The following is a 72,089-nucleotide window of genomic DNA, read 5'->3' on the forward strand; positions in this document are numbered from 1 at the left end:
GGGTATTCTCTGATTCCCACTCTAAGCATGCTATTTGTCGAGTCAAAGATGTTCTTAAAAAGTCAACAGGAAGTGTTTTTGCGAAATATAGCGTAATTGGTAATGTAGATGACATGCAATCAGTTTGATCATCAAAAATAACTTATAATGAATATAAGAATGTGTTTTATCATAATCAACTCGACAATCTTTAGTATAAACTCGGATCGGAACCGAAAGTCCTATAAAACGACTTTTTCGTTGACTCTCGATTCGGATCCATGCATGCATGTTTGAGATCTGTATTAGAGTATATTTTTGACCATTTTTATTTTAGTCTAACTCTCTGGAATTTTTACAACTTGAGTCTATGCTTAACCGATTCATATGCATGTTTCCGATTATGCTTAAAAGTTGACTATTTTGCCCTTTTTGATATAAAACGTGATTTTTGAAAAAGTGAAAGAGTAGAAATCTTTATTTCTGATTTATAAACTTGCACCGAAAATTTGAGACCAGTTGGAGGTCCAGATTTTGAGTTATGGCCGATATCGTAAAACTATATCTTTATGTTAAATAAACGGCGCATTTAGCGTATAACCTATTTAAGGCCACTTTTTGGTATAAAACTTTTTACCCACTGATGTTATATAATATTTTGGGATTTTTGATGATTTTTATTTAATTTTTGGCTGATCGTATCATAGGTCGCTAAGTCGATTCGGTTAATGGCGGTTTTGACCGTTTAAGCCATAAAATGAGTTTTATACATCCTTTTGACCCAAACCTTTTTCTACTGATTTTATTTGTTAAATAGATTATTTTGAGCATTCTGGAAATATAAAAATCTCAGCTTTCTTTTAAAAACCCGGAAACGGCTCTAAATCGCATTTTTTAGCGTTTTTAGCGCATAGTAAGCGTTATACTCATATTAAACATATAAGACTCATACCTACTGATGTATTTAGCATATTTTCATATAATAACAGTAAGTATAAGATTTTGAACTCAGATTTCCAGTTTTGACATTTTTAGCCCTTGTGAAATTACTAAAATACCCCTACGGTGCATAGTTTGATTTTAAATGATAAGTTTTGTATATGGGTCATACCCTACTGTTATAATATGTCAAATTAAGTATATTCACTGTATAAATCAGACCCGTAACTCAGATTTCTAATTTAACTCTTTTATAATCTTTTAAATGACCAAAATGCCCTTATAAGGCATAAATTGAGTTTAAATTCATTCGGGGCATAATAGAACATAACTTGCTGATATTATATCATGTTTAAAGCATAATATCTCAGGGAACTTGCATATGACTCTTTTGGCTACCCGTAACGCCCTTTTAGCGTTCGGTTCGGTTTATGTAACTAGTTTGCATAAATTGACCGAAACGGGTCAAACGTTATCATTTTTATCTCAAAATCCAGAATGTATTTAGTATACCCATATTATACAAATATTCAAACTTGTCGGGTCTAAATCACATTCTATCCGGTCTCCGCTTAATCGTGGGCTTGTACCGTATCGTCCTTATAACTAACCGGTCTAAGCTTAGGCTTAAATAAAGACCCGTTAGAAATCTAATAGGTTATTATAAACCTTTGTTCCAGAATAGGAGGCCCGGTAAAAGCTACCTACACTTACCAATTGTGATTCATACTTACTCAGGTAAATACATTTTGACTTATTTTCCCTATACGGGCTTGGGGTACGGTATATAGAATACCGCTTGATCGAGCGTACAAATCTTGCACCCTTGGGTATGCAATTGGAATAATTTGATCGGCTCGTTTAAACAGTCTTGTTTTACTTTAAGCCTTTGGGGGGTTAATGACCGTGTCCCGGATATCCTTGGCATTATCTTACGAGATGGCCACGACCAGAGCACGGGGTGTAGGCGTACACCCGTCGTGTATAACTCTTTAATGTGGTGTGTCTATTAATCTTTAACCCGGACAAGATCCCGGGCTACCAAACGTACGAGTAGCATGTAATTCGTTCACAAGTTTATATTGCATAATTATCCCAAGTTATAAAAATATTTATGCCATGTGCATTTAAATAAATTTTCAATCATTTTCAAAATGAGTCAGTTAATTTGTATTTACCAGTGTAAACTGACGTATTTTCCCAAAAGATTAAGTGCAGGTACTAAACGAAATAGGCTGGCTGTCTCCTAGAGTGTCCACAATAGTCTCGCAAGCTCCGACGACAATAAAACTGTTGAACAATTTATCTTATTTTATTTGATCCGCCTGTGGATCCGTTTCAACTACTCGTGATATTTATTATTACATTTTATTTAAAGTTGAAATGAATCTATTTCTGCTTCCGCTGTGCAGTATTATATTGTGTTGTTTGTCTATGATGATGCCAACTACGTCACCATACCCCACACCGGCCCACCGGTGACACGTGGAGATCGGGGTGTGACAGGTTGGTATCAGAGGCAACTCTGAGTGAATTAAACACTAGTCTTTTGTGTTTAATCTCAGTTACACAATTGCACATTCCTCGATTTTCGAGTCTAGACAAAGAACTTAGGAAATGTTCAAATTCCTTTTATATTTTTATTTTCTAACTTTGTCTTATATTTATTATGTTGTGCCACTTGTTTGATTTTTGACAGGTTCAAGATGCCGCCACGTGTACGAGGAAGGGGACGAGGAGCATTCGCCACCTCTCATGACCATGAGGCAGGGCCTTCGCATAGGCGAACCCCATCAGCATCCCATAACGCGGATGCCCGTGACCTTTGGAGATCGTTCGCTGAACCCGCCAGGCACTCACTGAGTACCTCACCTTCCCTACCACACTCTTTTGGGCCTCATTCTAAAAATGAGCCCCACAACTCCCACCAATCCTTCATTCCTCTACCCCAGTCGCCTTATGACTTCCCAGCACCCGTCTATCAGGGCCTGTACAACCCTGATGCCTATTTGGAAGAACCAGTGGGTCATAACCCACTCGGACCTGAAGACCACTTCTCTGGTGGCAATGAGATGGAGGTCGATGAGGATACCGATCCTTCCATGCCACCGTCCGGCACACCGAACCACCCCATTGAGATTTCAGATGGGTCACCGTTCAGGGGATCACCTTACAATGGTCCCGATAGTTTCGAGGAGAGATTCAAGCAGCACGACTGGGTTTTTACCCCTAGCTACCATAACTCTCCCATGCACCAGTCCTACCACAACTCTCCCGTGCACTCCCAGCATCACTCCCAGCAGCAGCTTCAGCAGCAGCCTCAGCAGCAGGATCCTTCAGAGGGTCTCTGGCGCGACGTAGTCACTCCGCCGCCGCCGCCACCACCTCCGGTTTTGCCTCCTCCGCCTCAGAGGCAAAGGAGGAACGCCCGTATGTCTACGCGAGGAGGGATACGCATTGGCACCCCTCGACATTCAGGTAGCAGCCGCTACTCGCCGCTTCATGAGGAGTCTGAGATGGGAGAATCTCAGCATCCCGTCTCAGAGGTTACTTCTGCGCCTATTGCGCCACCACCACCACAGGATTTTGGGAACCCAATCCCTGCGTATGCTAGCGCAGCACAGTTTAATCCCTTTGAGCCGACTTTTCCCCCAGGTTATGACTATACAGGGGATCCCTACTGGTTAGCTTCAGGCTACAACCCTCTCAATCAGGAGAGTACTTTTGGAGGTCCCTGGGCTACGGGACAATCAGCTTTTGGATACTTATCGCATGGCTACCAGCAGCCGCAGCCTCCTCAACCACCGCAGTATCAGCCACCGCCGCCGGCGCCAATGATGTCGCCACCGCAAGTCCAAGAAATCCTGCAAGGGATAAACGACGTGCGACGTGAGTTGCGACAGGAAATGCGGGAAGATCGCCGACACAACCGCGGAATGTTCAAGAAGATGGTTGACTTGATCAAGGGTAAGGGTAAGAAGGATTATTAAATCCTTTGTTTGTTAGCTTATGTACTCATGTCCCTGCGAGGACATTTATTCTGTACTCTGCCTCTGCGTGGGCATATTTCTCTTGTTCTACCCCTGCGTGGGTATGTTGTTCCTGTTTAACCCCTGCGTGGGTTTGTTTTGTTTGTTTTGTTGTTATTTGGTTTAGCCCCTGCGTGGGCATGTTATGTGAGTAAAAGTCCCGTTCAGGGCAAAGTTGTACTAGTCTACTTTTATTTAAAAATGGTTAATTTAAGTTATTTTTCATTTTATCTATATGCATGAACATAATATACAAATAAATGAAAAATATCAATCATTATTTTAATTTACCATTTTAATAAGAATCTTAAAAAGGTAAACCTAGCTTGAATGTCTTATTAAAAGGCCTGGCCAATATGGTAAAACCTGGTTAAAAAGATTCGATTCCCTGTTAACATCTGTAAACATGTTAACATTCTTGGCCAAGCGTGATCTGTAAAATCACACAAGCCACCCTTTTAATGAATTATCCACAGATTATATCTGTATACATGTCCGATTGTGACTTGATACCTACGGGTTATGACTATGTCATATAAAACAGAAAGGCAGTTGTGGTTTATAACTCCCTGCCAAGCAAGGGATTATTTGTTTAATTATACAAATTTTAATCCTATAAAAATCTAAATTTAGAATTTAGAAATTTGTCCAAGTGACTAGGCCTATTGTGCCAATATATATATTTCATTCCATGATAAAAATGCTGTTAAAAGTGTTGAATGAAATTAAATAAATTAACTATTATGGCTATTATTACCATGGTTAATAAATCGTCAAGAACGATAATACTGTTAGGTTTCTAAATAGACCTTGTCCTTATTTTATTGTAGCTCTTAAAGCTACATGGCAAAATCGGAAGAAACAAACAGTCGTTCTGAGGATCACCCAGATAATGCTAAGATTCATGTAACTGGTGCGGAACTGCAAGCACTAGTTGAAAACGCTGTTGCCAAAGCCATGGATAGGCAATTCAGAGAATCGAGTGGGACCCGAAGTAGGACCCGGACCGCATCGCACGCCAAGCCCAAGACTCATTCAGAGGCTCATAGCAAGCCGCCTTCTAAGAAAAATGAGCCGAAGAAGGATGATGAGGATAATCACTCCTCCAACCACAGTAGTGTGCCGAAACAAGAAATCAAGCAGAAGCATGATACGCACAGTAAGTCCTGTACGTACAAGTATTTCGTTTCATGCAAACCCAGAGATTTTACTGGGGAAAAAGGAGCAGTTGACTGCATGACGTGGTTAGATGAGATGGATACGGTTGTTGATATCAGCGGGTGTGCTGATAGGGACGTTGTGAAGTACGTGTCCCAGTCGTTCAAAGGAGACGCACTAGCATGGTGGAAATCTCTCCTACAAGCTGCCGGTAAGGCCACACTGTACGGTATGACATGGGATCAGTTTGTAGCCCTGATCAAAGAAAATTTCTGCCCACAACACGAAGTCGAGAGGATCGAATCAGATTTCGTATCCCTAGTGATGAAGAACCTCGACTGTCAGGCATATCTCACCACCTTTAACACTTTATCTCGATTAGTGCCATATTTGGTGACCCTAGAGCCGCGAAGGATCGCCCGTTTTATTGGGGGTTTGGCACCGGAGATCAAAGCGAGCGTTAAGGCATCAAGGCCTACGACGTTCAGATCAGTAGCTGATCTATCTCTCTCACTCACTCAGGATGTAGTCAGATTGAGAGCCCTTAAGAGCTCGGAGGAAAACAAAAGGAAACGTGAGGATGACACCTCACGAAGGTCGGAGAAACGACACCGAGGGAACAACGACCATAGGAAAGGGTTGGGATTCAAGAAGGGAGATCATCAGTCGGGTGAGAAACCCAGGTGCAAGGTTTGTAGGAAGCATCATTTTGGGATATGCAGACAGGAGTCTAGATCCCAATCTCAGCAGAAATTATGTGGGATTTGTAAGTCCCCGGATCATAAGGCATTAGATTGCAAGAGGCTTAAGGACGCAACTTGTTTTGGTTGCAATGAGAAAGGGCACATCCGGCCAAATTGCCCAAAGAATGCCAAGAAAGCTGATGAGGGAAAGAAGACCAATGGAAGAGTCTTCAAAATGGACGCGAAGGAAGCAGTTCAGGACGACAACGTCATTACAGGTACTTTTCTTGTAAATGATGTTTTTGCTAGAGTTCTATTTGATTCAGGAGCAAATAAGTCATTTGTAGATGATAAGTTCTGTAAATTGTTAAACCTACCTGTTAAAACCTTAAGTGTGAAGTACGAGGTGGAATTAGCCGACGGAACCATAGAAACCGCCTCGACTGTTCTAGATGGATGTGTTATATCCATTAGGAATCATTCTTTCCCGTTATCCTTGCTTCCCTTTAAGCTAGCCGGATTCGATATAGTGATAGGCATGGATTGGTTATCGCATAACCAAGCCCAGATTCTGTGCAACAGAAAGCAGGTAGTAGTTAAGACTCCGTCCGGTGAGTCACTTACTATCCAGGGAGATACCCAGCATGGATTGCCTGAGCAAGTGTCCATGCTCAAGGCATCCAGATGCCTGCAGAAGGGATGTGTCATTTATATGGCACAAGTTACCATTGATGAGCCAAAGCCAAAGATCGAAGATATCCCTGTTATCTCAGAATACTCTGAAGTATATCCTGAAGAACTCCCCGGTTTGCCACCGGATAGGCAAGTGGAGTTTCGAATAGACATCATTCCAGGTGCAGCGCCTGTAGCAAGAGCACCATATAGATTGGCACCAACGGAGATGAAGGAGTTGAGGACGCAATTGGATGACCTGTTAGCTAAAGGTTTTATTAGACCTAGCTCGTCTCCTTGGGGAGCGCCAATCTTGTTCGTTAAAAAGAAGGATGGATCGATGCGTCTGTGCATCGATTACCGTGAGCTTAACAAAGTCACTATAAAGAATAGATATCCGTTACCCAGGATCGACGATCTGTTCGATCAGTTGCAAGGAGCAAGCTATTTCTCAAAGATCGATTTAAGGTCAGGTTATCACCAGTTGAAGGTCAAGGATGAAGATGTGCACAAGACAGCGTTTAGGACTCGTTATGGACACTACGAGTTCCTAGTGATGCCGTTTGGGCTCACTAACGCACCAGCCGCATTCATGGATCTCATGAATCATGTCTGCAAGCCTTATTTAGATAAATTTGTCATCGTCTTTATTGACGACATCCTTATCTACTCAAAGAGCCAAGCTGACCATGAGAAACACCTTCGTTGTATTCTCAAACTTCTGCATCAGGAGAAACTTTATGCCAAATTTTCGAAGTGCGAATTTTGGCTTCGAGAAGTCCAATTTCTTGGACATGTGGTAAGCGAGCGTGGTATCCAAGTAGATCCCGCTAAAGTAGAAGCAGTCATGAACTGGCAGGAGCCGAAGACTCCCACCAAGATTCGCAGTTTCCTCGGATTGGCAGGATACTATAGGCGATTCATCGAGAACTTTTCAAGGATTGCCGCGCCCCTGACTTCGTTGACTCGTAAGAAGATTAAGTTTGATTGGGGCCCTAAGCAGCAAGAATCCTTCGACATTTTGAAGAAGAAGTTGAGCAATGCACCAGTGTTAACATTGCCCGATGGAATAGAAGAATTTGTGGTGTATTGTGATGCATCACACACTGGTATGGGCTGTGTACTCATGCAGAGAGGCAAAGTCATTGCCTACGCTTCTCGACAGTTAAAGGTGCACGAGAAGAACTACACCACCCACGATTTGGAATTGGGTGCTGTTGTATTTGCATTGAAGCTATGGAGACATTACTTGTATGGAACCAAGTGTATAATTTATTCGGATCACAAGAGTCTTCAACACTTGTTCAATCAGAAGGAATTGAACATGCGACAAAGGCGATGGATGGAAACTCTAAATGATTATGACTGTGAGATAAGATACCATCCAGGTAAGGCCAATGTAGTTGCCGACGCCTTAAGCAGAAAGGAAAGGGTGAAACCGATCAGAATCAATGCCAAGCGCATTGAGATAAGGAATAATTTGAACGAAAGGGTGTTAGCTGCACAGAAGGAAGCTGTGTTGGAAGCTAACTATCCTGAAGAGAAGTTAGGAGTAACTGAGGAGCAGTTATCCTACGACAAAGATGGAATGCTAAGACTAAACGGACGAATATGGGTTCCAGTTTATGGAGGACTTCGGGATGTTATCCTCCAGGAAGCCCACAGCTCTAAATATTCCGTTCATCCTGGAGCTGATAAGATGTACCAGGATCTAAAAGCAAACTACTGGTGGATTGGTTTGAAGAAGTCCGTAGCAGAGCATGTAGCTAAATGTTTGACTTGTGCACAAGTCAAGGCTGAACATCAGAAGCCGTCAGGTTTGCTTCAACAACCTGAAATTCCCAAATGGAAATGGGAAATGGTGACAATGGATTTCATCACCAAGTTGCCAAAGACGAGAAAAGGAAATGATACCATATGGGTCATAGTAGATAGACTGACTAAGTCAGCTCATTTTCTACCCATCAAGGAGACGTATAGCTCCGATATGCTAGCTCAATTATACGTCGATAAGATTGTAGCGTTGCATGGTATACCTGTATCTATTATCTCCGATAGAGATACTAGATATACGTCGCATTTTTGGAAGAGTTTCCAACAATCGTTGGGCACTCGTTTGAATTTTAGTACGGCTTATCATCCTCAGACCGATGGTCAGAGTGAGCGTACTATTCAAACTTTGGAAGACATGCTGCGTGCATGTGCGATCGACTTGGGTGGTAGTTGGGATAAGAACCTACCACTAATTGAATTCTCCTACAACAATAGCTACCATTCCAGCATAAAAGCTGCGCCTTTTGAGGCCTTATACGGTAGAAAGTGTAGATCGCCCATCTGTTGGGCAGAAGTTGGAGATGTCCAACTATCAGGACCAGATATCATTTTTGAGACGACGGACAAGATCGTTCAGATTCGCGATCGTTTGAAAGCTGCCAGGGATAGGCAGAAGAGTTATGCGGATCCTAAGCGCAAAGATTTTCACTTCGATGTAGGTGATAAAGTGTTGCTTAAAGTATCGCCCTGGAAGGGGGTGATGCGATTTGGTAAGAAAGGCAAGCTAAGCCCGAGATACATAGGACCTTTCGAGATTGTCGAACGTGTCGGGTCAGTTGCTTATAAGTTAAAATTGCCTGAAGAACTTAGCGCTATTCATAATGTGTTCCACATCTGTAATTTGAAGAAGTGTTTCGCTGATGAATCACTGGTTATACCGCATACAGATATACACATAGATGAGAGTTTGAAGTTCGTGGAAAAACCATTGTCGATCAAGGACCGACAGGTGAAGAAGCTTCGAAGGAAGTACATACCGATTGTCAAAGTCAAATGGGATGCCCGTAGAGGTCCCGAATACACGTGGGAAGTGGAATCCACGATGAAGGAAAAATACCCTCACTTGTTTCAGTAAATCTCGAGGTCGAGATTTCTTTTAAGGGGGTGAGGATGTAACACCTCGAAAAATTACGTCCAATAATGCATTGACACGTGTCATGGGCATTGGATATGCGAAAACATACTTTAGAGGGGCTAAAGTTGACAAACAGTGAAAACTATAGAACGTAAGGGTCCAAAGTGTCAACAAGGGATAAATAGACTCTATAATAACCCTACATAATGTTTATAACCTTAAACGGATGGATCATGGATCATACGAAGCGGAAATTGCACGAAAGTGAGGAATTACAAACTATAGGGGCTAAAAGTGTCAACATGTTGAATTTATACCTCTGAGTGAACTTTTGGCAGACCCGAAGCCTTGTAATGCTAAAATATACTCACTAGAATATGTGGTAAAAATTTCATGAAGTTTCGTTATCATATGAGAAAGTTATGGCCAAAACCGTACTTGAGGGGTTAAAAGCGTCAACGTCAAATTTCATGACTTTTCGGGTGAGCGCAAAGTTATCCGAGGACATTACCATGTTGGTAAAAGTCCCAAGGTTCATAAAAACCAGATTTAAGGGTTTACGAGTCAAAATAAATAGCCAAATCATCGTAACCAAAGTACAGGGACCAAAACTGCAACAATTGGCCAAAGTTTGGAGCTGCAGACCCCAGGCGCCCGCCTGAGGCCCTACGGGGGCCGCGACCCAGCGCCCAGCTCCGGATTTCGCGAACAGTGGCCATTTTGGTCCGAATTTTGAGTTGAAAACAGCTGTGAGCACCTCTAAAACTCACCAATGGATGGCCATGCATGTCTTGGACACCTGTAGACTCCTTACAACATCTGAAACACTCTTAAATTCAGATCATTTCTTCACAATTGAGGGACTTGTGTTAGTAACAAGAACACTCACAACTTCAAGAATTCACAAGGCTTCTCCAGGGACTTTCTGATCATCAAGGCAGCCTCATAGGGATTCCTAAGCTTCATTAGGACCTTTGTAAGCATTCATATCATCCTCTAATCCGTTCTAGCATAGATTATTAGTTAAAAGTCAAACCGTTGTTCATATAGTTTGACTTTTCGATTAAACGAAATTGGCTTTGTCATTTCTCAAATTGAAACCACTTATAAGTTGGTATTTATGTGGGAAACAAACCCTCAAAAGGGTATTCTCTGATTCCCACTCTAAGCATGCTATTTGTCGAGTCAAAGATGTTCTTAAAAAGTCAACAGGAAGTGTTTTTGCGAAATATAGCGTAATTGGTAATGTAGATGACATGCAATCAGTTTGATCATCAAAAATAACTTATAATGAATATAAGAATGTGTTTTATCATAATCAACTCGACAATCTTTAGTGTAAACTCGGATCGGAACCGAAAGTCCTATAAAACGACTTTTTCGTTGACTCTCGATTCGGATCCATGCATGCATGTTTGAGATCTGTATTAGAGTATATTTTTGACCATTTTTATTTTAGTCTAACTCTCTGGAATTTTTACAACTTGAGTCTATGCTTAACCGATTCATATGCATGTTTCCGATTATGCTTAAAAGTTGACTATTTTGCCCTTTTTGATATAAAACGTGATTTTTGAAAAAGTGAAAGAGTAGAAATCTTTATTTCTGATTTATAAACTTGCACCGAAAATTTGAGACCAGTTGGAGGTCCAGATTTTGAGTTATGGCCGATATCGTAAAACTATATCTTTATGTTAAATAAACGGCGCATTTAGCGTATAACCTATTTAAGGCCACTTTTTGGTATAAAACTTTTTACCCACTGATGTTATATAATATTTTGGGATTTTTGATGATTTTTATTTAATTTTTGGCTGATCGTATCATAGGTCGCTAAGTCGATTCGGTTAATGGCGGTTTTGACCGTTTAAGCCATAAAATGAGTTTTATACATCCTTTTGACCCAAACCTTTTTCTACTGATTTTATTTGTTAAATAGATTATTTTGAGCATTCTGGAAATATAAAAATCTCAGCTTTCTTTTAAAAACCCGGAAACGGCTCTAAATCGCATTTTTTAGCGTTTTTAGCGCATAGTAAGCGTTATACTCATATTAAACATATAAGACTCATACCTACTGATGTATTTAGCATATTTTCATATAATAACAGTAAGTAAAGATTTTGAACTCAGATTTCCAGTTTTGACATTTTTAGCCCTTGTGAAATTACTAAAATACCCCTACGGTGCATAGTTTGATTTTAAATGATAAGTTTTGTATATGGGTCATACCCTACTGTTATAATATGTCAAATTAAGTATATTCACTGTATAAATCAGACCCGTAACTCAGATTTCTAATTTAACTCTTTTATAATCTTTTAAATGACCAAAATGCCCTTATAAGGCATAAATTGAGTTTAAATTCATTCGGGGCATAATAGAACATAACTTGCTGATATTATATCATGTTTAAAGCATAATATCTCAGGGAACCTGCATATGACTCTTTTGGCTACCCGTAACGCCCTTTTAGCGTTCGGTTCGGTTTATGTAACTAGTTTGCATAAATTGACCGAAACGGGTCAAACGTTATCATTTTTATCTCAAAATCCAGAATGTATTTAGTGTACCCATATTATACAAATATTCAAACTTGTCGGGTCTAAATCACATTCTATCCGGTCTCCGCTTAATCGTGCGCTTGTACCGTATCGTCCTTATAACTAACCGGTCTAAGCTTAGGCTTAAATAAAGACCCGTTAGAAATCTAATAGGTTATTATAAACCTTTGTTCCAGAATAGGAGGCCCGGTAAAAGCTACCTACACTTACCAATTGTGATTCATACTTACTCAGGTAAATACATTTTGACTTATTTTCCCTATACGGGCTTGGGGTACGGTATATAGAATACCGCTTGATCGAGCGTACAAATCTTGCACCCTTGGGTATGCAATTGGAATAATTTGATCGGCTCGTTTAAACAGTCTTGTTTTACTTTAAGCCTTTGGGGGGTTAATGACCGTGTCCCGGATATCCTTGGCATTATCTTACGAGATGGCCACGACCAGAGCACGGGGTGTAGGCGTACACCCGTCGTGTATAACTCTTTAATGTGGTGTGTCTATTAATCTTTAACCCGGACAAGATCCCGGGCTACCAAACGTACGAGTAGCATGTAATTCGTTCACAAGTTTATATTGCATAATTATCCCAAGTTATAAAAATATTTATGCCATGTGCATTTAAATAAATTTTCAATCATTTTCAAAATGAGTCAGTTAATTTGTATTTACCAGTGTAAACTGACGTATTTTCCCAAAAGATTAAGTGCAGGTACTAAACGAAATAGGCTGGCTGTCTCCTAGAGCGTCCACAATAGTCTCGCAAGCTCGAACGATAATAAAACTGTTGAACAATTTATCTTATTTTATTTGATCCGCCTGTGGATCCGTTTCAACTACTCGTGATATTTATTATTACATTTTATTTAAAGTTGAAATGAATCTATTTCTGCTTCCGCTGTGCATTATTATATTGTGTTGTTTGTCTATGATGATGCCAACTACGTCACTGTATCCCACACCGGGCCCACCAGTGACACGTGGAGATCGGGGTGTGACAACTAGCGTAGTTGTAGTGGGTATGCGCCGGCTGCTCGAAGGGGTTATACGCCGCTGAACCGGCGTAAGCAGGGATTGGGTTATCGAAACCCAACAGTGGTGCCACAGGTACTGAGTTGATTTCTGGAATGGGGCTTGATGGACCCCCCAATTGTGGTTCTTCTTCTTCCTCCTGAAGTGGCGGATAATGGCTGCCGCTTGATGGTTGGGGTGCGCTGATGCGGACACCCCCTCGCACGGACATCCGTGCGTTCGACCTCCTCCGCCTCGGTGGCTCCGGAGGCGGCTGCTGTTCCACTGGTGGTGGTGGTGGCGGGGTAACTGCCACGAAACGAGAATCCTGAGAAGGATCCTGTTGCTGTTGCTGCTGCTGTTGTTGCTGCTGGTAGGGGGACGAGTGGTGTGAGGGGGTAAAATACCAGTCGATGTTTCGGAACCTCTCCTCGTAGCTGTCTGGACCGCGATAAGGCGATCCGTGGAAAGATGATCCGTCAGAGATCTCTATCGGGTGGTTGGGCATCCCCGTAGCAGGCTCCATAGGGTCAGTATCCTCGTCCATATCGTTATCCCCAGAGAAGTGGTCTTCCGGTCCAAGTGGGTTAAAACCCACGGGTTCTGGAAAAACGTTGGCCGGGTTGAACCGGCTCTGGAAGGTTGGGGTTGGGTCACCAAAGGAGTGGTGAGAGTTGGATCTCTGCAGAGGTATAAAGGCTGGTGGTTGGTCGTTGGGCTCGTTTTCTGATTGGGGCCCAAAGGAGTGCTGGTAAGAAGGTGAAGAGCTAAGGGAAACTGACCGTCTCCCGGGTTCAATATAGAGCCTCCATGGCTCTTGCGGGCTGGTGCTCATAGTAATGGATGGGGTTCGCCGGTGCGAAGGCCCGGCTTCGTGATCATGACCCGTGACGGGTCCCTTGCCTCGACCGCGGAGAAATCTTGGTGGCATGATGACCTGCACACATGATTTAAATAACAACCACAATATAATTATAAAAGACTCAAAATAAAACAAAACAGAGTTGGTCCTATGTTCGATGTCTAGACTCGGAACTCGAAGAATGTGCAATTTGTGCACTGAGATTAAACACGCAAAGGCTACTATTTAATTCACTCAGTGTTGGCTCTGATACCAACCTGTCACACCCCGAATTTCCACGTGTCACCGGTGGGCCCGGTGGGGGAGTATCGTGACGTAGTTGATATCATCATTGTCAAACAACACAATTTATAATGCACAGCGGAAGCAAAAGAAATAGATTTATTTCAACCATCGAATGTAATATTTAAGTATCACAAGTAGTCGAAATAGATCCACAGGCGGATCGGAATAAAAGGAGAAAATTGTTCAACAGATAAATGCATCCCAAAGCTTGCGAGACTCTATGATGCTAAGGAGAGACCAGCCTATTACGTATAGCACCTGCACTTAATCTTTTTGGGGAAAATACGTCAGTTTACACTGGTAAATACAATTTAACTGACTCATTTTGAAAAGGTTTTAAAAATTGATTTAAATGCTCAAGGCACAAAACATTTTATAACTTGGGAATAATTAATCAAAGTTAAACTTGTAAAAGATTTACATGTTTGTTGTGCGTTCAGTCGCCCGAGTCGTGTCGGGTTTGAGGTTAATTGACACACCACTTAGTATAAGTCCGCGGCGGGAAGCCAACGTTTATACCTTAATAATATGGACATAATACCGGGTGTACGCCTACACCCGGGTGTCAAGGTCGTGGCCAAAAATGATGCCAAGGATATCCGGGACATGGTCAATAAGCTCCCAAAGGCGTAAAAAAACAAACAAAACCAAGTTTTCAAACGGGTCACATTGATAATACCCAACTACTAATGAGTTGGGGTCAATTGCCCGACCAAGCGGTATTTTATATACCGTACCCCCAAGCCCGTATAGGGAAAATAAGTTAAAAGTATTTACCTGAGCAAGTATAAACCACAAAAGCAAAAATGCAAGTGTCTTTTACTGGGCTCCTATTCTGGAACGAAGGTTTATAATAACCTATTAGAATCCTAACGGGTCTTTAACATAGCCTAAGCTTAGACCGGTTAGCTTCGAAGAATAAATATGGTTTAATCGCGAGGAAGGCGAAAAACCGAAAAGGAATGTGACTTAGACCCTACAAGCTTGGATACTTGTATTACATAGGTAAACTAAACACATTCTGGATTTAGAGACTAAGATGATATGATTTGACCCGTTTCGGCTAATATGCGTGAACTAGTCACATAAGCCGATCCAAACGCGAAAGTGCGTAACGAGTAACCATATAAGTCATATGCAAGTTTCCTGAGATTATATGCACCAAATGTGTTGTAATATCAGTAAGGTATGTCCAATTATGCCCCAAATGGTTTTAAATTCAATTTACGCCTTATAAGGGCATTTTGGTCATTTCACATAAGCTTAAAGGGTCAAAACTGGGAATCTGAGTTTCTAACTCGGGTTTACTGTTATAATATAAATTTTTATAAAATATATCAGTAGGTATTAGACCTTTTATATAAAAACTAGTTTTGACATATACTATGTCGTAAAAATGCCTAAAAAGGCGATTTGGAGCCATTCCCGGGTTTTAAAAGAAAAGCTGATATTTTTATAATTCCAGAAGGCTCAAAATATTATATTTAGCATAATAAATCAGTAGGAAAAAGTTTGGGGTCAAAAGGTTTTGTAAAACTCATTCTATGGCCGAAAAGGGCAAAACCGGCATAAGCCGAATTAAGCTTAAAACCTCTAGTTATGCTCATTCTAAAAATAAATAAAAATCTTTAAAATTCCCAAATTATTATTATATAACAGTGGGTATAAAGTTTTTGTATAAAATCTAAGTTTAAATAGGCTATGCGTTAATTACGCTAATTATTCACTAAGAAGGCTTCTAATTACGCTAATGAGCATAACTCTTAATCTAAACCTCAAACTGATGTCAAATTTTGAGAATAAGTTTATATTTCAGTATCTAACATGTCTACCCCTTTTATTTTTCAAAAATCATGATTTTTAGACCTTTGGGCATAATGGTCAACATATGTGCATTTAACGGAATCATGCATATGAACAAGATATCTAATGAACCGAGTTGTATAATCACTGGAGGATATACTAACATGTTATTAGGTCCAAAAGAAGCTCTAAGGCAATCTTAATCTTGACTAAAACGGGTCAGAACTGAAAGTCAAAGTGAAAGTCAAACTATGCGACTTTCGGTTCCGAACCGGGTCTAAACAGAAAATTGTCGAGTTGAACATGTTGGAACATCTTCTTATACTTATTACCAAGTTATATTAATGTTCAAACAGGTTACATGCAACCTACATTGCTAATTATGTATTAATTTGAAATTAAGCATCCTGTTGACTTTTTATAGTTAGCATTGACTCGACAATTGACATGCTTAGAGTGGGAATCTGGAAATACCCTTTTAAGGATTTGTTACCCACTTAATTACCTACTTAGAGGTATCTTTAATTCGTGATTTGACAGAGCACATTATGATTAATCACGAAGTCAAACCTTAATTACGACGGTTTGACTTTTGCTTAATTAACTAAGCTAGAATGGATTAAGGGAGGTTAAGGACACTTACAAGAGTCCTAAGAAGGATTATGGAGCCTAAGAAAACTTGGTGATATCCAGAGAAGCTCCAAGAGTGCCCTTGCGTTAAGTGTGAATGAGCAAGTCCTAAATGGTCACCACTCAAGTCCCTTATATAGTGAACTAAGAGGCTTTAGATCATGCCAAGATAGTCTAGGATAGTTAGGAGATGATCCCAGGTGTCCCTAGAGAGCTATTTACTGCCTAGCAAGCCCATGGTTTCAAAATTTTACGTTTTAAGTCGGTTAACAGGCTGAACAGGCAGCTGTCCATTTTCTGCTGCCAGCGACCTCCTTACGGACCGTAAGCACAAGGTCTTGCGGTCCGTATGCTCCTCTTACGGACCGTAAGCTTAAACATTTACGGTCCGTAACCGACCCTTGCGGAACATGCCCAGGTACCCTGCTTACGGACCGTAAGCCAAAGGCCTTGCGGTCCGTATCCGATGACCAGAGACAAAAGTTTGGGAACTTTTAAGTCTTGACCATGCAACCTTGAAATGTCGGAATCCCCATGCTTTTACTGCAATGTAGGGCCCATTAACTCAGACCTTGCATGCTTGCATGCCTTCTACCATGCTCCCTTCAAAATTTTGGATTCTTATGGGATATAAATGACTGAAATAACAAGAAGGTCTTGGATTCTTTAATAATTGGGCAATTTTATTTAACCACTTCCAATTGCCTTTAAACAAAGGTTAAAATCAGAATTTTATTTAGAGTTTTGAAGTAACATTCCCAATAATCCAATTTCCGTATAAAAGATGGAACTCCATTTATTTAGAACAATCCGGTTAGTATATAAGATGTTTCGTCACACAATTGATGGGTCTTGGGACTTAAAATTCGGGTCGCTCAGAGGTGCTTTAATAACATGTCGCCCTTGGGCCGTTCAGAGGTATTTTTAATAACATGACGCCCTTTTTAAAATCCTACCATACATCTATTTACTTGATCCGGGTTCCTGACACGTGTTCTCCATGACACGTGTCTTTATTCTATTGAACAGGAATTTTCGAGGTGTTACAGCTGATTGATGCGTGTGAGCAACAGATTGCATGAGAGTTGTATCTGGGCAAATTTTGCATGGAGTTGGAACATGAGTGGGGCAAGAATTAGTGGCTTTTGAGTGTGATAATAAAGGTGGCAGTGGAGTTGTTGATATAATAGGCATAACATTCTCATCAAAATTAGAAACTACAAGTTTAGAATCATCAACGGGTGGAACAATACCGCTATAGGGAAAAGTATCTTCATCAAATTGAGCATGGCGAGTAATGTAAACTCGGGTTGACGTCGGTTCTAAGCACCGATAACCTTTGTATTTCGGACTATAACCAATAAAAATACACGAAGCACTTCGTGGCGAGAGTTTGTTTTTAGCATAGTCCCGAAGATATGGAAAAACCCGACAACCAAAAGTTCGAAAGTTTGCATAGGAAGGAGTTTGGTGAAAAAGGGTCTCAAAAGGTGATTTGTTATTTAGAACCGGCGTGGGAAGACGATTTATTATGTACGTTGCTGATGTAAAGGCGTCTACCCATAAGTTTGCCGGTCCATGAGAGTTGAACAACATGGCAAGACCCGTTTCGGTTACATGTCGGTGTTTACGCTTAGCACGTCCGTTTTGTTGAGGAGTATGAGGACATGACAAGCGATGTTGAATACCACCTTGTTGTAAGAGTTTTTGAACCCGGTTGTTGGTAAATTCGCCCCCCCCCCCGGTCACTTTGAAAAACTTTAACGGTACATGAAAATTGATTTTGAACAAATGGTAAGAAAACCGTCAAAATAGTATAAAAATCCGATTTCGATTTTAGAGGATAGAACCACGTAAACCGAGAAAAATCATCAACAAATATAACGTAATATAAATAACAGGAGAATGACTTTCTGATCATCTTCTTTCCAGGTTTTAAATTTGTCATTAGGAGAGGATTTCCCGTCAACCGTAACGGTTTCTGATGGTGGTAAGGAGGTTCCATCAACATGGCCATGGAGTTGCAGGTAGGTTAAAAGAGGGAGGACTTGATTTTTCCAAACAAGATAATTAGTGGATGAGAGTTTAATGGTGAGAAGATGAAAAAGAGTGTGTAATGGTACTGGAGAAGAAGCATCAGATGTGGTTCCGGCCATACTGGAAGTTGGAGATTTTGGGGAGAGAGAGAATGGATCGCCTAATTGGCTGATACCATGTAATAAACGTAGAATGAATTGCCTTATTCACAAGGATATGTTACATATAAATACAATAAGGTCTCCTGTAATCAAGGAGATAATCATGCTAGCCTAAAATACAATTTTGAGTATCAACAGATTTGAATGCATTGATTCAGTATAATTAGCTATTAGGAGGTATGAACTAAAACGCAAAATACCTCCTAAAGGTGTTATATTTGATGGTTTTTTTTTTTTTTTGTCAAAACAACCCAAAACATCATGTCTAAGTCCAAAACATCATGTCTAAATGTAAATTTCACTGCCTTCTCACATTTCTCAAGAAATAGGTCCTTTTTACTAGAACTTCACCCTATATATATCATATATATATATATATATATATATACTAGGTTAGAACCCCGTGTATTACACGGGTTGAATAAATGTATTTTTATATATTAAATAATAAAAAGTTATATTTTTATGAACCCCGTATATTGTACCGATTAAATAAATGTAATTTTATATATCAAATAATAAAAAAGTTATATCTTTAAAAACCATGTGTATTACACAGATTAAATAAATATAAATTTGTATACTAAATAAAAATGTCGTATCTTAAAAAAAGCCGTGTATAATCGGGTTGAATAAATCTACCAAATAATAAAAAAATTACATACTTAAAAACCCCGTATCTTACACGTGTTGAATAGATCTAAAAAAGAGTTATATCTTTAAAAATCATGTGTATTACACATATTAAATAAATGTAATTTTGTATATTAAATACTAAAAACATCATATCTTTAAAAAACCCGTGTATAGTTGGGTCGAAAAATCTACCAAATAATAAAAACATTATTTCCTTAAAAACCTCTAATTTTACATAGCAAATGATAAAAAGTTATATCTTTAAAAACTTTGTGTATTACACGGGTTATATAAATGTAACTTTGTATAGTAAAAAATAAAAAAGTTATATTTTCCAAAACCCCGCATTTTAGACTTGTTGAATAAATATAATTTTGTATATCAAATAACTAAAAATTTATATTTTTAATAAATTAGGATAACATTTAATATTAATTTATTGTTTATATTTAATATAAATATAAGTAGGAAAGATAGGTATTTGTTTAAAGATATATTAAATTAACAATTTAGATGTGAGGATAATATTTTATTAAAGTATGATAAGATTTAATATTAATTTATTATTTATTTATCTAGTTAATATAAGATAAGTATAAATTTGAGGATGCTCGTAAAACTTAGTTTCTTTTATTAAATTATATTTGATGTAATTAATCCTATTTCAAAATAGGTAAAAGATCCTGTAAAAAGTGGCTAAAGTGTAAGAAGTGTAAGAAATAATCTGGTGTTGACATGTGTCCATTAATTATATTAATGAATAAGAGTAATAATGTAATTTACTCCTAATAGTAGTTAAAGTCAATTAAAGAAAATTAGATCATGTGTTAACTATATTAGGAGAAATTTTAGGAAACATATTATTTCTTACGATTCTTTCTCCCTCATCCCGACCAAAACCATAGCCCCCAAGATGAAACAATCTGCCTCTCTCTAGACTCTGGTCACCGAAGTAAAGTCCGACGACCTTCTCCGGTCGTATTTCCGGCAAGCCGACACCCACAAAAGCCCCTCCCTTCTCTCCGGTGAAACACCTTCTCACCACCATGACACACCGTAACACCCTTTTTGTTCTTATCTTTTCGACACAACCCCACAACATCTTTCGAAAAAACCTTATACAATGTTTTTTGGATTCCAGATAAAACACCATGACTTGAATCATAGTCATGGTGTTTTAAAATCTGAGAATGTTTTGTATTGATAAAACACCATGACTTGAATCATAGATGTTTAAAACACCAGCCCATGAATAATGTCTCCAAATAAAACACCATGACTTGAATCGTAGATGTTTAAAACACCACGCCATGAACAATGTCTCTAGATAAAACACCATGACTTGAAATCATAGTCATGGTGTTTTAAAATCTGGGAATGTTTTGTATTGATAAAACACCATGACTTGAATCATAGATGTTCAAAACACTACGCCATGAACAATGTATCCAGATAAAACACCATGACTTGAATCATAGATGTTTAAAACACCACGCCATGAACAATGTCTCCAGATAAAACACCATGACTTGAATCATAGTCAATTTTATCCAGTTGTTTTAAAACACCACGCCATGAATCTGATTACAGTTCTCTTTATGATAATATATGACGAATATGCAACCAAAGACCTCCTACAATTAAGGTGAATCATTAATTCCGATATTTAAGGAAAAAGGAGTGAATGCAGGAGTTTTTGGTCGTGTATGATATGGTAACCATATTTCAAATATTGAAAAAGACACTATTGCCCTTCAATTTTACATAAGGTCCCTCTAATTAAAACACAATTTACATTTTTATACCCTATTGATCTCAACCATTAGATCAAATATCCAATGGTTTAAAACACTTCTTACCCTTCTTACATTTTAGACACTTTTTACCATATCCATACCCTATATATTATGTATTTATGTGTAACAAAAATAGAGAAATCATATAAGTAATCATACAAATATTTGAATCTGTGTCCATCAATATAATTGTTTATTTTTACTTTTGGATAATCACCTTGGTTCTTGAGACACCATGGGTATGCAACCTTATTTCGAATTCAAATTGGAGTACTTATTTCGAATTCAAATTGGAGTAAAGAAATGGTTTTCGATGAATATATAAAGTCATAAACGTCTTCTGACTTTTTAGACATGTCATACAAACGATATCTAAAATAGATTATCATTGATAGTGTAAAAAAATAACTAATTACAAATGTGAACCCCACTGATTTTACTTCTGTCCTTTTGAACGGAAAAGATAAGTACAAACTAAATTTAAAAAAAAATGCAATATGAAAATAAGAGATAGAATAATCGATATTTTTTTTTCATAAAATAAGAGATAAGGGTAAACTAAATAAAAAAATGTCAATTTGGTAAATGATAATATTAAGTATGAAAAGGTAGGAAATTACAATTGTAGACATCTTCAATGAATGACACGTGTCCAAAATCAGGTTTCTTTTATTATATAGTATAGATATATGCTTAATGGATGGGTTGGGTAATTGGTCAAAACGGGATGTGTCTATATGGTAAAATCACTACTAGAAAAATGGTTTTTTTGCTACAAAACTTTTTGACAAATTTCCCACAACTTAATTTTGGCGACAAGTTTCCCACAAATTATAGACAAATATTAAAAACCATAAATTTCCCCACAATTTTTTGACAAGATAGTCACCAAACCTATATTTGTGTCAATTTCGTCGCAAAGTTAACTATTTTTCCAACAATGTTCCCACAAAACTTTGTTTTTTTTTCATTTATTAACTTTTATTATTAGTTAGTGCAATTTATAAAACAAAAAATTCAAAACAGTGGCAAATTTGTGGCAACTTTTTGACAAGTTTCCCACAAATTTTAGACAAATATTAAAAACCATAAATTTTCCCACAATTTTTTGACAAGATAATCACCAAACCTGTATTTGTGGCAATTTCGTTGCAAAGTTAACTATGTTTCCAACAAGGTTCTCACAAAACTTTGTTTCTTTTTCATTTATTATCTTTTATTAGTAGTTAGTGCAATTTATAAAACTAAAAAAAAAATAAAACAGTGGCAAATTTGTAGCAACTTCCAACGATTTTCCCACGAAATTTAGTTATATTATTTATCAATTTTTATTAACTATTTTTTTAGCGGCTTAATTTTTGTCAATGGGATTCGAACCCTCTTTCATATGAGAAGGAAAAGTCTTATCTAACACTTTGATACGACTAGGCCAAAGGCTATTTAAATGTTAATTGTTAGTACGATAAAAATAAACATTTTTAAAAACTAAAATATGAAAATTTGTGGCAAAGTTGTCGCAGCTTGCCACATTCTTTCCACAAAACATTAATTATTGTCTTTTTATTTGATAACTCATGTTATTTGTTCATACAATATAAGAAACAATTGTACAGACTAAAAGATCTAAAATTGTGGCAAAGTTGTCGCAACTTGTGACAATTTTTCCACAAAACATTATTTGGATTTTAATAATTTTAACTTTCACTCACTCACTGGTCTACAAGAGTCTAAACTTAAAAAATTCCGTCTAACATTCCCAAATTGTACGAATTTGATCCCATAGATCATTTTTCTAACGTGGCACAAACCTAATTATTGGTTGATGTGGTTAGTTATGTGGCACAAACCTAATTATTATATTTTAATAATCCTAACTTTCACCACCACCACAATTGGCCACCACTTCCATCACCATCACCTACCACCACCATCCACCACCATCAGTCACCACGACCACCACCATCAACTGTAGGTCCACCCGGAGGATCGAGTTAAACCTCTTCCCTGTTTTCCGACGACCCCGAGAGTGCGGAATCTAAACGGGTAAATTAAACCAAGTTCGAACACGTAAACGACAAACACGAGACTCAACGATTAACACTCAATGTATTAATGCTTGAAACGGTTATAGTACAATGTTTCCAAATACTCTCTGTAAACTCTCTCAGTGTGTGTTCTCTCTATCTTGTGCTCTCTGGTGTGTTATCTTCCTGTGTCTTCAGTCCGCTGTTTATGTTGGCTGCAGATCGACGAAGGAACTGCAGCAACGAAGAACCTTGACGAAGAATCATGGCTAACGAAGAATAGGGATTCTTCGTCGTAAGCCTTTGAGGAACCACCATGTGACTAACTTCTGATCTTCGTCGTTCATCATTCATGGCGAAGTATATGCTTCGCGATGTCTGATTCTTCGTCATGTGTAAGTAATAACAGTTCTTTGTCAACAGTATGCAACATGCAGGTTCTTCGTCAGGAGCACATGCAAGTTCTTCGTCAGGTGCATTTCAAGGTGTTGGTTCTTCGTGAACTCAGCTGCAACATGCAGATTTGCAGTATATAATCTGCCGCAACAGATATATCTGCAACATGCAGATCAGCAACATGATTGAACCGAAACTCGATGGAGGATATCGGCTTTGGTCTTTATTCCGTAACACAGGCGAACCGAGTCGAGACGCATCCACAAGAGATGCATCAACATCAACAACAACAACCACCACCATCAGCCGCCACAACCACCATCAACAATCACCACCATGGCGACTGGTGGTGGTGGTGGTGGTTATGGGGTGGTGGTGGTGGCGGCTGACAGTGGTGATTGTTGATGGTGGTGGTGGCGGCTGATAGTGGTAGTGGTTGTTGATAGTGGTGGTGGGTGGTTGTTGATGGTGGTAAAAGTTATATTATACAAACCTTAATACCCTATGTGCTACCAATTTCCTTTCTATAATTTAAAACTTTAATTTGATTCTTATACTATATATAATATACACTTTAAATATTACAAAAAACGTCCTTTATGTTGATACTAGATTGCAAAGTGTGCCCTTATTCTTCAAAAATTACAAAAGCGTACTCGATGTTTGTAATCCCTTGTACGTTATATGCTTTAGCCCGAACTCGGTTAGTTTTATGGTTAAATTTGACCAACTGAACCCCACATGAGGGCATTTTAGTCATTTTACATTATTTACTCAAATACATAAACATAAAAATTAACATATAAAAAAAACTTAATAAATATCTCTCTCTAACACATACACATACCGTCTCTTTCAACCTCCACCATCAGCCACCACCTACCCACCATGACCACCACAACCCCCACTCAATTTATAAAATCCTCTAAAAACACAACATATTAGCAAAAACAAGAGCATCAATTTGAATCAAAACAATTCAGATCAACAAAAACATGTAGATCAATCCGCACACTCAAAAACCCTAACAATTTCAACATCAAATGAAATCTAGAAATGAAGAAATCAGATCTAGAACAACCTGAATCCTCATCTTCTTCACAAAACTTGTCGGTGGTTATATAACAGCAGTGAACGACAACCATAGTGGGCAGCAATGAAAAAAGGAGTTTCGACAAATCCAGATCCGGTGGATTAGTGGAACGACAAATTTTAGGGTGACAGCGACGACTTTTAGGGTTTCGACGACGACATAGCTATGTAGTGACGACGAGTTGGTGATGTGATGGCGGTGGTACTGTGGCGGTGGTGCAATGACAGTGGTGGAGGAGCTATGGGCGGTGGTTATGTGATGGCGGTGTTGCGATGCCAGTGGTGGTGCAATGGCATGACGCAGGTTTTCGATCAAAACCGCGTCGGTTCGTGTCGGGTTTCGGGCCGACATGGGTTTATGCACAGGACGGGTTTCGGATCGCAACGGGTTTTGGGCCGACACAAGTTTCTGCACGAGACGAGTTTTGGGTCGTGACGAGTTTCGTACCGTTTTGACGCGAACCGTTTCGAGGCGAACCGTTTCGACGCGTACCGTTTCGACGCGAACCGTCTCGACCCGTACCACGCGAACCGTTTCGACGCGAACCACGCGAACCGTTTTGACCCGAGCCACGCGAACCGTTACGACGCGAACCGTCTCGACACGAACTGTGTCGACGCGAACCGTCTCAACCCGTACCGTCTCGACGCGAACCGTCTCAACCCGTACCGTTTCGACCAGTATCGTTTTAAATCAAACCGTTTCAACAATTTGCAAATGGTGTCTTCATCGATGGATCTCCAACAAGCATGTCACTAAAAGATTACCGCCAGTTTGGTATGTCACGTGTTCACCGACATATCACCAAGAGTCTTTAACTAGTAGATTGGCTATCAAGAATCCGTAGGTATTACTAGTTTTAAATAATACCAATTATATAATAGATTATTACAAATAAAACTGTGTTTAGACCAGTAACGTTTTGAATCGAACCGTTTCAACGCGTAACGTTTCGACGTGAACCTTTTCAAACCGAACAAAATTGCCCCTTTATGTACAATCTCTTTAAAAAAATTTAACCAACCCGACCCGAAACCCGTTCTGACCCTAAACTCGTTCTGACCCGAACCCGTTTTGACCCGAACCAAAACAACCCCTTTTTTAATTGACCCGAACCCGTTTTGACCCATGACCCGACCCGACCCAACCCGACCCATTTGCTAGGTCTAAATTGTTATGGTATTATAATTACACTACTTAATATCTATATTTAAGGAGTCGTTCTATAAAAAATAAATACTTAATATCTATATTTAAATATTTAAAAATAAAATAAAAGGCTTCATATAATTTATTACTTTTGCAGTTTGCTTCTTTTCGATGCACCACTCCATAGACTTTTCAAATGACTCTTTTCAAGATTGAAAAACCCAAAATTATAAAGCTCCTAAATATATTTTTTTCCCGCTGATTGTATTTTGGCGCAATATTGTCCACTTTTCATCCCATCTTTTCGCTGCTTCTATACTGGTGGACGGAGTGGTGGTTTTAGGCAGTTTCCCTCTTTGTTTCAGAGACAATTTGGAGCTACAATTCGAAGTTCACCCAAACCGGTAGGTTGCTCATTTATTCCCTTTACCAAGATAATGATTAACCCTCTCTAAAATTCGACTTCACTAGGGCTTAGGATTGTGCGATTAGGGCTGAGGACTGTGCGACTGCTACTGGTGGTTTTCGGCCATAGTCAGCTTCTGAGTTGGTGGGTTCCAGCGACGCTCAGGTACTGAACCCATCTTTGTAAATCAAATGCCATTCCTCTATAAGTTTTATATCTGCTAATTTCATTGTAACACTGGTCTTTATTTTTATGAATTCTTGTATTTGTATACCATTTATCATTTCATCCTCTGGTTCCTTGTCTACCATGACTACAATTGTTGTATTGCTGCTCTTGGTGTTGTTTAGGGTTCTGCAAACCATCACCCATTAATACAATAATAATAATAGTTCTTAAAAAATATAAAATGATTTACATTCTCTTTTCAGGACATATGAAATCATGAATTAACAAACAACATAAAAGAGAGGCATCTGACCCATCATCTCAGTTGGAATTTACGTTGCGATCAAACTTTCTGTGCGAACACAAAGGTAGTAAAACCGGCGGCATACTAAGAATAGGATTAGCATGATGAGTAGAACCACAGTTTACGACCCGCTTGTACCTATGTGGCCCGTCGCTGACATCAAACAAGAGCCCAACGTACTCCATAGCAACAGATGGTGCGAACCCACTGTACACCTCGTTCCATTTAGCCGTTTCTCCTGCCTCATCCACAAACCTCAGTGCCTCCATTTCCACCCCCATGTATCTACTTTTCTCTGATCCAACATTAACAGTTTCATCTTCTACTTCAGAGTGGATAACATCAATTCCGGGGCGTATATTATACTTCTCATTTATAGATTCAGTTTCGGTTTCATCCCAACTGAAACCTTGAAACTCACATCAGTCTGAACCAATTTGATGGTGGATTCCTTTTCATCCCCAACTGAAGCTTTCAAACTCACATCAACGACCTTTTCAACTACACTCTAATCTTTAACCTTGTGATGTTCTTCATGACCACCAGTTACTACCGACTTTCTTTCGGTAAACACCCCTTTTGCCCTTTTCCCTCTGGAATCATTTTCCCAAATGTATTTTCATCTTCAACCACTAGATCATTCAACTTTCGTGATTCAAAACAAGACAATGTTCGAGCAGCTTCGGTAGCTATAGACCTCTTGAAAAACGTTCAAGCGCGGCAGCGATTCTAGGATCCACGACATCCTCACAAGCCGATTTCGTAATCGCCATTGGTAACAAATCAAATGTTCCAATCATCTCACTTGCAACTAGCCTTATTCAACTTTCTAGTCTCCTACTTAATTAATGGATTAGTATTTTTTATGATCCAATAAGTGATTCAAATGGGTCGGATTGGATTGGATATGGATCAATATCTAATCCATTGACAAGCCTATTGTGAACTGCTCTCCCCACTCCTCCAATTTCCCGCTAATCTGTAACACTATTTGACTGGGTGAAGAGTCTGCTCCAATAGTTTAACTGAGCTAATTTAACCCAGTGGAATTGTATCAGACTTTCTAGCTCTTGATGTTTGTTCTTGCTTGATCAACCTGTTATGGTTAATCAAATCTCTTGCTCTTGCTTGATCAAATCGTAGCTCTGTTGAAGCATTCTCTTGCTGTAAAACTGCTTTTTTTTGCTGATCTGTTGCCTTCCTTCTTTCTGATCTGGACACAAGTTCTGAATTCAAATTCATAGAATCATTGCATACAATGATATAAAGATTTACATGTTATTTTAATTTCAAACTTTATATTCATAGTAATAAATCCTTAAACAACTAGACAACTAACAAAATTCAATTTATAAAACTAAAAAATAAAAACAAACAGATGCTAATTTTATTGTTATTTTTTTTTTGTTTAGGGAGTAATTAGGAAAGTAGGAAATCGTGGCATATGATTGTTTAGGAAGTAAACACACAAGAAACATACTGCACAAGGATCGAAGATGCTAATTTTTGTTGTTATTTTTTGTTTAAGAAGTAAGGAAAGTTTGAAATCATTGAATCTGTTTGTTTAGGAAGTAAACATAAAAAAACGTATTGTACAAGGATCGAACCTGTGGCTTCTTGTAAAAAAATTAATGATAGCAGGACTGCTACAGAAAACATCTTGGTCAACATGTCAATCTCATGGAACATTGCACTTTCCCGTCTTCAAAGTTGACCACTTTGACACCCCAAGCTCAGCCAACCGTTGTTTAGAAACCTTCTTTTCCACCCTTATGTTATATATCTCCTCCAATGGTCTCTGCACACATCTAATTAGAAACCTTCTCGATAACCACCATGTCCAAGTGAAGTACCCTTCAAAAATTTCACAAGAAAACGACTGACTTTACCACTCAAGCAATATATCTTGCCTTGATATATGAGGATCCGAATAATCAATAGAACGTCCTGTAAACGCCGTATTTGCTGAAGAGGTACTCAAAATTATGTGATAGGGTCCTTGAACCTTGAGCAGCCGTATGAAACAAAGGTACCTGATGACTCTTGGTTCCTGTCACAGCTTGCGGCGATCATCTTTTCGTCTTCCATTGCCCACAACAAATGAGACAATGACATTTTACTTCAGGTTCCTTATCTCCTCTACCACCAGAACCAGCATTGAGGGTAGTTCTTTCGCCATACTTATCCTCTGTTGTGGGATGACACACAATTCCCATCTTCTCCTGTGGGCTTTTGCTGTGCCTCGTCTATTTCTCCTTGGTGTCTTCTTTGAGGCTGTCTTACTTTGGGATCCAGTGCTACTTTCTTACCAACTTGCTTTAACTTGCTGAGTTACATGGATTCATGACTGAACCCACTGCCCTTGTGTTTCCTTTCCACCATTCTTCTGATCCGACAAAGTCCCTACTAAACGTCTAAACCCTTGGTTCAATCTAGGGGTGCTAAACGGGTCATGTTCATGGGGTGGCGGGCCCAACCCGACCCGGACCCGAAAATTTCACACGAACTTAAACCCAACCCGAACCCGAAAATCATATCATACATATGAACCCGAACACAGCCAGAAGTTTTGTGGGTTGACCCAAACACGACCCGTTCAACCCGAATTTTTTAATTTTTTTTGAAATTAATATACTAAAATTAAAATTTACTTAAAAAACACAAATGTATATAACACAATTATATTTAAATTATAAAATTTTATGTTAATTTCTCTTTCTAAGTTATAATTATGGCATAAAATACACACCCCGTTTAATTTCTAACATAAAATAAACTGTAAAAAAATATAATATAATATAAATGTGTTAAACGGGTTAACCCGCCAACCCGACCCGTTAACCTAAACTGGTTCGCGGGTTCAACCTGAAACTGACTCGAACCCATTTATATGTGCATGTCTATGTGTTCTTTGTGTGTTAAGCTCTAATACTTGTTGGGTTTGAGTTATAGATCTATAAAAATGTCGTCGGATAGAGAATGGATGTACGGGATGAGATTCAATAAAGATGGTACTTTAAATATGCAATTTCAACAACCTGTTGATTATTTTCTGGATTTTGCATATGAACATGCAACGAACATTGAAGAGGAAACTATAGGCGGGGTCCAGAAGTTACTAATTAGATGCCCATGTAGTAAATGCAAAAACCGTTACTACAAGACGAGAAACGTTGTATGGTAAGGGTTTTAATAATTTACATTTTTTGTCTTAATTATTTTTATGTATTAATTACATATATATATATATAATTAATATAATTATATATATATATATATATATATATATATTACCACTATAGTCTTGGAACACTAAAGATTGGGAAAAGAAGTCCAAAGCAGGGAGAGAAAACCGGAAGAATGACTTATGTCGTCATACAGGCGGGTCCAAAGGGTTTGACGAACACTGTCGCAACTTGGTAAGCTAATCATATTATTACTTTTAGAAACCTATATGAACAATTAGAACTTATAAATTACATTGCATCTTTTTATGTAGGAAAAAATAAAGGGTAAAAAGGTTGGATTCGCGGAAGTATTACTTCATACCCACGCCACCAAAGAGTGTAAAAAGAGATTAAATGATGGGGAGATCAATGCAAATGACTATGATAAGTTACAGTTTGTTACCGATCGTTCAAAACGTTCATATGTAAGTTATCTTTTATCATTTATTTATAATTATTGTATCATCTTTTAGTACAATATCAAGCCATTTGTTTTGATAAACTGTAGGTCTCTTATATGAAAAAACTTGAAAATAAGTATGGGAACACGGATTGCGATGATATGGAAGTGTGGGAGAGTCTGCATCCCGAGTGTCAGGGTCGTCAGTTGTTTGCGGTAGGATCTTCTGATCCACATTTTGTGTTGACTGGAACAACATCTTCCACAGCTAGTGTGTCAGATACCCGACAATCGCATGAGGTAATGTTACTGTTATTATTGTGTGTATATATATGTATGAATGTATCAGACTAGTGTGTGCTATCCAGTGGCGGAACCAGAAAATTTTAACCGGAGGGTCAATATATACGTAGACACACACTCATCTGCTAGTGTATAATAATAATAATAATAATAATAATAATAATAATAATAATAATAATAATAATAATAATAATAATAATAATAATTTTACCGATATAAAAAAATTTAAAAATTGAAACTTGATAAATTAATAAATCTTGACATTCTCTAAACTAAATGAAAATTATTAAATTTAAAAATTGTTACCAGAACAAATTAATAAATCTTGACAGTGTCTAAACTAACTGAAAATTATTAAATTTCTAAATTGTTAACATTCTCATAAAAGACAGACCCACACTTTAAAATATTATTATCATTGTTGTTTAATATTACACTTTTGAAAAGAAAGAGAACACGGTATAAGTATTTGACAGCTGCCAATGATGGCCAGCCCAGCTGGTCGGAGGTGTGATGGTTTACTCACTTGGTCTCAGGTTCGATCCTGGGGTCAGTGAGGTTCCCGCACGGGAGGGAGCTGGAGAATTAAGGGGGGCTGGCGTTTCGACTGGTACGGAAGGCGCTTAACTGCGGGCCGTGCGAGGTTCGAACCCAGGGAGGCTGGCAACGCGCCAGCCGGTGGACCAACTGGTCTGCAGCTGTCCAAAAAAAAGTATTTGACAGCTAATAGTGCCCAGGCTTTTTTTATTGGATGCACATCGTCTTCTTTATCCACTTTATCCTTCTCTGTAACTATGGGGTATATCAGAATTACTCAAATGACCATTTTTTTGCCCTACGCCCTTCATCTTTCTTCTTTTTCACTTCATTTATTGCTCAACTAAAAATTAGGGGGTTCATAATACGAAAACCCACTGGATGACATATTAAAGCTTGCATAGCCGGCCGGCGGCCGGACCCCCTTGTAGTTCCGCCCCTAGTGCTATCTAATATATACATGTATGTTTGTTTGGGTTATTTTTTTGGATTGACCCGTTACTTGTTAATATCTGCTAATTATATTCGTTTTAACAAATTGTAGCTCCAAAAAGTTCAAGCTGAACTAGAAAAGGAACGAGAGGCTCGACAAAACATTGAAGCCCGTTTTGAACAATTTGAACAAGAGCGGGAACAAGAAAGGGTTGAACGTGAACGAGAGCGGGAACAAGAACGTGTTGAACGTGAACGAGAGCGGACCGAACATGCTCGATGGCAGAAATACATGGAAGCAAAGTTTAATAAATTTGGAAAAAAGTAATTTTTTTTATGTATGTTAAAGATCATGTTAGTTTTGTTACAAAAACGTGCATTTTGTTTTTTATTCTAAGACTACATGTTTTTTTTTTTTTGTAGGAATCTTTAGGATTTTCTGCAATTTATTTAAAAGAATTTGGTTTTCAATTTTTTTGTTTTAATAATATTAATTTGATTTATAAAATAATGGGAATTTTGTTAGTAAGTTTAAAGGAATTTATTTTATTTTTTAAAACCGTGGGAATTTTGTCACCGAGTAAATTTAAAAACCGTGAGAATTTTGTCACAAACTTTAAATAATGATTGTTAGAAGCGTGGGAACTTTGTCACAACATTTATCTCAAAACCGTAGGAATTTTGTCGCCAAATTAAAATATTTAAAATATATTAAAAATATATGTTTTGTGACAAATTTGTTGTTAAATAGAAAGAAAAAGTTTATAACAAACTTTGTGGGAATGTTGACGCAAATCTTCCGACAAGTTCGGTTTGTGGGAACATTGCCAGAAATTTTGTGGGAAAATTGTCGCTCATGCCATTTCCGACGAAGTTTTTTCACACCAAAAGAATTCGTGGGAAATTTGTTGCTACTACTTGTTTCCCACAAATTTGCCACAAAATACGCCGTGAGAAAAGACTTGATTTTCTAGTAGTGAATGATGTTTGAGTTAGATTGAGTTGACCTAATATAATGTTTACACGGGTTTATATGTGTCGTATGTTCATGAGTCTTGTTATATCTAGGTTTAGGTTTATGTTAGAAAAGATGTTTCATAGTTACTCATGTTGTCTTTGTTGAACTAGTCATAAGTGTATAGCCTATTAAGTAGATAGTAACATATAGCCCTATTATGTGACCAAACATGTTTTGTAGGAATGATAGTTGACACATTTATTCTTATTAATATAAAGATTATGGATCATGGCATATTGGACATTTTCCTAAACGTTTTTGTAGTTATAATTTTGTATATGAAAGTTGAATGTGATCATCCTTCTAAAATTAGTATAGATTGTGAAATGGGTGTGTGATGTGGCGTGTGTTATGATAACGAAGAATAAATCACGTTAATTCTGCAAATACCAGTGATGATCTTTTCCAAACCCCCAAAATTCAACCCAAAGGGTAGAGAATTTGAAGTGAAAAATGAGTAAATTCGAAATTTATTTCTGACCATCCAAATTACAAGAGCAACATATAAATAAAGACAGAAATTCGAACGGTGACCCAAACCGCCGTAGGCATTTGTAGAAAGATGGATAAAACCCCGAAAAAACATAAAAAGATAAATAACTCATAGAAATAAGCGTTTTTTGCCCGAACGGTGACCCAAACCGCCGTAGGCATTTGTAGAAAGATGGAGCTCGTGCTCATAATCGTTTCGCCTGGTCGGACGCCCAAAACGGACCCCCGTAGCCCAAGTTAGAGCTATTTTAGTGAAGCACCTTTTGTCACACGATCTTGGGCCTCCAAATACAAGATGACCCGCTCCTCCACACTTGATCCCGCATCGATGTGTGAATACCAAATTAATATATAATTTGTTTATTTGGAAAACTCAAATCCCCTGTTGTAATTTCCCAATTTTTAAGTTGTGGTCGAATGTATAGGTTAACATTCAGAAGTAATTTTTTTTTTTAACTTTTTGGGAACATATTCTTCATTGGAGCTTAGTTACCTTGTGATGTTATTTAATGTTTGTCTTTTAATTTGCCGATCTATGGTGATGGTAAAAAATTCTAGATGCGTTAGAGAAAGAGTAACTATTGTTTGTGAAGACACCTTAATCCTTAATAAAAGTAGAAAAATCTAAAATGTTTTATACTTCTATGCATTTTAACAATATTTTCACTTTGTCAATAAATAATTTATGTAATATGTCACTTAGTTTGTATATATATTATTTATACACTTTGTGATAACATAGATTAAATTTTCAGACCCGCAAAATTTGCGGTGATAACCTAGTTGGCTTACAAACAAGATAGCTTTTTGAATATTTAACAATGATAATCTTTTTGAATATTTAACTGGCTTACAAACAAGATAGTTTATTGAATATTTAACAATGATAATCTTTTTTGAATATTTAACTGGCTTACAAACAAGATAGCTTATTGAATATTTAACGATGATAATCTTTTTGAATATATAACAATGATACAAGAGAATTACATAGACCACGTCACCTTGAACAAAAAACACACGCCATAATTCATTGTAACAGAAGACGAGTTTATTCAACTGCACATGTATTGTGCTTATTATTGGCTTACAAACAAGGTAGCTTATATCAAACGGAACATGAAGAACCGAAAGATAATACTGTTAATCCCATGAACTTAATCACTCTCTTGTATGTTGGTTGTTGGTTTGATATCATCATCATCGTCAAGTTTTTGAAATTCTCCACGAACAAAATCATAGTATCTGCCCAATAGTTTAAGTGTATTATTTGCTATGCCAGATTCAACGTAAGGGTATGATAGCAAATTTCGTAGCGAGTTCCTCACCGACTCCTGCATGCATAGATATATACACATCACATAGTTGAAATACATCATCTTTTGTTAAACTAGTTTTAAGGAGATCTCACCTTTTCAACCAGTGTTTGAAGCTCTTCGCCTGATGCTCCGGGATGCTCAGCAATCACCTTTGCTTTCGCAGGCTCACCGATGCTAACCCAATCGTCTATGAAGTCACTAATTCAGATCATGCATAAATACAATAGTTATTGTTATATGCATCACTAATGATCAAACTCTTTTTATGTAATATTCACTTAAGTAGTTATTTGGTAAATTCATTTAATTGTGATATTCACTTAACTACATAAGTAGTTATTTGGTTAACTCATTTAATTGTGAAAAAGAATAACGTCATAAAGATAAAACATGTATACTTACTAAGATGTTTCATCGTCGGGAAGTGATATTAGTCGAGTGATTCCACCACATCGACTGTGCCCAATCACCACGATAACCTCAACCTTGAGAGCTAAGATTGCATATTCAATGATTGCGCCAACTCCGGCGTGCTTAAGCTACATCAATCAAACATAATTTATAAAAGAAAATAAATTACAAGAAATAAGTACTTGGAACAATGATTTTAAGGAAGGAGTGTTTTTGAGACCTTATTAAACTCAGGAACCAAGTTGGCAATATTACGAGCCATGAAAGCTTCCCCGGGTCGTAGGTTCAGGATGTTAGTAGGGGAAACTCGTGAGTCCGAACAAGCAAATATTAGAAACTACATCATTTCGAATATTTATAAACATGACATCTCAAAATAATAAATGAAAGGGTTATTTAATTTGCATGATTGATGTATATAATACTATAATTACCTTTGGTTCTTGTTTCTCTGCTAGTTTACGGTAATAATCAGGATGCTTGCTGCGAATACATAATATAATTAATAAGAGTAACCTATATAAGTAAATTAATATGGGCTGTTGACCCGATGATCTTACAACCACCACAATTAAAACAGAATTAAGAAGAAGACATAATTAAGGTTCGATCGGTTTACTTGAATTCGTGAATCTTGAAGTGCTTAAACCCATGATTCATCCTTTTTATTGGGTCAAATGCCGACAATAGTTCAGTGTCAAGATTGGTCTGAACGGTGTCCTCTACTTCCTCTTCTTTTCTACAAGTTTTGTCCTTTATGTTTGTTCCAAATTTCAGATGTTGTCCTTTACCTTTAAAATTGATGACTTTTGTACTTAATGTTTGAAAATGTTGCATGTTATGTCCTTTATGACAAACCCAGTTATAATTTTCAGTTAAGTTATCTCATGTGCAGTGCACATGAGGGTAGAACAGTCATTTCACCTTCCCACTTGTCTTTCCCCCCTTTTAATACCCTACTGTACTTCATCTTCAACCTTAACCATCATCCCCTTTATCTTCAGTTTGGATCAATCACTCAAGAACAAGAATCCTAATCTTCCATTTGGCGTTTTCAGATCTCGATTTAGGGTATATCGGCTTTCTCTCCGTTTATTCATGTTTATACTTCAAGTCGTAAGAAACGATTTTATTAATTTACGCTTAATCAGTGGATATTTGTTGTTTTAAAACTTTTATTTTTGAAGTTTAGAACTTGAAAATATGGTTTTGAAGAAAAATAAAGTGAGAAATTTTCAAAACTGTATACCAAATCAGAAACATTTGGAACCGATTCATATACTTTATTATTTGCTTTGCACTTCTTCTTGGACACATATAGCAAAGACGTTTGAACCTTGTTTAGATCCATAACAAACACTGCAACTATGATATAAATTGCTTTATTTTACCCTTTTATACAAAAAAAAAGCGTTTCACAGTGTTCGGTTGCTAGCTGTGATTTACGAATTAGAAAAGAAAAGAAATAAGAAATCTTTATTTGCTACTACAAATTATCTTGCTTATTTCATTCAACCAACTGGACTATTTAAACCCTAAATCGAGATCTGAAACTGAAAATGCCAAATGGAAGATTATGATTCTTGTTCTTGATCCAAACTGAAGATGAAGGGAATGATGGTTTAGATGAGTATGAAGGTTGAAGATGAAGTAAATTAGGGTATTAAAAGGGGGAAAGACAAGTGGGGAGGTGAAATGACCGTTCTATCCTCATGTGCACTGCACATAACATAACTTAACTGAAAATTATAATTGGGTTTGTCATAAAGGACATAACATGCAACATTTTCAAACATTAAGTATAAAATTCATCAATTTTAAAGGTAAAGGAGAGCGTCTGAAATTTGGAAAAAACATAAAGGACAAAACTTGTAATTTACTCTTTTTTATATATCTAGAGAGATTAATAGAACGATAAAACAAACATAAATACTGAAGCTAGCTCTTTATGGAACCACCTTGGCGTTTTTTCAGGTGTGATTGATTCTTCATTCAAGTACTTTGACATGTTGATCGATGTGTTCTTGATGTTCCTACAACTTTAATTAGGTGTATGAAAATATGCTTAGAAAGTAATATCATAAAATGGTTTACATGTACAAAAACTTTGTTATATCCAAAAAAAAAAAAAAAACAAATGAACATGTATAATTGCATATTGATATTGAATGATTGTGTAGTATCCAATATCGAGCATGAACGATAATTTCGCTTTATACATTCTACGATAACTACTACCATGTCAATAATTTAAGAGGTCAAACTAAGGAAATTTTCCCACTTCATACCACTACAGATAAAAAGGCTTTACTCGTGTATAAATAGAAACATGACTATAACATTTACTTTATGTTGTGTTTCATATATATGTGGAAATTAATAATAAGCAGGGAAATTGAATACCACAATCTATGGAGAATATTTGAAATATGAACTTCGGTGTGTGATTTTGAAACCAAGCTAAATGGGGTGTATATTTATAGGGGTCTTTCTTTGCATGAAGCCAAATGACAATTGTCTAATCCCGGTAAACAAAATGTGAGAAAGTTGCTTTTCACATGTTTATAATTATAAATTGTAATTTCTATATCTACTTTGTCAGGGTCGATATAGTCGTAAGTTGTGAAATGTTTTTATGTACTTTATTGTTAGAATAAAAAAAAATAGTTTCTTCAATTCAATGAATTTCGCTATGTCACCATCCATCAGTTTTAGGTTTCCCTTCACACATGTTGACGTGAATGCTATATCTTTTGCAGATATAGAAAGATAAAGAGTCGTGATCAATAAGGATAAGGAGGTTCAAATCATGATAAGTAGGGCTGTAAACGAACCGAACGGACATGAACAAGGCTATGTTCGTGTTCGTTCATTAAGGAAATTTGGATGTTCATGAACTGTTCGCGAACACATGACGAACAGAAGTTTGTGTTCGTGTTCATTCGTTAAGGAATTTTGGTTGTTCGCGAACAGTTCGTGAACACTAACGACGAACGCAAACGAACACAAATGAACTTTAACTTTGAAAATTAAAAAGGCACCGTTAATCTTAAACATTGTACACAATGAAAGTAGTTAAATATAACCATTTAAAGATTGAAGGGATGGATAATATTGGGTTCAATCGATCGATTGGAGATAAACTGAATGAAGGAGCGTGATATTAAAAGTAGGAGAGGGCCAGAGAGAGGGAAATAATACATATGGGAAAAGTAAAAAATTAATAAAACATTAAAAACTTTAAGAAAATAAACATAAAAAACCGAACACGAACGGATGTAAACGAACGGACACGAATGAACATAAACGAACATATTACCGAACGTTCACGAACGCAGTCGAACGAACGAGACCTTTGTTCGTGTTCGTTCATTAAGCTTATCAAACAAAATTTTTTGTTCGTGTTCGTTCGTTAAGCTTATCGAACGAACATAAACTAACTTCCCGCCAAACGGTTCACGAACTGTTCGCTGAACGTTCGGTTCGTTTACAACCCTAAAGATAAGTATAAAATGATTTTAAAAAAAAGGCAAATTGGAAATAAATAATCCCAACTTTCTCAATTTGGCAGATAATAATCTCAAGTTACAGTTATTAGCCGATAATAATCCAAAGTGGTCAATTTTTTTTGTAAAATAGTCCGCCGTTAAAATAGCTTAACGGAATTAAGTTTTTTTTCCGAATTACAAACCGATGTTTTAGGGTTTTTGATCAGAACGAGGATACGAGTCGGTTGATATAAAACTTACCTCAAGATACTTCCCTCAACCCACGAAAACGGTGCTTCAACTCGGGTGTATAAATTCCAATTAACAAAAATCAAGCCATTTCGAGCACAATTTCGAGCTAAGTTTTACATCAATCGACTCGTATCCTCATTCTGATCAAAAGCCCTATAATATCGGTTTGTAATTCGGAAAAAACTTAACTCTGTTAAGCTATTTTAACGGCGGGCTATTTTACAAAAAAAAAAAAAAAAAAAAAAAATTGACCAGTTCGGATTATTGTCGGCTAATAACTGACTTAGAATTATCATCGGCCAAAGTTAAAAAGGTGGGATTATTTCTTTCCAATTTTCAAAAAGAAAAGAGTAAAATGCATGGTTAGTCCCTGTGGTTTGGTGAAATTTCACCTTTAATCCCCAACTTTTCAAAATTACACTCTTAGTCCCTGTGGTTTGACAAATTGTTACTCCGATAGTCCCAAAAGCGGATGAAGGTTACTCGGATAGTCCATATGGTTTGACAAGTTGTTACTCGGATAGTCCCCGTGGTTTGACAAGTTGTTCCTCGGATAGTCCTTGTCATTTCACACCAACTTAACCAGAAAAACTAACATCCATCCGATTTGGGGACTATACGAGTAACAACTTGTCAAACAACAGGGACTAAGAGTGTAATTTTGAAAAGTTGGGGACTAAAGGTGAAATTTCACCAAACGACAGGGACTATCCGTGCATTTTAATGAACTTTTAAATTCTTATCATATTATAATCCTCGTGTAACCTCAACTACTTAAACAAAAACTTCAAAACAAAGAGTTAATGCACAATTCTTTTTTAAGAAAAAAGAAAAAAAGTACAATAATAGAAATATTAAGTAATTTTTCTTTTATCTTATTTATTACTATCTTTAAGTAATTAATTACTCATAAAGACTATTATTTTCTACACTTATTTTTTTATACACACATAAAAAGTTATCCTACACATTTCGAAAATTATCCTACACATATTTAAATTTATCCTACACAACTCGTAATTTATCCATACACCAAGTAATTTGTCCTACATTCTATTTTTTTTTTGTTTTGAAAAAATATTTATTGTGAAAATAAGTTACAAATTTATTGTAGTTAGCTATTAAAGAGGAAGACTAGAAATTAATGATTTATATATGTTTACAAATATACTCTTACATTAAAATTAAAATTAAATGCAAAGATTAAATAAAGTAAAATGAAACATTCTTATTTGTTGAAAGTTCTTCTTTTTACTTCTTACAAAAAAATTCTTCTCATTTGAACTTTCGACTATATATATATATATATATATATATATATATATAGAGAGAGAGAGAGAGAGAGAGAGAGAGAGAGAAAGTTAGGTTAACGTACAAAAGCCCCTATCCTACATTACGTACGTGATCATCTCAGCCGTCAGATCTTCATCCCACATTGAAATCGCTTGTTGGCTTTTTTGTTACAATTTCGCATGTTGGTTTTTTAACATGCGATTTCATCAAAACTATCATATGCGAAATTGTTACAAAAAACCAACATGCGATTTTATCAAAATTATCACATGCGATTTCATACATGCTATTTTATAACATGCGATTTCACATCGCGTACGTAGCGTACGTTAAGCCATTTTGTACAATAAACTTTTTTTCTCTCTCTCTCTCTCTCTCTCTCTCTCTATATATATATATATATATATATATATATATATATATATATATATATATATATATATATATATATAAGTGTGAGTTTCATTGGGGAACACTAAAAAGTGGGGAACCGAGGAACACTTTTAAAGATTTAACTTAACATGTTAAACATCAATTTTTTTTAATTTTTTTGGCGCTTTTCCTTATAAATACTTGTAGAAGCAATTTTAATAAAAAAATCAAAAACTAAAAATATAAAAAAACAGTTAAAAAAGGCTTAATTTTTTTTTACAAAAATGATTTTTTTATTGGAATAGTTTCTACCCATTTTCATAAGCAAAACCGCTGAAAAAAAATTAAAAAAAATGATTTTTAACATGTTAAGTTAATTTTACAAGATATATTTTTAATTGTTTTTTAAACATTTTTTTATATTTTTTAGTTTTTTAATTGTTTTATTAAAAAATGTTTCTACATGTATTTATATAGAAAAACGCCGAAAAAAATTAGAAAATGTTGACTTTTAACATGTTAAGTTGAATTTTTAAGAGTGTTTCCTGATTCCTTACTTTTTTAGTGTTCCCCAATAAATCAATCCCTGTAGAGAAAAAGACCGATATAAACATTTTTAACATATTGTTTTTTTATAAAAAAAAAAATTGAAGACCAACTAGATCCTTAACACGTAGGTGATAGTAGGGCTGTTCATTTTTATCCAAAACCCGAAACCCGACCCGAATTCAAAGACACCCGAACCCGAATTAGCGAATACCCGAAAAACCCGAACCCGAGAAACCCGAACCCAACCAACCCGAACTTTAAATGGTTCGGTTATCGGGTCACTTTTTCCAGGCCAAAAACCCGAACAACCCGACCCGAAAAACCCGAAACACGAAACCCGAAAAAACCCGAACATTTATTGTTTTTTTCTTATAAAAATGTTTAGATTTGGAGTGTTTAATAGACGGAACACTAAGTTTTGGGACTTTTAAATATTAAAATAGCATATTGTCAACTAATCTTGAAACTTTAATGATATTTTTAAAGTAACAATATGAATTTTGATGATATTTTGTTAAAAAAAAACATTTATTTTCATTTTACAACTAAATCCGAAAGCCGAATAACCCGACCCGAACTAACCCGAACCCGAATAACACAAACCCGACTAACTCGAACTTTAAAATGGGTTGGTTATCGGGTCAATTTTTTCCAGAGAAAAACCCGAACAACCCGACCCGAAAAACCCGAAACCCGAAGAAAAAACCCGATGAACACCCCTAGGTGATAGGTCCATTGAACATTTTAGCCGGTCCACATACGCTGCTACTGGAAACAAGAACAACAATTCTATGAAAACTACAAGCGCTGTAAAGGAAATATATCAATCTTGTCTTGCAAAATTTAAGAGGAGCTAAACCCTATGTGATCATGGAGATTAATCAAAGAGACACCACTAATTTGTGATTATGTCAAGATCTTATTCATTGATGTATTATATAACAAACTTTTTAATATTTTTTTTGAACCGCCTATGAAAATAAAGTTTGGCTACCCGAGATAATTCAATGGCAAAATGCGATTTCATACACCCGTGACCGTAGACAACATGCAGTCTGAAGGCCCAGTGTGATAAAACCCAGTTGCCATCGGATTTAAACTTGAGAACTATGATCTCAAACCCAAATCTCCATTTCTCCTCCGATGCTAATTGAGTTATAGATCATTAGCCACCTTTAAATATTATTGTCATATTTCCAAACTAATTAATTAATATTCTTGTTCCAAGAAAAAGAAAATTAATATTCATCAAGTACCGGTTGATGGTACCCCTTTTCCCGGTTGATGACCCGTGTCTCGTATGTCGGAAGGCTTGCTTGGATTCTTTTGGGGAGTATGCAATCATTGCAAAGAATTACCGGGATTTAAATATCGACATGATTTAGTTCGAGATGTGCTTCATGATGTCCTTAAGCGGGCAGAGATCTCGGCAAAAAAGGAAGATCTACCCTACGACCTGCTGACACTCTTGTTTTTGGATGAGAATGAGGGAAACACGCGTGTGTCGATTTGACAGGTGTGTCCCCCCTCGTTGGGTTAAGGGACCACGGGTTTGTGGCGGTCCAGGAAATAACCATGGCGGAGGCGGACAAAGTAGCTAAGCACGAAAAATCTTACATCGAGAATCAGCACGTGTTCGTCCCGTTCGCTTTCGATACCTTTGGCGCTCTCGCCCCTAACGCGGTGCGGTTCCTCAAGCGGGTTCAGCAAGTAGTAAGTAGTAACACCGCGTATGTTAAGGGGCATAATTTGTGTTTAGCAGGGTAGGGTTTGCTATTCAGAAGGAGATAGTGGCGCAGCTTGTTACCCGTCTACATGTCATTAGTCTGTAATCGTCCATGATTATAAATAATTAACATATGTAAAAAAATCAAATATGGGCAAGAATGTAAATTCATAGTTTGCTTACTAATTATGTTAGGTAATTAATTAATAAAGTTAGATTGAAATTTAATAAAGTTAGATTGAAATTTAATAAAGTTGAAAGGGACCTTCAGCCAATTAACGCTCGTCATCCACTATATTAGAAGATCCCCACGATAATTCTATCGTGTAGGGGACAAAGGGTACATACGATATCGACGTGTGACTAATCATGATGCGTCATTTCACCTTTCGTCAACCCCCACTAAAAGCAGATGACAGATGAGACAAAAAATACATCCGGAAAGCGACGTGTGACCAATCACAACGTGCGGTCATACTTCCACCTAGGCGGACACTAACTGTTGATGTCTGTCGTTAAGGACATGCAAAAACCTATTTAAACTAGTAGTATAGAATAAGCAGGGTATCGAACCAAGGGAGGATTGTGGAAAGTGTATGATGCCAAGTATTGATTAATAACTACGAAAACAATAAACTATCGATTTGATTTTGATATTGATTGTTAATACGAAAAAGAAATAAGATTGTATTCAATAATAGAAGGAATGGTCCTTCGGAATTTAGGTTTTTGCAGTTAACTTCAATTATGTGTTTAATCAAACACTTACATAGACATAAGTGGACTAACCTAATCAACTAATTGTGATAACCAAAGACTAAGTACTCTGGTCAATACATAACGGGAGGTTATCTAATGATTACCAATCACAATTACCAACCCTAAACCTATAACAAATATATCCCAATTACTAGAACTCTCGGGAATTGAATAATCAAAGAATAAGGTTAAGCAAATGCAATCGATTACAATTAGTTAACTAAATCATAAGTGAAAAGCATCGAATGCATAGATCAATGAGTCAAACGATTGTCACCAAACACATAAAATCTGTTAACTTACAGAAACCCTCCATCCGGAGGAAACCAAAGAAGTTTAGCCGCTCATCTCACAAGTGAAATCGCCAAAAGTTTGATAAACGGATGAGATCATGATCATGGTTGATGATTCGGTAGAAGGAATGATGGATTGGATGCGAAAAAACTCGAATCCCCTTGCTCTTGGATGCCTTAGGTCGAAGTTAGATGTGAGATTATGAATGCCTCCTTTACAAAACCCTAATATCCTTTAAAAACCTTGAATTTCGCGTTTTTCCGTAACACCAACTATAAGCTACGCTTGGTGAACCGTAAGCTACGGTTGCGAAGTTCTGTTCTTCCATTAAACCCAACCGTAACCTACGGTTGGTGAACCATAAGTTACGGCTTGCAATTTCTTGTGACTTTTGGCCAAACAGCCCCAACCGTAAGCCACGATCGGGCAACCATAAGCTATGGTCCGGATTCCAATCCCTTTTTCCTTCACTCATGAACTTTCAACAAATGACTCAAAGGCCCCTCAACTTTATATCTTCTTGTTTCTTGCACAATTAGGCCTGAAATAACTTCCAATTAAGTACCAATTAACCCCTGAACTTCGTTCTTTCTTGCTCCTTTCACTCGTAAACCTTTATATCAACCGAACAAGCTCAAAATTCCATTCTCGAGCTGCAATATCCAATCCAGTGCTTCCACTTCATCTTTAACCATCGTAATTGCACCGAATTACGTGTTTTACCTGCAAATCACCAATTTCTCGTAGTTATCTCATTCTAAACAAGTAAACACATAAAACGCACATAAAACACAATATTTAAACACTCTAAGGCTCGGGTTTCACCCTCTCCATCAACTGCCACGCCAGAGAGGATGAAATGGATATTCTTTGACAATGACATCTCGTCCAATCAACTTCTTCTCTTCTACAACCTCTCGGCTAAACCTCAATTGTTTTAAATTATATTTAACAGTGATTGAGTATTTGTGATTCTACAATTACTACACTGTGAGTAGTAGCATGACCACAAGTCAGGATTGATAGTACTGTGGGTGGTAATTAAAGTAGATGTAAACAAATGTAATTGTGAGTTGCCCTCAATGCTGTAAAATGATAAAACTTGTTTTGATTAAACTGGGATTCACTTGCCAGTATTTCTTGCTGATAAAACTTTTTAAAACGTGTTTCAGGTAACAAAATGTGAAAGCCAAATAGAAGCCAGCTGGAGAGCACTGAAGGCTTGGAAAAGTGACTATAAAAGTTACCTAAATAATGAAGAAGTTTTATTTCAATAAACTAGGGTTTATCCCTAGAAACATGTTGTAATGGAAAATTGGGTTTTTCCCATGTATTTATTATTATAAAAATTTGGTGTTTTACTCTGATAAAGTATTTCCTAACTACGGTCCTGATGTAATTTCCGCTGCCAAATTAATAAACACCGCTGCCAAATTTGGTGTTTTACTCTGATAAAGTATTTCAAGGAATGATTAAGGAACTAGAACAAGGAACGGATGGAATTTGGAGATTCCATAAGAAAAGAATTTGGATACCCAAACAAGGAAACCTACGCTACCAAATATTAAAAGAAGCCCATAAGTCTAAGTATACGATACATCCCGGTAGTGATAAGATGTATCAAGACTTAAGATAGAATTTCTGGTGGATAGGAATGAAAAAGGATATAGCAACCTATGTTGCCAAATGTCTAACCCGTTCACAAGTTAAAGCCGAACATCAGAAACCCTCAGGATTATTACAGCAACTAGAAATACCGATATGGAAATGAGAATTGATAACAATGGACTTTGTTACCAAATTACCTAAGACCAGAAAAGGTAATGATACAATCTGGGTGATTGTAGACAGGTTAACCAAGTCTGATCATTTCTTACCGATGAAGGAAACTTTCAGTATGGAACAATTAGCCAAGTTATATGTAAATGAAATAGTTTCATTACATGGAATTCCTTTATCCATTGTATCTGATAGAGATAGCCGTTTTACTTCTCATTTTTGGACTAGTTTCCAAAAAGCAATGGGAACCAAGTTAAACCTAAGCACTACTTATCATCCTCAAACGGACGGACAAAGCGAAAGGAAAATTCAGACAATGGAAGATATGCTTAGAGCTTGTGTAATTGATTTCGGAGGAAATTGGGATGATCGCCTACCATTAATAGAATTTTCCTATAATAACAGCTATGATACCAGTATCAATGCTGCACCATTTGAAGCACTTTATGGGCGAAAGTGCCGAACTCCAGTCTGTTGGGCAGAAATTGGAGAAAAGCAACTGTCTAGACCAGAGATAGTACAAGAAACAACGGACATGATTATTCAAGTCAAGGAAAGACTAAAAGCAGCACGCGATCGCCAGAAAAGTTATGCGGATAACAAATGAAAACCGTTGGAATTTCAAGTAGGAGATAAAGTGTTATTAAAAGTTTCTCCATGGAAAGGAATAGTCAGATTCATCAAAAGAGGAAAGCTAAGCCCCAGGTATGTTGGACCTTTCGAGATTATTAGAAAGATAGGACCAGTAGCTTACCAGCTACAACTGCCAGACGAAATGGCAGGAATACATGATGTATTTCATGTATGTAATCTCAAGAAGTGCTTAACAAATGAATCATTAGTGGTACCTCTTAAGGACATAGGGGTAAATGAGAAACTTAAGTTTCTAGAGAAACCCCTACAGATTGAAGACAGAAAGATCAAGAATCTCAAACACAAGAGATTAGTTCTAGTCAAAGTGAAATGGGATTCCAAGAGTGCACCAGACTACACTTGGGAGCTTGAGTCAGAAATGCAGAGGAAATATCCACACTTGTTCCAATAGACCTCGAGGACGAGTTCTAAAACAAGGTGGGGAGGATATAACAACTCTCCTAAAATCCTTAAAACACCCTGATGTGCGTAAGTGTGTATAAGTTTTAGGTATGTATTTTAAGCCCTTTTACACTTTTTAGCCAAGTTTTAAATTTATAAAACACGATATTTACTAACAGTAAACACACATATGGGCAAGTGCACCCATCGTGGACATAGTATAGTGTTGGTAAGATACCAAGGTCGTCCAATGACACAAGAGCTTTTAGTACCGGTTTATCCTCAACGTCTAATCAAATCAAAATATTAGAAAAGATTTTTAAACTAAGAAAATAAAACTATCTAAAATGCAGAAAATAAAAATAAAAACAGATAGACAAGATGAATCACTTGGATCCGACTCGTGTGTTAGTGTAACCTTTGATTATTTTCGCACTTTTGCACTTGTTTAAGAGATTATCTTAGTTATTGTAGTAGGCCCCTCTTTTGAAGGCGACGTTACCCTCAACTCAGTAGTTTGAGTCAGCAATGATACAATCCTAAAGGGTCGGATTATTGAAAGATAATTAATTAAGTTATTAATGCATAATGTGGTAGGCCCCTCTTTTGAAGGCGACGTTACCCTCAGCTAAGTAGTCTGAGTCAGCAGGGATACAGTCCTAAGTAGCTGGGTTAAAGTTTTAATAGTAGTTTAACTTATGAGGGGATCAAAGAGTTTGGACCCCCGCCATCCAATACCTTTGGGTATTGAAGGAGGTCCTACTAAATTTGGCCCAGGTCCTTTGCAGGATCTATACACTGAACAATGGCAAGACTCTTACCAAACCGTTCCCTTAACCCCCGACCAGGTAGCCAACATACCTCCATATAGACCGTGGAGATATGAATGGTGAAAATCTTTTATTTTATATAGACAATAAAATAATGCCAAGACACCACGGACAAACGATAAGGAAGAATCACCTTCAACATAAGAAACTAGTAATTAAAGTCATTAATACAAAACCAATTAAAAAGTGTAAAAGATTAAAAATAAAAAGTATTACACTAAACACTTGTCTTCACCAAGTGATGTAAGAGACTTAGGCAAACATGGCCTTTAATTGTCAAGAACTCTTACGATCAATCTTGGATCCCGAGACGACTCACACACTCTATGATGGACAATGGATGATGGTGTTATGGTAGTGGTGGGTGGTGGGTGAAGTGTGAGAGAGGTGGTGTGCCAAGGGATGAGTTGAAATGGCTCCAAGCACTCCTATTTATAGGCTGAACAGAAGCCCGGGCACGGCCCCGTGTCCATCTGACACTCTCTCTCCTCATTAATTGTAATTCGCAATTACAATAAATGCGCCTGCAGCAAGTTGACCACGCCCCCGTGTCCGCTGGGCACGGCCCCGTGGTGGGCAGTAGAAGCTTCTATAGGTTTGTCTTTTCTGCTGCTTCTTGGGCACGGCCCCGTGCTCGCTGAGCACGGGGCGTGTTCAGTCTTCTGCTTTCTTAGTTTTGCTTGGGAAGATGCTGTTGAGGGGTCGGGCATTCCACTTTTGTTCCTTTTCTTGTACTTATGTTAGATTTAGCTGTCTTTTTGCTTCTTTTGTTAATTTGAGCTCAATTAATCATGAAAATACAAAAGGAAGACAAAAGCACACTTTTTCCAATATTAGTACTAAAAAAGGGTTAGTTTTATGCCACAATTGATATAATTTATATGTTGCATTTTGCGCATATCAAATACCCCCACACTTGAATCTTTGCTTGTCCTCAAGTAAAACTCTTTATAATGTGGCTTTATTCACTCCCAAATGGAATGGGTAGAAGAGAAGGTTTTTGGGCTTGTCATAGAGTGTCGGGATTTCCAAGATTCTTTATTGAGGTTTTATTTTTATTTATTTACAATCCTATTCGGCATGATTTATTAAGAACATTTCTTAAGATATATTACTTATTAGGGCATAACATACCTTTTTAAAATTCTATTTATACACAAGTTCACATACCTCACGAGAGATCACTCAACACTCGGCCGAAGGTGTATTTTTAGTGAATCACTCGAGAGCGGCATGGAACTTACTCCTACCATAAGCTTGCCAAGCAATCAATCCTCCTCATTTTTAACTATATGCCTTTGTAAATATCAAGAGGACTTTATGGGTGAAGGGTTAGGCTTGGGCTAAAGGTGGGTGGTTGGGTTAGTGGTTAGTAAAAAGGGCGAAAGGCGTAACAAACGTCGGTTTGAAAGACTTTTATTATTATTATTTTTTTTATTTTGATGAATTGTTCAAACAAAGTTATTTTTTGATAAACTTTGTTTGTTTATTTGGTTTCATCAAAATATAAAAATATAGATTTTTTTTTTTTGGAAGAAGTCATAAGAGAACCGAACGTTGTTACTAAAAAAAAGGGGTTAAAAATAAAAATGGTTTAGGTGGGTAAAAAGTGTTGTTTTGGGTTAAGAAATGAAAAGGTTTAGGCTCAAAGGGGTTAACTTGGGGAATTTTGGGTAGGTGGTAAAAAAAATGAAAAATAATGGTGTAGAATGAAAAAGGGTTAGTCCTAATGCCTCCATCATTTACTTACTCGGGTTTAAGTTGGTAAGGACCGGGAATGTATTGTTTTCGCAAGTTCTAGAGTCGTACGAACCAAGCGGCTATTCACACAAGAAACGAAAAATGAGCATTTAGTGTAAAGATATATATTTGTATGCTCGTTAAAGGCTCAAAACTCACTTTTGTGGGAAAAGGGTTTTTTTTATGTGATCAAGTATATATAATCAAATTCTAACTAAGTTTGTCATGCCTTTTCATAATTTTCTTATGTTGGTTCTTTTTATCACGGCGCTATCGGTTGTAAATTTGTAAAAATATAACCTTGTTAAGACTTGAATTCCCAACTTAAACTTAGACAAGTAAAAAAAATGAAAATTTTTGAAAAAAAAATTGGGGTGATTAGCGGTTCCAATTAGAGTTTTGTGTAAGGCTTGTTATTAGGACTTGCAAAATTCAAGGTTTTAACATCCCCCCCCCCCACACACACACTTAAATTACACATTGTCCTCAATGTGTCCCAAAAATACGTTTTTAGGTTGATTGAATGTGTAAAAAGGTGTTAAAAGCAAAATTTAATGTTACTGGCAGTCTGGACACGGCCCCGTGTTGGTTGGACACGGCACCGTGTTCAGGTGCCAGTAACGAAAACTTACAGAAGTTGAACACGGGGACGTGTTGGCTGGGCACGACCCCGTGTTTGGTAAAAATCTGCATAAAACTTAAACAAACAGCAGGTCTGGGAGGTGGGCACGGGGGCGTGTCGGCCGGACACGACCCCGTGTGGACAATCTGCAAGGCTGAAAAACAGGTTTCTTTCTCCGGTTTTCCTGTCCTGGCTTTAGTAGTACTAATGTTTAGCACTCTATGCCTTGTTTGTACCTGTTTTATCAGTAAATACCACACCAAACAATACCAAACGTCCTAAATTACCAAATCAAACATCCAAACCATCAAGTTAAAAAAAAAACAAAAGCAGAAAATAAAAATAAGTTAGGAAAAGTAAATTGTTCAACACTTCGGCACGCAGGCTGGAAATTGTTTGATAGAAAGGGAAATTAACCTGTGGGCTCACCATCCATCCACTCCTACTCCTTCTTCACCCTCCTAATCCATGTCTTCATCACTGTCATCGCCTCCTCCCCCATGACCCGCCATATACTCCTGGATGCTCCCGATGTACTCGTCTTGGATATCGGTGATGTTTCTTTCAATGGCTCCGACCCGGTGGTATGTGTTGTTGGCAAGGTTGTAGGTGTTCCTGCTGCACATAAGTTTTTCCTGCAAAAGATCATGTAAACTTTGAAGGTTAGGAAAACCACCTCCTTGTGAGGAGGATTGGCCCGGTTCACCATGGGGTTGGTACTGGTATTGGGGAGGTGGAGCGTGAAGGACTAGCGCCTCTTGTGGGTTCCATGCATGGCCTTGCATCCTCTAAAAGCTCACTGATCCGTCTTCCGCCTCATAGATTAGGTTCATGGCGCGACAAATGTGTACATCGACCCGTCCTGACCATGGGCTCCTTTCAAAAGACCTAGGAATGCACGTGAAGTGCTTGAAAAGGCGGTACACCCATCCCCCATAGAAGATAGGGGTTGGTGCATGAGCAAGCCTGTTCAGATGCATGTTCCGGAGTAGCAGGAATGGAACATCGAGGGGTCTGCGGGTGTGAATGCAGTGGAGGACTACCAAATCTCTCAACCCAACAACGCCGCTGCTGTCATGTCTCTGACTAAGAGAGTAAGTAAGGAGCCTGTGAATGTAGCGATAGAGCGGATCCCTTAGCTTAGTGCTCTTAGTACTGCTCGGATTGTAAAACCCATCACCAATCTGAGCCCATGCGGCTTGGCGTTCATTTTCATCCAACTCTCGCATTCCCCCGTAGTTTTCTTCACCTCCCGAATCCTCTTCTGAGTACAGCCCCACTATTGCCCCGAATTGCGCCATAGAGATTGAGTACCTAGTCCCACCACATCGAAATGCAACCCCCTCATTGTCGAACGGGTCACACCTTGAATTGAAGGTGAAGGTACTGTAGAACTCCAAAGTGCACTCGTGTACAGATCGAAGTCGAGTGGTTAGGGCAACCCTTAGTGGTCCGGTAGCAAGGTTGTTGAACCGGTCAAGTTGGTTCACCATGGCTAAGAGGTCTGTGCATGCTTGCCTTGGGTATTCTTCGGGTCTTGTTTGAAGTATGTCATATCTAGCCCTAGCATCGAGCTCATTTACGTTGAATCTTGTGAACTTCTGCGACATCTGAAAGAATACACCAAAAGTTAGCACGAAACAATGAGATTTTCGAAAGAAACTGCACATAGTGAGCTGGACACGGCCCCGTGCTCAGCGGGCACGACCCCGTGTCCAGGCGTCTGTTACTCAAAAACTTCATTTTTCGACCCGGTCTCGAAAATCTGAAAATTTTTGGCCAAGTTGGTGCGATTTCCCCCGAAAATGGAACCCCAAATGTCGTTTTTCCCAAAACAAACCATTTACCCCTTCAATTTTATCTTTTTCGGTTCAAAAACAAGGGTTTGAGGTTTTTTGTGAGAAATCGGGCAAATCTATCAACAATACAAGCGTATTTACTTCCCGTTACATTAATCTAAACTAATGCTAACAGATTATTTCAAAATTTTGAAGTTTGATTCGGATGAACTTCAAGAACCTCAGATTTTTCCCCAATTTTTTGATGTTTTAACTACATGCAAGTAACTAATCTGACTACTAATGATGATAGAATCATACCTTGATGTTGTTAGAACGAGAGGAGACGTCGAAAATCTGCGAAAAATCGCCCGGACCAGAGCGTTTTTCGGGGAAACGAGGAGTGTGGAATGGTGTAACTGTTATGAAAAGAGGGTTTTGTCCCGACAGTTGCGCAGACAGGGCCCCGTGTCGAGCAAAGTTTTGAAAAATTTTATTTTATTTTATTTCATTTTTTATTTTTTTTAGTGCTCGTGTGAGTGCCCTGTTTTCCCAAAACTTGGTTAGAAGGTATGATGTTTACCCACTTGTTCGTAACGTACCAGGTATGATGTGGATGCCTTTTATTCGTCGACCGTTTGGAGCGAGATCTCTTCCTCTTCATCCTCAATGGATCCTCGATAGATCTTCAGCCGTTGGCCATTGACTTTGAATGGAATTCCATTTCGAGATTTAATTTCTACTGCACCGTGAGGAAAATTATGGGTGATGGAAAAAGGTCCTGACCACCGAGATTTTAGTTTACCCGGAAATAATCGAAGTCGTGAATTAAACAATAGAACTTGGTCTCCTACTCGAAATTCATTAGGTTTAATGTATTTGTCGTGTAAATTTTTCATTCTTTCCTTATAAATTTCTGAGTTAGAGTATGCATAATTCCTTAACTCGTCTAATTCATTTATTTGATAAAATCGATTTTTACCTGCAATTTCTAAATCTAGGTTCACATTTTTTATCGCCCAGTAGGCTTTGTGAGCTATTTCTACTGGCAAATGACAACTTTTTCCATAGACGAGCTTATAGGGGGTTGTGCCTATAGTGGTCTTATAAGCAGTACGAAAAGCCCATAAAGCATCATCTAATTTATCAACCCATTCCTTTTTATTTAAACCTACGGTCTTTTCAAGTATTCGTTTTAAACCTCTATTAGTCACTTCGGCTTGTCCGTTTGTTTGAGGGTGATATGTTGTTGAGACCCGATGATAGACCCCATATCTTGCTAAAAAATTTTCGAGTTGATTGTTACAAAAATGGTACCTCTATCACTTATTAATGCTTTAGGTGTTCCAAAACGAGAGAATAATTTTTTTCAGAAATCTTACCACTACTCTTCCATCATTTGTTGGAAGTGCTTCGGCCTCGGCCCATTTAGACAAGTAATCGACTGCAACAAGTATATATTTGTTTCCTTTTGACGGTGGGAAAGGTCCCATGAAATCGAGTCCCCACACATCAAAAATTTCACAAACGAGAATGCCATTTTGTGGCATTTCATTTTTAGAAGAAATATTACCTGATCTTTGGCAAGCATCACATGTCTTGACAAGATTTTGCGCATCTTTGTAAATGGTCGACCAATAAAATCCTGAATGAAATACCTTTCGTGCGGTACTAGCGGCACCATGATGTCCTCCATATGGACCTTCATGACAATGGCGGAGAACTCTTCGTGCTTCGTTGCCATGTACGCACCTTCGGATGAGTTGGTCGGCACACATTTTGAAAATATAAGGGTCTTCCCAAAAGTAATGCTTTACATCAGCAAAGAACTTCTTTCTTTGGTGATGTGGCCATCCTTTGGTGACTATACCGCCAGCTAAGTAGTTAGCATAGTCGGCATACCATGGTTCTTGTCTACATTCCACCATTTCTAGGGACTCTGTTGGAAATTTTTCGTTGATTTGCTCGTCCCTGGTTGCCTCCAAAATTGGGTCTTCTAGCCTTCTAGGCGTGAAAGATGATCTGCTGCTGTGTTTTCTGCTCCTCTTTTGTCTTTGATTTCAATATCAAATTCTTGGAGGAGTAGAATCCACCTGATCAAACGGGGTTTTGCGTCTTGTTTCTTGAAGAGGTATCGGATAGCTGCATGATCTGTATAGACTATAGTTTTAGAAAGAACAAGGTAAGAATGAAATTTATCAAAAGCAAATACCACAGCTAGTAATTCTTTTTCAGTAGTTGTGTAATTTTCTTGTGCATCATTAAGTGTTTTACTAGCATAATAAATTGGGTGGAAATGCTTTTCTTTTCTTTGTCCCAAGACAGCTCCAACGGCAAAGTCACTTGCATCACACATGATTTCGAAAGGTAGTTTCCAATCGGGAGCTATCATGATAGGTGCATTGACTAGCATTTCCTTGAGGGTTAGAAATGCTTGATTGCAATCCTTGTCAAAGATGAGGCGCATCTTTTTCAAGTAATTTTGTTAGAGGTCTTGAGATTTTTGAAAAATCTTTGATAAACCGTCTGTAAAATCCAGCATGCCCTAAGAAACTTCTGATTGCTCTAACGGAGGATGGTGGAGGTAATCGAGAAATTGTGTCAATTTTTGCTCGATCAACTTCCATTCCTTCGCTCGAGATCTTGTGACCGAGTACTATTCCCTCTGTTACCATGAAATGGCATTTTTCCCAGTTAAGGGCGAGGTTAGTTTCCTCACATCGGGATAGCATTCATTCGAGGTTATCGAGGCATTGGTCGTATGAATCTCCAAAGATAGAAAAGTCGTCCATGAAGACTTCCATTGTCTTTTCTATCATATCATGGAAGATGGCCACCATGCAACGTTGGAATGTTGCAGGTGCATTACATAGACCAAATGGCATGCGTCGATAAGCAAAAGTTCCGTAGGGGCATGTGAAAGTTGTCTTTTCTTGATCTTCAGGTGCTATTGGAATTTGAAAGTAACCTGAAAATCCATCCAAGAAACAGTAAAATTTATGACCGGATAGTCGTTCTAACATTTGATCAATGAAGGGCAATGGAAAGTGGTCTTTCCTTGTTGCTTCATTTAATCGTCTATAGTCTATACAAACTCTCCATCCTGTGACGGTTCTCGTTGGTATTAATTCACTCTTTTCATTAGTTATTACCGTCATACCTCCTTTCTTTGGGACTACTTGGACGGGACTTACCCATGGACTATTGGAGATAGGATAAATAAGTCCGGCATCAAGGTGTTTGATGACCTCATTTTTAACCACTTCTTGCACATTTGGATTTACTCTCCTTTGTGGTTGTATCACTGATTGTAGTCATCATTCATTAAAATTTTGTGCGTGCACATGGAAGGACTTATTCCTTTTATATCTACAAGCTTCCAAGCGATCGCTTTTTTATATTTTTTTAAAAGTTTAATTAATTTTTCTTTTTCTACGTTATTTAATTTAGACGAAATAATTATAGGAGAACCACCATTTTTGTCTAGAAAAGCATATTCCAAACCTTTTGGAAGTTCTTTGAGCTCAACGGGTGGGTCTTTAGGAGACTCCTTATTTTGGGGCTCATCCAGATTAAGAACTTTAAAGGTCTGTTCTATGGCGACCTCTTCTTCAACAAAGTGGTCAATTTTTTCTTTTATATCGGGTGGTTCATCTTCATCTTCAATTAGGGGGGTCATTATTGCCAAAAGGATATTTCATTGAACGCTCAAGATCTATGCTCCTTTTGAATGCCCCTAATTGAAGAGGTAAATTATTAAACTTCCGGTTTTTCAAAGCTTCATGAGTTTTTACAAATGGTCTTCCCAACACTAGAGGAGCGTCATCGAGGATGACAAAGTCGGTTGGAATAACCATTTGATTTGTTTGAACTAAGACGTCCTCCACTACACCGATTGACTTAATTACTCTCTGATTGGATAGAAAAATGGGTATTTGAAGTGGGGCAAAATCACTAATACTTAAGTTTTTGAAAAGGTAATTAGGCATTATGTTAACACAAAGATCTTTATCAATGGTGACGTTACTAATAAATGAATTTTGAAAAAAAAACATGGAACCGGTGTAATGTTAATTTCAAAAGGGTCTTCTTTTATTAGTGAAGTTTGATCATTACTTAACTTAACACTTACCATTTCTTCAATTTTAGTGTTAGTGTTTAGCTCCTTTAAAAACTTAGCATGAGTTGACACTAAACAATGATTTTCAAAAGAAGGTGACAAGAGATTAATTTCTTCAAAATTAGACTCTTCTTGAATGTAGACGTTATCGGCCTCACCTTTTTCGTTGTTTAACTCATGTGTCGGTTTTTCACTTATTTGTTCTTCCATTTTTACATTTTCAACTATCTCTACGTTTTTATTACAATTTAATTCTTCTCTTGCGCGGGACTCCTCTTCCCTTGCGCAAGATTCTTTTATGCAACGTTCGATAGTTTTAATGTGTTCTATTATCCTATCGACTATGTCGGTGATAGAGTAAGGATCGGGATCCTCAAAGCTTGAATTCGGTTGTTCGATCCTTGGTTCCTCATAGTACCCATATGAAGGAGATGGTTTACACCATTGTTCCTCATTGTAAGTATATGATGGATAAGGGTCAAAATTTTGTTCTTCATAGTACCCATATGAGGTGGGTTGTTCACGCCATGGTTCCTCATAATAATTATATGAAGGTGGTGGTTCATATCTTGACTCCTCAAAGTATGAGTATGAAGGTTCATACCTTCTGAGCACGACCCCATGGCCACCAATCTACAGGTTATTAAAACAAGGAATCTTGAAGTTTTAAATTATTTTTCTGGCTTTTTAAACATTTCTGAGCAGAAATAACTTAAAACAGTGTTGTAAAACTTATTTTTGATAAGATTCCTTCAGTAAACACCTAATAAATATCACAATAAAGCTTGAAAACTTGGAGATTTCAAGCTTTAATGGAGGTTTTGAGGAGTCTAGTGAAGATGAAGGCAATATACAAAAGTTGTAAAGAAAAGATGGTTGTTGAGAACCTTCTTTAGAATATACCTTATATGGTATCTGTGAAGATCCCACCAGATCTTTGTCTTTCGAATGGGTCCAAGAGTGCAAGAATCTTGCTGCATTTATAGAAAACGACAGCACGCTGACCACAGCCCCGTGGTCAGACAAGAGTCTGACACATTTTGTCCGTATTCTGACTTAAAGTCAGACACAAATCTTCAGGTGGGCACGGGGCGTGTTGACATGGACACGGCCCCGTGGCTAGGGGTTTTTTATGAAGTTTTGTCTTATTTTAAGGATTTTATCCAGATCGGGCGGTTCCTTACTGGATGGAACAACACCGAAGTGTCTGAGGTACCTCAATTACCTTGATTTATACAAGAACGCAAGAGGTTTTTAGAAAGGGTAAAACCTAAACTAAATACCGGTGGGCGAAACCAAGCTTTATTCCCCTTATCTGGGCTCTCGTTAAAGAAGGTATATGTCATATCGCTCAGGTCTATGTATGCATCGGCGGAGACCGATGGGGAGTCTTTCATGGCACAATCGACACAGGGACGACTATCGCTCATGTCCTTACAAGAGTTAGAGGTGCTTTCAGGGTCTACGATGTCGTTATATTCTGAATGCGATCTCAATAATTCTCCTTGATCGTCATCTTGAGAGGAATTATCTATTTCCATCTCAAATTCTTTTATCAATTGGAGAATTACTTCTTCCATTTGAAATAATTCTTCGAGAATCATATCATCTAGAAGAGATGATTGAGAGCATTCGAGGGAGAGATAGGGATTGTTTTTACTTTCGCCCATCTTAAGGTTACAGGAAAATGATGGGTCTATATAGTGGGGAGTGTAATTTAAAAAATAACATTTTAAATCTTCATGAGTTCCGCCACATATTTGACACTGATGCGTGTGTAGTGTATATATAATTTAGATATATAATTAAGCCCTTTTTACACCTTTAGCCAAGTTTTAAATTTATAAAACACGATATTTACTAATACTAAACACACATATGGGCAAGTGCACCCATCGTGGACGTAGTATAGTGTTGGTAAGATACCGAGGTCGTCCAAGGACACAAGAGCTTTTAGTACCGGTTTATCCTCAACGTCTAATCAAATCAAAAAGTTAGAAAATGTTTTTAAACTAAGAAAATAAAAACTAACTAAATGCTGAAAAATAAAAATAAAATAAAAACAGATAGACAAGATGAATCACTTGGATCCGACTCGTGTATTAGTATAACCTTTGATTATTTTTGCACTTTTGCACTTGTTTAAGAGATTATCTTAGTTATTGTAGTAGGCCCCTCTTTTGAAGGCGACGTTACCCTCAACCCAGTAGTTTGAGTCAGCAAGGATACAATCCTAAAGGGTTGGATTATTGGAAGATAATGAAGTAAGTTATTAATGCAAATTGTGGTAGGCCCCGCTTTTGGCGGTGACGTTACCCTCGGCTAAGTAGTCTGAGTCAGCAGGGATACAGTTCTAAATAGCCAGGTTATAGTATTAATAGTAGTTAACTTATGAGGGGGTCAAAGAGTTTGGATCCCCGCCATCCAATACCTATGGGCATTGAAGGAGATCCTACTAAATTTGACCCAGGTCCCTTGCAGGACCTCTAAACACTGAACAAGGGCAAGACCCTTACCAAACCGCTCCCTTAACCCCCGACCAGGTAGCCAACATACCTCCATATAGACCGTCGAGATATGAATGGTGAAAATCTTTTATTTTATATAGACAGTAAAATAATGCCAAGACACCACGGACAAACGATAAGGAAAGATCACCTTCAACATAAGCAACTAGTTATTAAAGTCATTAATACAAAACCAAATAAAAAGTGCAAAAGATTAAAAATAAAAAGTATTATACTAAACACTTGTCTTCACCAAGTGATGTAAGAGACTTAGGCAAACATGGCCTTGATTGTCAAGAACTCTTACTATCAATCTTGGATCCCGAGACGACTCACACACTCTACGATGGACAATGGATGATGGTGGTGGATGATGGTGTTATGGTGGTGGTGGGTGGTGGATGAAGTGTGAGAGAGGTGGTGTTGAGTTGGAATGAAACCAAGCACTCCTATTTATAGGCTGAACAGAAGGCTGGGCACGGCCCCGTGTCTGCTGGACACGCCCCCGTGCCCGTCTGACACTCTCTCTCTTCATTAATTGTAATTCGCAATTACAATTAATGCGCCTGCTGTACTTTCGCCACGCCCCATGCTCACTGGACACGGCCCCGTGGTGGGCAATAGAAGCTTCTACAGGTTTGTCTTTTCTGCTGCTTCTTGGGCACGGCCCCGTGCTGGCTGAGCACGGGGCGTGTTCAGGCTTCTGTTTTCTTTTCTTTGCTTGGGAGGATGCCGTTGAGGGTTCGGGCAATCTACTTTTGTTCCTTTTCTTGTATTTATGTTAGAATTAGCTGTCTTTTTGCTTCTTTTGTGAATTTGAGCTCATTTCATCCTGAAAATACAAAAGGAAGATAAAAACACTCTTTTTCCAACATTAGTACTTAAAAAGGGTTAGTTTTATGCCTTATTTGATGTAATTTATATGTTGCATTTTACACACATCAAATACCCCCACACTTGAACTTTTGCTTGTCCTCAAGCAAAACTCTTTAAATGTGGCTTACACTCCCAAATGGAATGGGTAGAAGAGAAGGTTTTTTTTTTTTTTTTGGCTTGTCATAGAGTGTCGGGAATCCAAGAACTTTTTGGGTTTTATTTTTATTTATTTACAATCTTATTCATTATGATTTATTTAGAACGTTTCATAAGATAAATTACTTATTTGGGCATAACATGCCTTTTTAAAATTTCATTTATATACAAGTTCACATACCTCACGGGAGAAATCACTCAACACTCGGCCGAAGGTGTATTTTTAGTGAATCACTCGAGAGCGGCATGGAACTTACGCCTACCATAGGCTTGCCAAGCAATCAATCCTCCTCCTTTTTAACTTTATACCTATGTAAATATCAAGAGGACTTTTTCGGGTGAAGGGTTAGGCTTGGGCTAAAGGTGGGTGGTTGGGTTAGTGGTTAGTAAAAGGGCGAAAAGCGTAAAAAGCGTCGGTTTTTTTTTTCGTAAAACACTTTGTTTTTAGTGACTTTTTTATTTTGAAGTATTTCTCCAAACAAGCTTTTGTTTGCATAGCTGTGTTTGTTTTTAACTTCATCATTTTTTTTTCATAGTCACTTAAAAGAACGAGCTTGCGAAAAACCGAGCTTGTTACTAAAATAAAGGGTGAAAAATAAAAAGGGTTTTTGGTGGGTAAAAACGGTTTAGGGTAAAGAAACGAAAGGTTTAGGCTCAAAGGGGTTAACTAGGGGGATTTTGGGTAGGTGGTAAAAAAAATTGAAAAATAATGGTGTAGAAAGAAAAATGGTTAGTCCTAATGCCTCCATCATTTACTTACTTGGGTTTAAGTTGGTAAGGACCGGGAATGAATCGTCGTGGCAAGTTCTAGAGTTGTAAGAACCAAGCGGCTATTCACACAAGAAACGAAAAATGAGCATTTAGTCTAAGGATGTAAATTTGTATGCTCAATAAAGGCTCAAAAACTCACTTTTGTGGGAATGGGTTTTTTAATGTGATCAAGTATATATAATCAAATTTTAACTGGATTTGTTATGTCGTTTCATAATTTTCTTATGTTGGTTCTTGTTATCACGACGCTCTCGGTTGTAAAATTTATAAAAATATAACCTTATTAATCTTGGGATTCCTAACTTAAACTTTAGACAAGTAAAAAAAATTTGAAAATTTTTGAAAAAAATTTGGGGTGTTTAGCGGTTCCAATAGAGTTTTGTGTAAGGCTTGTTGTTAGGACTTGCAAAATTTCAAGGTGTTAGCTTCCCCCCCACACTTAAATTACACATTGTCCTCAATGTGTCCCAAAAATAAATTTTTAGGTTGATTGGATGTGTAATGTGGTGTTAAAAAGCAAAGATTTATGTTACTGGCAGTCTGGACACGGCCCCGTGGGGACCGGACACGGCCCCGTGTTCAGGTGCCAGTAACAGAAATTAAAGAAATGAGACAGAAGCTTGGACACGGGGGCGTGTCTGGTGAACACGGCCCGTGTCCAGTTACCTGAACTGGGCGTTTTTTCTGTAGGTGGCTCAGCACGGGGCCGTGTTGGTTGAGCACGGCCCGTGTTGAGCTTTCTGTAATGGAGATTTGTGTCGGGTTGCCTCGTTCTTGTGCATGGGGGCATTTTTCTCGTTCCCTTTTTCATCCATTACCACCACGAGTGTGTTTTATTTATTATAAACCATCAAACTTTAGAAACCATCATCTCATTGCAACCATAGAGAGACATTACATAAAACTAAATATGAAAATACATAAATATTAAACCATGGAGTTCTAGCCCTATGTCTTATTTTAATTAGCAAAATTTCCAAGAGCTACTAATCTTGGTTAGATAAGGCTTTCTAAAACTCCTTCTTCCGGGTGTGGCCCTCCTCATATGTCGGCGAGCCACTCCTCCACCTCCCTTGGGAGGAGAAAGGAGGGCTCATTTGCATTAGTTTGAGGAGTTTCGATTTCCGCTGGAATCTCTTGTTGGTGTTCCATGGGAGGTTCTGCTGGAAAGTCTTCCCACCCGGTAGGGTTGTTAACCCCGAGTGCCAAGTTCCAATCCTGTTGTGGAAGGACTGGTTCCATCGGGGGTGCTACAAGAATATTTAACCTCTGGTGCAAGAGGTTAATTTCTTGGAAGTTGCTTTCGAGCCCCACCGTAAGATCGTTAATACGGTCAATTAGGACCTCCTCTACTGATGTCATTTCGTCGAGAGCCTCCCTTAATGCTATCACATAGTGCACAAGCGTAGCTTCAACGGAGGGCCTCCTTCCTCTTCGGCTGTTTGATGAATGAACGGATGATGTTTCGCTGTTTTCACTCGTCATTCTACGAAAAATAAACCGAAAAACAGTTTATTTGATGAAACAGTATCTGGACGCGGCCCCGTGCTCATTGAGCACGGCCCCGTGTTCATCTTTCTGCAGAATTTTGAAGCAAGGAAACTTGAAGTTTTAAGTTATTTTCTGAACTTATGTAGGCTTTTTAGATATTAATAAGTTTAAACAATGTTACTTAACATGTTTTTACCAAGATTCCTTAAACAAAACTCATTGCTTTCTACCACAAAGTTTGAAGAATTCAAACTTTTAATGGTAGTTCTTGGAGAAAGATGAAAAAGAAGGAAATGGCTAGAAGAGGAAAGGACAAGATGGGTTGTTGGAACCTTCTTTTAGACTTACCTAGGATAGTTTGAGAGAAGATTCCTTCAAATCTCTGTCCCAAGTTGGTCCAAATGTGCAGAATTCTTGGCTGCATTTATAGAAAACGATAGCATCCTGGACACGGCCCCGTGTTCGTTGGACACGGCCCCGTGTGCAGGTGAATTCTGACACAGTTTGTCCGTATTCTGACGTACTGATCAGAAAGGAATCTTTTGGTGAACACGGGGGCGTGTTGGCTGGACACGGCCCTGTGTCGAGGGATCATTTTTATGAAGTTGTCTAGTTTTTAAGGAGCTTCCTGTATCGGGTGGCTCTTGATTGGTTGGAACAACCCCAAAGTGCCTAAGATACCTTAATTGTCCTATACTAAGGCGAGAACGCAAGAGGTTGTCGGTGAGGGTAATTCCTATTTTCATTCTAGGTGGACAAGTCCAACCCTTTCCCGGGCTCTCGTTAAAGAAGGTGTATGCCGAATCGCTCAGGTCTATGTATGCATCGAACGAAGTCGATGGAGAGTCCTTCACGGCACAATCGGCACAGGGACGACTATCGTCCAAGTCTTTTCTAGGTATGAAGGTATTTTCGGGAGCAACGAGGTTGTCGGAATGCGGTTCCAACATTTCTTCATGGTCATCGTCTTGGGGCGGATCAATAAAATCCTTCCTAAGTTCTTTTGACCAATTTAGAATTAGTTCTTCTAGTTGAAATAACTCGTCAAGGAGCATTTCTCCTAGAATATCTGGCTGGGCGCATTTGAGGGAGAGATAGTGCTTATTTTTACTTTCGCCCCTCTTAAGGTTATAAGGGATTGGTGGGTCTATATAGTGGGGCCTATAATTTAGAAAATAACATTTAATTCTTCATGTTCGCCTCCACATAATTGACACCACATACCATAAGAGTGCCGAAAGTAAAAAAGAATTACTATCACTCATGTTTATGTCAGAAATTACCAACCGCCGGGATCTAACGGTTCTGTTTTCAGTAAGAGAATCTTGGGCACGGGGGCGTGTTGAGTGAGCACGGCCCCGTGTTAAAACAGGATTGCCAGTACCAGTGATTGAGCACGGGGGCGTGTTCAGCGGGCACGGCCCGTGCTGAGCTCTGCAGAAGCTGAAAAACTAAGAAAATCCTAAAAAATTAAAAAGAAAAATAAAAATATGATTAGGCCGTTGATTCCTAACTTTCTTAAAATCCTTGTGTCCCCGGCAACAGCGCCAAAAACTTGATGCGTGTGTAGTGTATATATAATTTAGATATATAATTAAGCCCTTTTTACACCTTTAGCCAAGTTTTAAATTTAAAAAACACGGTATTTACTAACACTAAACACACATATGGGCAAGTGCACCCATCGTGGACGTAGTATAGTGTTGGTAAGATACCGAGGTCGTCCAAGGACACAAGAGCTTTTAGTACCGGTTTATCCTCAACGTCTAATCAAATCAAAAAGTTAGAAAATGTTTTTAAACTAAGAAAATAAAAACTAACTAAATGCTGAAAAATAAAAATAAAATAAAAACAGATAGACAAGATGAATCACTTGGATCCGACTCGTGTATTAGTATAACCTTTGATTATTTTTGCACTTTTGCACTTGTTTAAGAGATTATCTTAGTTATTGTAGTAGGCCCCTCTTTTGAAGGCGACGTTACCCTCAACCCAGTAGTTTGAGTCAGCAAGGATACAATCCTAAAGGGTTGGATTATTGGAAGATAATGAATTAAGTTATTAATGCAAATTGTGGTAGGCCCCGCTTTTGGCGGTGACGTTACCCTCGGCTAAGTAGTCTGAGTCAGCAGGGATACAGTTCTAAATAGTCGGGTTATAGTATTAATAGTAGTTAACTTATGAGGGGGTCAAAGAGTTTGGATCCCCGCCATCCAATACCTATGGGCATTGAAGGAGATCCTACTAAATTTGACCCAGGTCCCTTGCAGGACCTCTAAACACTGAACAAGGGCAAGACCCTTACCAAACCGCTCCCTTAACCCCCGACCAGGTAGCCAACATACCTCCATATAGACCGTCGAGATATGAATGGTGAAAATTTTTTATTTTATATAGACAGTAAAATAATGCCAAGACACCACGGACAAACGATAAGGAAAGATCACCTTCAACATAAGCAACTAGTTATTAAAGTCATTAATACAAAACCAAATAAAAAGTGCAAAAGATTAAAAATAAAAAGTATTATACTAAACACTTGTCTTCACCAAGTGATGTAAGAGACTTAGGCAAACATGGCCTTGATTGTCAAGAACTCTTACTATCAATCTTGGATCCCGAGACGACTCACACACTCTACGATGGACAATGGATGATGGTGGTGGATGATGGTGTTATGGTGGTGGTGGGTGGTGGATGAAGTGTGAGAGAGGTGGTGTTGAGTTGGAATGAAACCAAGCACTCCTATTTATAGGCTGAACAGAAGGCTGAGCACAAGCCCCGTGTCCGCTGGACACGCCCCCGTGCCCGTCTGACACTCTCTCTCTTCATTAATTGTAATTCGCAATTACAATTAATGCGCCTTCTGTACTTTCGCCACGCCCCCGTGCTCACTGGACACGGCCCCGTGGTGGGCAATAGAAGCTTCTACAGGTTTGTCTTTTCTGCTGCTTCTTGGGCACGGCCCCGTGCTGGCTGAGCACGGGGCGTGTTCAGGCTTCTGTTTTCTTTTCTTTGCTTGGGAGGATGCCGTTGAGGGTTCGGGCAATCTACTTTTGTTCCTTTTCTTGTATTTATGTTAGAATTAGCTGTCTTTTTGCTTCTTTTGTGAATTTGAGCTCATTTCATCCTGAAAATACAAAAGGAAGACAAAAACACTCTTTTTCCAACATTAGTACTTAAAAAGGGTTAGTTTTATGCCTTATTTGATGTAATTTATATGTTGCATTTTACACACATCAACACCACGCACCATAAGAAGAGCGAAAAAAATGATCAGTATCACTCATTTTTGTGTCAGAAATTACCAACTGTCGGGATCGCACGGTTCTGTTTTCAGTAACTAAAGCTTGGGCACGGGGGCGTGTTCAGTGGGCACGGCCCCGTGTTCAGCTACTGTCTAACTTAAAACATGATTGCTAATACGAAAGATTGGGCACGGGGGCGTGTTTAGCGGGTACGGCCCCGTGCTGAGCTCCGCAGAAGCTGGAAAATCTAGAAAAATCCTAAAAAAAATAGAAGAACAAGAAAAAAATGATTAGGTCGTTGATTCCTAACTTTCTTAAAATCCTTGTGTCCCTGGTAACGGCGCCAAAAACTTGATGCGTGTCAAGTGTGTTATGTTTTTATTAATATTTTAAGCCCATTTTACACATTAGTCAAGTTTTAAATTTATAAAACACGATATTCTACTAACACTAAACACACACATGGGTAAGTGCACCCATCGTGAGCGTAGTATAGCATTGGTAAAATACCGAGGTCGTCCAAAGACACAAGAGCTTTTAGTACCGGTTTATCCTCAACGTCTAATCAAACTAAAATTTTTAGAAAAATGCTTTTAAACATGAAAAATAAAAACTAAAATGCTGAAACTAAAAAAAATAAAAATAAAAACAGATAGACAAGATGAATCACTTGGATCCGACTCGCCTTTAATGTAACCTTTGATGATTTCCGCACTTTTGCACTTTTTAAGAGATTATCTTAGTTATAGTAGTAGGCCCTCTTTTGAAGGCGACGTTACCCTCAACCCATTGGTTTGAGTTAGCAAGGATACAATCCCAAAGGGTTGGAATATTGGAAGATAATTAATTAAGTTATTAATGTGTAAAGTGGTAGGCCCCTCTTCTGAAGGTGACGTTACCCTCGGCTAAGTTGTTTGAGTCAGCAGGGATACAATCCCAAGTAGCCGGTTTAATGTATTAATAGTAGTTTACATATGAGGGGATCAAGCCATTCGCACCCCCGCCATCCAATACCATTGGGTATTAAAGGAGGTCCTATTAAGCTTGACCCAGGTCCTTGCAGGATCTATACACTGAACAAGGCAAGAACCTTACTAAACCATTCCCTTAACCCCCGACCAGGTAGCCAACATATCTCTATATAAACCGTAGAGATATAAATGGTGAAAATCTTTTACTTTATAAAGACAGTAAAGTAATGCCAAGACACCACAGACAAATGATAAAGAAGTTTCACCTTCAACATAAAAAACTAGTTATTAAACTCATTAATACAAAACCAAATAAAAAGTTCGAAAAGATTAAAAATCAAAAGTAATACATTAAATGTTTGTCTTCACCAAGTGATGTAAGAGACTTAGCCAATCATGGCCTTTGATTGACAAGAACTCTTACGATCAATCTTGGATCCCGAGACTACTACACACACTCTAAGGTGGATGATGGATGATGGTGGTGGATGTGGGTGTTGTAGTGGTGGTGGAGTGGTGCAAAGTGGGAGAGATGTGGTTTGCCAAGGGATGCCTTTGAAGTGAGCCAAACACCCCTATTAATAGCCTGAACAGTAGCCCGGCCACGCCCCCGTGGCCATCCTCTTTCTCTTCTTTCATTAATTGCAATTGTCTGCATTAAGCTCCACACGACCCCGTGTTCGCTGGGCACCTCCCCGTGTGCAGAAGCGTATCTGTACTATCAAGACTTGCAAGATTCTGCGAATCTTAGCGTTGACCACGCCCCGTGCTGAACTGGGCTTGCCCCCGTGGTGGGAATAGAAGCTTCCACAGCTTTGTCCATTTTTGTAGACACCTGACCACGCCCCCGTGTTCGCTGGGCACGGGCTGTGGTCAGCCTTCTGTTTCTTGTTTTTGCTTGGGAAGATGCTGTTGAGGGATCGAGCATGCCACGTTTATTCCTTTTCTTTGTATTTATGTTAGTTTTTCGTTGCATATTTGTTACTTTTGTTCATTTAAGCTCGTTTGGTCCTGAAAATATAAAAGGAAGACAAAAACACACTTTTTCCAACATTAGTACTAAAAAAAGATTAGTTTTATGTCTCATTTGATATAATTTATATGTTGCATTTTACACACATCAACTAGCTATGCATCAGCAGGTATTAAGTTATCTATTTTTAATTTTTTTTTCAAACTACACGCATTTATATATATATATATATATATATATATATATATATATATATATATATATATATATATAGGAGAAGGATCCGTTAGGAACCACCCTTTATTGCGAGAATCGCGAGAACCAATGTGAACACAACCAAAAATACCTAAAAATAGCTAAAAAACACACAATTTTTTTTTAATATTTTTTATAAAAAAATCGCTACTTTTAGTAGCAAAAAAAAAATGAAAGTATTTTTTAAATTTAAAAAAAAAATTTTGGCTACTAAAAGTAGAGATTTTAATGTATAAAATATTAAAAAAAAAATTATGTGTTTTTTTTATTTTTTTAGGTTTTTTGGGGGTTTAGTTTTTAACATTTTAGCTTGGGGGTGGGGGGTTTAGGTTTTTGGGGGGTGGGGGAGGGGGTTTAGGTTTTTTTTTTTTTTTTTTTTTTTGGGGGGGGGGGGAGGTTAGATTTTTTTTTTAGGTTTTTTGGGAGGGTTTAGTTTTTGACATTTAGCTTGTTGGGAGGGGGGTAGGTTTTTTTTTGGGGTGGGGGGTTTAGGTTTTTTTGGGGGGTGGGGGGTTTAGGTTTTTTTTTTGGGGGGGGGGAGGTTAGGTTTTTTTTAGGTGGTTCTCGCATGAACCTTACCATATATATATATATATATATATATATATATATATATATATATATATATATATATATAAGGGGTGGATCATGAGAAAAGTAGTTCAAATGAGAAAATCAAAAAACTAACTAAAAAAGCCTAAAAAACATACCAATTTTTTTTAATATAAAAACATCGCTAGTTTTTATGAATGGAAAAAAACTTTCAAAAAATAAAAAAATATATTTTTTTTTGTTGTATTGCACATGTGCACTATTACGGATATAGTGGACATGTGTAGTACACATATAATGCACATGTGCAGTACAACAATTTTTTTTTTTGAAATTTTTTTATATATATAAACTAGCGATTTTTTTATAAAAAATTGTAAAAAAAAAAATTTGTATGTTTTTTAGCTTTTCTTTAGGTTTTTTTAGTTAGTTTTCTAGTTTTTTTCATTTATATGTAGTTTTCTCATGATTCTCTCTCTCTCTCTCTCTCTCTCTATATATATATATATATATAGGGGATGGTTCAAATGAAAACCACTTTTATTGCGAAAACTCGAAAACTAACTAAAAAAAGCCTAAAAAACACACCAATTTTTTTCCAATTTTTTTATAAAAATCGCAGGTTTTTTTATATAATTTTTTTTGTAGTGCACATGTGTAATGTTACACATGTGTATCACAAGTGTAACATTACACATGTGCGCTACAAGTTTTTTTTTTTAACATTTTTTTATATAATTTAAATAGCGAAAATTGGTATGCAAAAAAAAAATTGGTATGTTTTTTAGGCTTTTTTAGTTAGTTTTCGAGTTTACGCGATAACTAGTGGTTTTCATTTGAACCTTCCCCTATATATATATATATATATATATATATATATATATATATATATATATATTATCACTAGGGGTTCATACAGTATTGCATATTTCGCTCGTCGTATTTCCACACGAGCTTTTCCCCTATTTGTCTTATCCTTTCTCCTTTATCCACTAACTCCTCACCAAATGTGTGGAGTTCCTGCACGTTTTCTGTACTCATGGGTGGCGTTGGTGCGGGTATTGGGTCAGGGTATTGTGGTATAGGTTCTCCATTTGGGTACTGGTTGTCTAGTATTTCCTGAACATACTGGTCGTTATCACAATATGGATCTAGAGGGTTAAGGTTGGTATATTGTGCTATGGGATTTGGTATTGGTTCTTCCTGTGGATAGAGTTCTCGATAATCCCTATGTTCATCTTCCCATGGATCATATGCTAGAGGATTAGGTGCTGCGATTCTAGGGATTTCGTTTGGGTCGAATGCGGGTATGGGAATCTGGTCTCCTTGATTAGGTTCTATCTCCATTGGTTGGGTTGGGAATAGTGGTAGTGGTTGTGGTGCCATCATCTAGTCTAGGTTTGGGTCTGCTGCAGTGGTGGCTAGTATGTGAAAATTAGCCAATCGCCTATTGACTGTATCTTGGGTCTGTGCGTTCATCTCCCTATTGGCTGCTGCTAAAGCCCTTTGTTGCTGTAACTTTCTCATTCGCTTCCTACGCTCATGTGCTCCCGAACTGAACCATCCTCTCTTTTTCGTAGGGAATGGTTCTTCGGATTGCGCCTTAAAGATGAAGATCCCCTCTTCGGTATCAGCAGAATACCCCGAAGGAGTAGACTATGAGGAAGTTCCTTCACTTTTGGGAGAACTAGATAGGTGACGATAGGCGTCAGAAGGACCTTGATCACTCATACTGTAAACTAACAAATTGTCAAATAACAAAAAACAATAATATACAGATATGCACGTAATCACATAGATTATTTCCTAACACAATTGATAAAATTTTGATGTCAGCAGAACACTTCCGTGGCTTATATCAGTGGCTATGGCTCTGATACCATCTTCTGTCGCAACCCCCGTCCCCTATTCCGGGAGGCGGGCGGCCGCGAGCGCAGATTCAGTGGTATCGGTGTTTATTAATTTGGCAGCGGAAATTACATCAGGACCGTAGTTAGGAGATAGTTTATCAGAGTAAAAACCACATTTGTATAATAATAAATACATGGGAAAAACCCAAGTTTCCATTACAACATGTTTCTAGGGATAAACCCTAGTTTATTGAAATAAAACTACTTCATTATTTAGGTAACTTTTATAGCCATTATTCCAAGCCTTCAGTGCTCTTCAGCTGTCTTCTATTTGGCTTTCACATTTTGTTACCTGAAATGCGTTTTGAAAAGTTTTATCAGCAAGAAATACTGGCGAGTAAATCCCAGTTTAATCAAAACAAGTTTTATCATTTTACAGCATTGAGGGCAACTCGCAATTACATTTGTTTACATCTACTTTAATTACCACCCACGGTAGTGTCAATCCTGACTTGTGGTCATGCTACTACTCATAGTGTAGTAACAAGTTATGTATACAAAACCCCAACATACCGATAGTAATTGTAGAATCACAAATACTCAATCACTGTTAAATATAATTTAAAACAATTGAGGTTTTGTAAAAACAGTTTACAAAAAGAGGAATTAATCACATTGCTCTTTTAGGTAATTCTTAGTGACTTCTTGGTTATAATCTATTAAATTTAAACAATACACACGTGTTAGTAAGATAACCCAATCTACAGTAGTTATATCCCCGAGACAGAACTCCAACAACTAAGTCAGGCAGAGCCTTAACATGCGTTACGGAGCTCTAGATCAATCGGGCATTGTAACTAATACGTAACCGGGGGTTATAATACTTACATCAAGGCAGAGCTTCGCTTTTTATTGGGTATAGTACCCGAGTAGAATTTATATTATATTAGAGATTGAAGAGAGAAATAAAAAGTTTTGAACGAGATTGTACTGAGCCGCTCAACCCTATATATAGGTCTGATCGGGCAGTGGGTCGCGGCCCGCGACGACCCCCTTGGTTTCTTTCGCGGCCCGCGAGGCCTTCTAGGGTAGGCCCTAGCTTAGCTGATTCGATAACTAGCCTCGACACGCATCACGCCACGTGGTAGCTCAGGGCTCGGCCTGGTGGCCAGCTGTCGCGCCTCGCGACAGATATGATGGTCCTGGTCGTGGCTCGCGAGGACCGCATATTTTTGTTTTTATTTGATTTTTGTAAAAATAAAGGTCTTTTAGGCTCGTTTTTCGTATACGGGGTGTATTTTAAGACATATAGGGGTGTGATATGCGCAAAATGCAACATATAAATTATATCAATTGTGGCATAAAACTAACCCTTTTTAGTACTAATATTGGAAAAAGTGTGCTTTTGTCTTCCTTTTGTATTTTCAGGATTAATTGAGCTCAAATTAACAAAAGAAGCAAAAAGACAGCTAAATCTAACATAAGTACAAGAAAAGGAACAAAAGTGGAATGCCCGACCCCTCAACAGCATCTTCCTAAGCAAAACTAAGAAAGCAGAAGACTGAACACGCCCCGTGCTCAGCGAGCACGGGGCCGTGCCCAAGAAGCAGCAGAAAAGACAAACCTATTGAAGCTTTTACTGCCCACCACGGGGCCGTGCCCAGCGGACACGGGGGCGTGGTCAACTTGCTGCAGGCGCATTTATTGTAATTGCGAATTACAATTAATGAAGAGAGAGAGAGTGTCAGATGGACACGGGGCCGTGCCCGGGCTTCTGTTCAGCCTATAAATAGGAGTGCTTGGAGCCATTTCAACTCATCCCTTGGCACACCACCTCTCTCACACTTCACCCACCACCCACCACCACCATAACACCATCATCCACCACCATCATCCATTGTCCATCATAGAGTGTGTGAGTCGTCTCGGGATCCAAGATTGATCGTAAGATTTTCTTGACAATCAAAGGCCATGTTTGCCTAAGTCTCTTACATCACTTGGTGAAGACAAGTGTTTAGTGTAATACTTTTTATTTTAATCTTTTGCACTTTTTAATTGGTTTTGTATTAATGACTTTAATTACTAGTTTCTTATGTTGAAGGTGATTCTTCCTTATTGTTTGTCCTTGGTGTCTTGGCATTATTTTACTGTCTATATAAAATAAAAGATTTTCACCATTCATATCTCCACGGTCTATATGGAGGTATGTTTATTCTAAACATATCTTTATTCTAAACCAAGTAATATCAATAAACAAGAATTAATAGCAATTAAGTGCTATTACCTGCCAACCGTCATTCTTATAGCATACCACTATCCATTACTTTATACTTTATATAAGAAATTTTATTTTGAAGCTTATATTAAGGCAAAATTCTTAAGTTCAAGTCTAAATATCATTCAGAGTGCTATCAGATAATATTAAGTTTCTAATCCTCCGTTTAAACTTAGGTATTGTTATAACACCTAATTGCGTAAACAAGTGGCTTAACTTATACTAAGGCATCTTTTCTTATGTTCAAATCTAACTGCTATCGGCTATGCTACCATTTAACAGTAATCTCCAAACTCTTTTTATTTAAGCTTAAGTATTATTATCACAACACTTATAGGCTTAAAGTAGTGGCTTAGCTCTGATACCACCTTTACTGTCACGACCCCCGACCCACCCTGGACGGAATCGGGTGCCGTGAGCAGTCCAGTGGTACCGGTGATTATTTTTGAAAACGTTGCAGCGGGAATTTCATCAGGACCGTGAGTTAGGAAAAATATCAGAGTTTAAAAACACCGGATTTTATTTAAATAGATGGAATAAATTCCATGTTTTACAAAGGTAGCTTTTAATACGGGATAAACCCAAAAACAATATTTCTTAAGTTGATTTAATTAATAAAATAAGCCACTTCTTGAAGTCCTTCAGTGCCGGATCCAATCCTTACTCCAATTTACTGTAATTACCTGAAACGCG

General features: G+C 37.8%; 2 protein-coding genes across 3 annotated transcripts; one reads left to right on the top strand and one right to left on the bottom strand.

Moving 5' to 3' along the window:
- Nucleotides 1-26,045: 26,045 nt before the first annotated feature.
- Nucleotides 26,046-32,063, top strand: LOC110879814 (kinesin-related protein 12-like). Of its 2 annotated transcripts, none has more exons than XM_022128343.2 (7): nt 26,046-26,221; nt 26,289-26,388; nt 29,648-29,875; nt 29,998-30,114; nt 30,195-30,347; nt 30,431-30,622; nt 31,707-32,063. In XM_022128343.2, exons 3-7 carry the CDS (start codon nt 29,837-29,839, stop codon nt 31,920-31,922), a joined length of 717 nt encoding a protein of 238 aa, XP_021984035.1. In that variant the 5' UTR covers nt 26,046-26,221; nt 26,289-26,388; nt 29,648-29,836; the 3' UTR covers nt 31,923-32,063. The 2 variants fall into 2 exon arrangements, with proteins under 2 accessions (XP_021984035.1, XP_021984036.1); XM_022128344.2 differs by having other exon boundaries at nt 29,785-29,875.
- A 1,970-nt stretch (nt 32,064-34,033) lies between these two features.
- Nucleotides 34,034-37,273, bottom strand: LOC110879813 (carbonic anhydrase 2). Its single transcript, XM_035977922.1, has 8 exons — nt 37,238-37,273; nt 36,793-36,867; nt 35,454-35,573; nt 35,269-35,317; nt 35,055-35,171; nt 34,826-34,962; nt 34,516-34,621; nt 34,034-34,438 (listed from the first exon to the last, which is right to left on the bottom strand). The coding sequence occupies exons 2-8, from the start codon at nt 36,840-36,842 to the stop codon at nt 34,262-34,264; spliced, it is 756 nt and encodes a 251-aa protein (XP_035833815.1). The 5' UTR covers nt 36,843-36,867; nt 37,238-37,273; the 3' UTR covers nt 34,034-34,261.
- Between the last annotated feature and the right edge of the window lie 34,816 nt (nt 37,274-72,089).

The sequence above is a fragment of the Helianthus annuus genome, chromosome 9 (assembly GCF_002127325.2).
Source record: "Helianthus annuus cultivar XRQ/B chromosome 9, HanXRQr2.0-SUNRISE, whole genome shotgun sequence".
In the NCBI taxonomy this organism is placed as follows: Eukaryota; Viridiplantae; Streptophyta; class Magnoliopsida; order Asterales; family Asteraceae; genus Helianthus; species Helianthus annuus.

Coding starts and splice junctions, on each gene's coding strand:
- LOC110879814 (XM_022128343.2), top strand. CDS start 29,837: ATGCAAAAACCGTTACTACAAGACGAGAAACGTTGTATG. Junction 29,876..29,997: donor AAGACGAGAAACGTTGTATG/GTAAGGGTTTTA, acceptor TTACCACTATAG/TCTTGGAACACTAAAGATTG. Junction 30,115..30,194: donor ACGAACACTGTCGCAACTTG/GTAAGCTAATCA, acceptor CTTTTTATGTAG/GAAAAAATAAAGGGTAAAAA.
- LOC110879813 (XM_035977922.1), bottom strand. CDS start 36,842: ATGTCAAAGTACTTGAATGAAGAATCAATCACACCTGAAAAAACGCCA. Junction 35,172..35,268: donor CAGAGAAACAAGAACCAAAG/GTAATTATAGTA, acceptor GAAATGATGTAG/TTTCTAATATTTGCTTGTTC. Junction 34,963..35,054: donor TGGTTCCTGAGTTTAATAAG/GTCTCAAAAACA, acceptor TGATTGATGTAG/CTTAAGCACGCCGGAGTTGG.